General features: G+C 37.6%; 2 protein-coding genes across 2 annotated transcripts; one reads left to right on the top strand and one right to left on the bottom strand.

Annotated features, from left to right (window-relative positions):
- Positions 1-19,963: 19,963 nt before the first annotated feature.
- On the bottom strand, positions 19,964-23,788 carry eve1 (even-skipped-like1). The gene is made up of 3 exons (XM_053515283.1): positions 23,761-23,788; positions 20,953-21,200; positions 19,964-20,777 (listed from the first exon to the last, which is right to left on the bottom strand). The coding sequence occupies exons 1-3, from the start codon at positions 23,786-23,788 to the stop codon at positions 20,295-20,297; spliced, it is 759 nt and encodes a 252-aa protein (XP_053371258.1). The 3' UTR covers positions 19,964-20,294.
- Positions 23,789-28,894: 5,106 nt separating this feature from the next.
- On the top strand, positions 28,895-30,813 carry hoxb13a (homeobox B13a). The gene is made up of 2 exons (XM_053514970.1): positions 28,895-29,586; positions 29,864-30,813. Exons 1-2 carry the CDS (start codon positions 28,920-28,922, stop codon positions 30,109-30,111), a joined length of 915 nt encoding a protein of 304 aa, XP_053370945.1. The 5' UTR covers positions 28,895-28,919; the 3' UTR covers positions 30,112-30,813.
- The last annotated feature ends 41,276 nt before the right edge of the window (positions 30,814-72,089 follow it).

Here is a 72,089-nt window from a genome sequence, read left to right as displayed (position 1 = left end):
GGGCCAGATAAATATCTTGGTAAAAACATTTTTGAGTTACTGGATGTGTGGGGTATCTCATATGTTCAGTTAAGGAGCTTAGAGGCAGGACTTGTTTTCTTAGACCCATTATAAAATTTTTATGTTATTAAATAGTATTAATAATGGTAATTAATTATTAATTATTAATGTAAAATTGTAATGTTTTATGTATAAGTAATTGTATTCAGTGTATTCAGAAAAAAAATTGTGTTGGCAGTCTCACTGCGTGTTCCTTAGTTCCTAGAAAATAAGTTCACACACACAGACATAATTTCTTGCTTTTAAAAGAGAGAGATGAGGTGTAGTCATAGTCAGTTGAAAGTTCAAAAATAATCATTTGACTCTGCTAATGTTTGTGAGAGAATAAGTAGATGCATTAAATAAATAATTTTAAAACTGTGGTAAATCATGTTAGTAAATTACTGTAACTAAGTGTTTGTAGACAGTTAGTTATTGTATCAGTATGTGTTCTCTGAACGACTTCAGCATTCAACAGACTTTCAGCTGCCCGAAGAGTCAGCAGTGAATGGATAAAACAGTACCAGCCCCCATCCAGACACAGTGTCAGTTCTGTGAAGCTTGAGAAGCTGCTGCTTTTTAATAGGCTGGAAAGGACATAAGGATTGTGAGCAGGCATTCCCAGTGTTATTACACTCCTGGGTTACACAGAACCTGGTGGTGAGGCTGGCAGAGATGAATGGCATGGTAGAGCAGCAATTAATAATGTTTTTACAAGAGCAATGGAGGCACACAGAAGCTGTGGACAGATCAGGCATTGTATTGAAATGTGCAGGTGAATTGATTGGGCCATTGGCTTTTCTGTAGAAATCATTCAGATTAATTGAAAGTACCGGGAGGAGAAAGCAGGGAGGAGGGAAATTGGGAGACCCATGATTTATAGGCCCTGCTCCAAGAGGAAGACAAAATGGCGACCTTACAGCTGGAGACATGAAGGGGCGGGTCTCACCCTGAATGTCATTCAACCATACTTATTGCCCCTACAGTTAGTATTGACAGGCAGACAATTTCATGGCCTTAGAACAAAAAAGAGACTCAAGGAATAATAAATCACATAATGATGGTCGTTACAAAAAGAACAACAAAATTCACACAATAAATAATGTGTGTAATAGGATTATAATTATTAATTGTTTAAGCAACATAGTTAACCAAAGTGTGAACCAGAAAATTATACCATGATTGATAATATTGCTTAAAATGTATATGTTGTGAGTATTACATGAGACAAATATAAATGTGGTTAGCAACTTTTTGTCACACAAGCCCAATCTTAAAGAGGGTTGTTAAAAAGAATGCAGGTATTACCAGCTAAATAGTAAAAACTGTTAAGATATAGCAATATATTTTTAACAAATACTACTAATCAATAGAATCCAAAGAACTATAGCCACTACATCTTGATACATATAACAACTATACATCTTAATACATATTAGAACAAATACATATAAACTTCTAATGTACAAATCAGACCATACTTGGGCCATAAGAAGTGTTTCATTCATGGTTGACATGTTCAATTGGTTGTGGCTTGCACTAGTTATATGATTGGAAATTCTATATTCTGTAACTTTTTTTTTTTTTTTTTTAAAGTATGCTTAGGAGTGGTTCAGACAAAAGACAATTATCTGTTTTTCAATTTAACTGTACTTTTATTTTTTTTAACTGTAAAGAAATAAATATTTAATGACTTTTGCAAATCAAGGCCTATAAATGTAAAAAGCATTTCAAAAGTAACCTCATCTAAAGTCAGATAAAATATGTTGAAAACCTTCCAACATATTTTACAGAGCAGTACTTTTAACTGACCTGGAAAAGAAGCTTTATTTTGGGAAAAAAAGGTTATATTGTACTTTACAATACTATACAATAATCTTTCATTATTTTTAATGAAAGGTGATTGTATGGTATTGTAGAGTGTTGTAATTGAGGGTACTTGAGGGTATTGAGGTTACTTTTTAAATACGGCATTTGAGTTTATGTTTTCTCTACCCTGGCATCCATGCAATTGTAAACAGGATATAGACATTTCACAACAGTTAAATAATGAAATCTAGTATACAGACATAACATTGTGTACATTTTTAAGCAATAGACATTGTCACAATGCAGTTTTAAATATAACTCTATATTTCCATAGAGCAAGCAAGGTGTCACCGTGTCAGGGAAAAGCTCAGAGATGACTTCAGAAATAAATATTAATATTATTTAAAATAATTCTTTAAGACTTCTCTATCTCTTAGCACAGATTTTAGCTTATCCTGGGGATCGCAGATGTGCCCATTCTAACTGTAAAAAAACATCTATTTAGCAAGTCTGGTGTTCCTGTCCAGTGATTTGTATCTGATAGTATTAGCTGCATCAGGAAATTTTATAAGGTGATCAGCCATTTACTCTATATTTGGAGGGGCAGCAACTTTACTCCAAACCTCTTTACCTTATCATATAAACCAAGTCCAGCAACCTTCAAATTTAACCTTGTTTCCACTGCCTGTTACCATAGGTAATCTGAGAAATCAGTCCTGTGGACTTACCAGAAAACAGAGAACACTGACTAAAAGATTTTATTCCCTCACCTGTAGTGAGTATCACCATCTTTTCAGGGTGAGGACCCGGCCTTGGAGGCAGTGAATCCTGGTATGTAAAAATTAAATGTAATACGCTTAACAAACATAATTTGCAGTTTAAAACATCTTAATACATATCAACACAAATACATATAAACTACTAATGTACAAATTGTACCATAATTGGGCCATTACAAATTGGGTTTATTCACTGTTAACATGTTCAATAAATTGTGGCTTATAATTGTGAAATGATATATTCTGTATCTTTGCCTTTTTTAAGTATACTTGAGATAGTGGTTTAGAGAAACGTTTTCTGCTGTTTTTGTTTTTCAATTTAAATGTACTATTAATTACTATTAATTTTTAACTGCAAAGAAATAAATAGTTCTTGACCTTTGAAAATCAAGGTTTATGAATGACATTATGTCATCTTTCTATCATTTAGTTAAAGGAATATCTCATGTCTTTCATCGTGTGCAGTATTATGAGTGCTTTGTGTTTTTGTGAGTGGTATTAGTTAAAGATTAACCAGTAATGGCCCCAGACCTTCCATAATTTAGTTGTCTTTCTTAACATAATTTTTGATATCTTAGATAAGATATTGAGTTGGTCCTGTTGATTTTTTTAGAATTATGGTTTAAGAAACACTTGTTATACAGTATATGCCTTATGCTGTTGAATTTTTAGTAAATACCATTTTAATTTCAATTAAAATAAGGATAATTTGTTAACCATTGTTCTTTTTTCCCTGAAGCAGCGCTAAATCCAGCACCTGCACCAACATCATGTTGGTGGTAAATGGTTATCTACATAATTTCTTCAGTCAGAGAGCTGCAGTATGAGGGAGGTCAGGAACAGAGGGTGGTGGGCTCTTAAGCCTGAAGGCAGACATGGGTTATGGGCAGCTGCATGTCTGTAAAGACAGTGGGGAAACAACATGGCAGGCAGCACCATGGCTCTCCGATTACAGTACCTGTCTATAAAAACCACTCTTGCAGCAAGCATCTCTCTTGCTGTTGACCTCCCAGGGTCTCCAGAATTGCGTGAAAGATCTGGGGTCTGCTTCACTTATTTGATGTCTGCACCCAGTTGTCAGCTGGCTTACTTAAAACAGACTGACAGCTGCAGGATTGCAAATAATGATTAGTCCTAAGATGCATCAGCTTGAAGAGGAGCAAAACCTTTTACATCAATCAACTCAGTAAACATATTTTATTGGTGAACATAGCAATGTATTAAGATAAGGCCATGATCAAGAACATTTTACCAAAGTACTATAGCTAAAAAAACAGAGAATTAATCATATACATATTAGACAGTGTTCAATAGATATTTCCAATCAATTGTGCCAGTCTTGTAAGCACTGCAACTCATTACTCTGACTGAATTGTAACTGCCTTTTAAAATTTCAGACATACAGTATGACATTCAGGGGCTGCTGAAGGACTCCGAGGAACTAGAGGTAAAGTTCAGGATCTTATTTAGCTCCAGCAAAGGCTGTTTTATTGCTATTTCTTTACTGCATGGTGTGGTGCACGCCTTTTTTTACTGTGCAGGGAGAAGTTTTAACAGTCAGGGAATAAGTATTAAGCGCCATATGAAAGATGCAGGTCCTCCTGAATGAGCTTCCTCTGATGTTGTTTACAAGAGGCAGGCCTTTTAAAGAGTTTCTTCCCTAACCACAGTAAGTCAGAATGCCCTCTGCTTAATTATTGTCAGGGTGCATGATTTTTACAGCATCCTGATCATACTATAATACACTCAACATATTTTATGTTCACCTGTTTTTGAGTGTGGAATATTCTTGACCCCATAATTTCCGTTTTATAATTCAATCGGTCATTTTAAATTATTTAATTTAGTTCCTCTATGAATGAGTAATTAACCACATCGATACAAAATATATGTATGTATGTAAACAGGAATAAAGAATGCACCTGTGTAACCAATGCTGACTTCTGGGAACTAAGTACTGTCAGTCATCCTTGATCTTCAATAAGAAATTATATTTATATATTCATTCATTAAATTTCTCTCTGCACTTTCCATTATTACATTTTTATATGTATATACAAATATATTTTCCTTTCTGTGTTAGTATAATGTGGACTAGATAGAAAAAGAAATGGTGAGTATTCAATAATTGTGTCACATTCATTCATTCATTCATTCATTCATTCATCCATCTTCTATACCAATAATCCTGTACAGCGTTGTGGGCAGTCTTGAGCCTATACCAGGAGACTTTGGGCACAAGGCAAGGTACACCCTGTACAGGGTGACAATCCATCACAGGCCGTGTGCGCATATGCACTCACACACACACCTACACACACCTACACACCTACACACACACACACCTATACACACACACATATACACACACACACACACACACACACACATACACACACACACACACATATATATATATATATATATATATATATATATATATATATATATATATATATATACACACACACACAGACACACACACACCTATACACACACACATATACACACACACACACACACACACATACACACACACACATATATATACACACACACACACACACACACACACACACACAAACAAACACTGTCTCTGGACTGTGGGAGGAAACCGGAGTATCTGGGGGAAACCCACCAAGCATGGAGGGGAATATGCAAACTCCATGCACACAGACCTGAGGTGGAAATCAAACCCTCGACCTTGGAGGTGCGAAGCCACAGTGGCTACCACTATTCCACCGTTTTGTCATTTGTTGTACATTTAGTTGATTATTTATTTTTGTTTGTTGTTTATTATCTACAAATGTGAATGTACATGATATTTACCATTTTACTGTAATACTACAATACTTATGATAATAATATTTTATACTCAAGGCCTTTTAGGTTGTATACTGTTAAGAAGTTACAAATGTAAGTACAAATCCATGGCGTTTAAGTTTCGATCTGTTTCTACGGACATTTAAAATATACGGCCCCTCTACCCAGGTTTGTGGAAAAATTTATGAAAGCAATGTCAGGGAAAAAAGCTTATAATGTTGGCCAGTAGGTGGCATGAGAGACATGAGCACAGAGCAATGAAATTCTTCTCCTCCAGGTTTCACGAGGTGCACGTTTTAGGCATACACTGGTGGACTTAGTGAATGGTCCTTTGTCTTAAGCTGGCTGAATGTGCGATACATTACTCTATTAATATTAATAATGACACCTATTTTATATCGGGCATCGAATAAATAAATGCACATCAGCTTTCAGTACGGCTCGTGGCTACATTACAACGTTAGTTTCATTATCTTAATAAGGTCAATGAGCATTTTTGTTTAAAAAAATCGTTGGTACTATAGCTTATGAATATATTAATTACATAATCAGATACCCACGGATTTAGTTGTAGGCATTATTAGGCTATAGTAATATTAAATGTGGCTAAAAGAGTCTTTACAACGCTGTACCGATATCATATCAGTTTCACAGAAGGATACAGTTTGACTAGTTACCACATTATTCACACATCATTCAATCACATCAACACATCATTCAATCTTTACTTGATTTTCACAGCTTTAAATACTGAATTTAACAAGCATGTATGTTCTGCATACAGGCGAATGCTTTCATATATTTACACACAGCGAAATTTCAATTCTTTAAAGCTTATTATTTCAGATCATATGGAATTCGACTGTTGGGCCGGTGCCACTCAGGAATGCCGCAAAGAGGTGTGTGTGCGCGCGTGTGTGTGTGTAGGGGGGGGGGGGGGTTGTAAAAGTGGTAAAGATAAAAATGTTTAAAAAATCGACCACAGACCTCACCGCAACAGTAACAAGCTTCCTCGGGGTGAAAATTATATCATTATTGGTCACTGAATTTTTCTCAGTGTTTTCTGTATTTTTTTAGTGGAGGCCAGTATAGTGACAAGTGAATTTATTCCCATTTTTACAACGGTGGTAGGACCTCAAGTTAACATTCACACGTGCATTCACACACTACGGCCAATTTAGCAATGTCAGTTAGCCTAATTTGCATATATATTCGACCTGTGCGAGGAAACTGGAGTACCTGGCGGAAACCCACCAAGCATGGGAAGAACATGCAAACTCCATACACACAGTATTAGAAACGTCTCAAAATTTCCAAATTTCCATGTTCTAAATGTTACATTATAGTGCTCTGTGAAGAATGATGAGGCAGTATTCAATAGAATAACTGTAAACGTTTTGGAAATGTCTAGGCCTATACAGTACCTGACTCTGCATTATCTCCATCCATCAGAAACTGTTGTACTGTCGGTGTATAACAGTTCTTTAAGCTTCAATAAGCTACAAACCGTAGTTATATTTTCTGACTCAGTTGTAAAGCTTTAGGAACTGTGCAGAAGTGGGTTACAGATGGATGGATGGATGGATAGATAGACAGACAGATAGATAGATAGATACTTTATTGATCCAGAAGGAAATTAAATACATAAAATCATACAATAAAATAATGTTTAAAAGTATTTATTTACGTTTTTATTTTCCTGAAGTGTGGATGCATTTTATATGGACCCCAAGAGGGGAATCGAACCTGGACTATGTAGGTGCAAGGCAACAGTGTGCATCTTTTTTTGTTATATTTAAATTTGTTTTTATAAATGTAGTAAAATATTTCAATTTTTTTGTTTTAATTTTAATAAAAATAGTGTACAGCTCATGAAAAAAAATTAATAATAATTTTAAATGCATAAATGTCTAATTTCTGAAAAGCATTTTTATTTATACACTCAGTACTTGATCAGGGCTCCTTTTGCATGAATTACTGCATTAGTGGGGCATGGCAAGGAGGTGATCAGACTGTGGCACTGGTAAGGCATTATTAAAGACTGAGTTGGTTTGCTAACAGCCTTCAGCTCATCTGTTCTTCTTCTCTTCCTCTCAAGCAATACCTTGTAGATTCTGGTTTTCAGGTCAGGCAAGTTGGCTAGTCAATTAAGCCCAGTAATATCATGGTCAGAAGATCGCTAAGTGGTAGATTTGGCACTATATGGGCAGGTGCTAAGTAATGTTGCAAAAAAATTTGCCATCTCCATAAAGTTTGTTAGCAGCTTTTTTCATTTTAGCATAGGAGAAACTCATCTGTTGACATTGTGTTTGGTTCACGAAAGGCTTGATACTATAAATACAACAGTTGTAGCCAATTCCCTGAAGATGTCTGTGCATTCCTTGTAAAGCTCTCCCAAGTTCTTGAATTGGCTTTGCAAGATAATCTTCTAAAGGTGTCCACCAATCCCTGCGGCTCTTGCAACTTTCTACCCCACTTTTTTCTTCCAGTCAACTGTCCATGAATATGCTTTGATACAGCCCTTTTAGCAATGACCTTCTCTGGCATTCTTCCCCATAATGGTGGTTCAGTATTTGAATAATAATTTATTCCCAGTAATCAATATTTTGACAGACTGGACTTCTGAACGGCTATAAGCTGTAATCTTCAAAAATAATTAGTTTCACTCTGTAAATGTAATAAAAAACGTTTCTAACACACATTTACAGAAACTGGAGGATGCAGTAACTCAAATAATCAGTCTTTGCAACCATGGTGAGCAAAAATGCATCTTTGTATGTGGCTGGACCAATTAGGACAAGATCACATAGAGTTTCACTTCACTCAGCCAAGAACAGGACTCAGGATGATATGGCTGAGACAGTTAAATATAAATAACAAATTACATGTTCCACTGTCAACCATGTATGCCTACATCGTTATGGTATCCATAAACAGTCCTTTCCTTTGTCCTTTTTCTTTTTTCCTCATTAGTCTGGTATAATATCTTTGGTTTATATGTCCACTGGCAGTGATCAACCTAGTAAGTTATTATTATTATTATTATTATTATTAGTAGTAGTAGTAGTAGTAATAGCAGCAGTAGTAGTAGCAGCAATAGTCAATCATAATCAAGTTCATGATTTGTAACTGAATAATTAGGAAAGCTTGCTGTAATAGACTACTTTGAAAAATAATAGAATGCTTACTACAATGGGAACTTTCAGTAGTCATTTTATTGTGCAATGGGAAAAAACAAGAAATAGTTAGATAACACAGACAAAAACTATTCCCTGGTCCTGTTTAAAGTTTAAAATGACATAAGTACTGTATTTAGTTCTTCAATACCTCAGCCCAACAATAAAGAACTGGATACATATGTATTTTACTTTAAACAAACTAAAAGCTTATTTGCACTCTTCATTTGCACTTTGCAGCATATCGGCCATCTGCCGTGTGTTATCTGTCCCTTTTTCCAGGACAAATAAAGTAATTTGTCTAAACTCTTTTTGTCTAAGTCTTTTTTATATTAAGTTTATTTTTTTAACACTATTTTGTTTTTTTTACATTAAACTTTTGTACTTTTTGTTTCCAGTTTTGTTTATAAGGGGACTGAGAGTAATGTAATTTCAATTCTCTATATGTATGTACTGTACACATAACAGAATCGACAATAAAGTTGAATTTGACTTGACTTTTTTACTTTGACTGATCACAATAAACAAATAAGTAAGCTAACAGTGGTCAAACTTTTTGACATTAATGATAATTATTGTTTGAACCTAACATTGAATTTCCTAGTTTTCCATAGTAACTATTAATTACAAATATTGAAATCATTAGTATAGTGCTTAATCAGCAAATTAACCTCAAATCCTCGATAACTTGGAGTTCGTTTTGCGCCCAGGGACTACTTTGTGCTTTGGACTTTTATGTTAACATTCAATTCCTGACTTCATCTACCAGCTGGCACTTGACCCCAGCAGCATGATCTCTGTTATAAGTGTAAACTTATCGATTTATTAAAGATGTAATGACTGTCATCTCCATTATACCTTCACCTGACATGCAACTCCATATGAATTTTCATGTGAATTTTCACATTTATTTCATCAGAAGGGCACCAAACAAAAGTTCAAGAATTATCACCCCGCCCAATGCAGATCCACGATTGATCATTGAATATCACTTTCATCCAGTCACCCACAGTTCATGATTGGCCTCTGTATCCTTGTTTTTGTCTGTTGTGTGTTATCCCTGATTTTGTCTATGTGTTAATGATGCTTGAATGATTGATTCTTTTGGCTTTTCTGTATGTAAATCCTATTTCCTTTAAGCAATGTCATACAGTTTACTCACAGATATTGTCTCCAGTTTTTGCCCATTTGTTAATTTGTTTTGTTGTTCATTTTCTGTTTTCAAGGCATATTGCATTAAGTTTTCTATCCTGACACATTGATGTGTTCCAATTTTCCTCTGCTTGATCTGTAATTGCAATGGACAAATTTGCAATGCTTTCTTTTTTATTATTATTATTTTAAGTGTTTTTTTTTAAGCCAGATGGTTGGAATTTTAAATAAAAATAGTTTTGTGTCTATGTTTTTTTTTCTATACAATTGAACAATTGAATGAACATTCCACTCTTGGAAAATGATACCGTTTTAGATACGATTTTAAAAGAGTCAAATTATTGGGCTGCATCAAGAAGAGAAAAGAACTTAATAAAAAATTTTAATTACTGGAACCCTTTAACACATCATCAAATCCTGGAACTATTTGTGGAAAAGTCTTTGTGGAAGAAATGTGGTCAAAAACAAATCATGAATGGAAAACACTTAAACCTTTGGTGAAGTTGCATGGTTAATGATCAACAGCAAAAACCATAGCTATTTTTAATAGTGAAAGTAAGACCATTTCCATATGCACACAATGTGATGAGAACTCACAGGACTGGGACTAAGCAGCGTTGTGGCTATCAGAAAAAAAAAAAAGATAAAAATGGCTTTAATTTGTTAGTAAGAACAAGAGATTAGACTTTGGAGCAGTGGAAAAGGGTCATGTGATCTAATGAGTTTAAATTGACCCTATCTCAGAGTGGTGGTGCATCAGGGTAAGAGGGGAAATGCATGATTATGATGCACTTTTCATGAATAGTGCCCTCAGGAGGCAGTGTTACGATTTGGGGTTGCTACAGTTGGTTAGGGGTAGGCTTAGCAACATAATGTGGCAATAAAATGAATGATGATGAAGTTGTAAATACAAAAGCACAATTTAAAGTGTATTAAGTAAACTTTTATGTGCTAAAGTGGAACAACGTCCTACTTAGAGAGTATAGTGATGTGTGTACTAATGTGACATTAACCTGACACTATCAAAATTATATTATATTTTTAATGTATTATAACACATGTAAGTACATTACAATTTTTTTTTGCTGTGTTACTATACTACTGACCAATTTCAAATACTAAAAAAGCACAATTGTGGTTAATATCAATATACTTTGTTATTACATATAATACACACAATATTCTATACTACCGTATTGCAAATGTGTTACCAGTACTCTAAATGACCTTTTACAAATGCTAAATGTTGGCCCGTAACTGCTCATAACATCCCTTTTACTAAATGTTCGAATTTCATTTATGGCAAATACTGAAGGGCTGGCAAAGTTTAATTAAATTCTGCAAAGCCAGTTTTGAGTGATGTTGTGACATAATTGGCCAGTCAGACAGACAGATGTTTTTGACTGGTTTCTGCTCCTCCAGTGTATAACATGTAAAGTTATCATTGAAAGAGAGAGTTCTGGCCAATTTACAGACAAAACATGTAAAAACATGTACTTACAGCTACATAACCGTTCAAAAGTTTGGGGTCACTTTCTAACTCCATAATCGTTCTTGCCTCTAACGCCTCTAATCTGAGGTGCTGTTAATTGGTCGTTTTTCAGGCTGATAACTCTAAATGAACTTCTCGTCTGAGCCAGAGGTAGGTTTTAGTCTCGCCCTCCTGGGATGGCCTTCATGGGAGCCAGTTTCATTATGGTGCTTGACGGATTTGGCAAATGCACTTGACAATACTGTTCTTGCAAAAGCTATTACAGAAAGGCTGACCTTTGTGTCTTAAAATAACAACTAACTGTTGTTTTTGTTGTTGTTACGTTATTACCTAATTCCATATGTGTTATTTTATAGTTTTGAAATCCTCAGTATTGTTGTAGAATGTAGAAAATAAATCACTAAACAAAAACAAAACAATTTGCAAGTGACCCCAAACTTTTGAACGGTAGTGTAGTTCCTTGTCTTGCATCTGTTGTTATCGCTTTTCAGTTGGTAGTTTGAATTACCACTATTTAGTCTCCTGTTTTTGTTTGTGTTTCTGTCTGGTTTATGATACTGTTTAAGCTTGTTATTAATAAATAACTTTACATCTGCATTTATGGCATGCCTGGAGTCCATCTCATGACAGCAGAAGTGAAGGCAGAGTTTTATTACTGTCCACAAAGCAAACAAATTAGAAGGGTAAAAAACAAGCAAAAAGAGTCGTGACTGAACATGCAAGGGTGTTTATAGTAGCATGTTGTGGGAAATTAAGTAGAATCATCATGCTTTACGTTTTACATAACTTGATGAACAACGGCTTTTGCTTAGCTCTGTGTTTTTTATATTTGATCAAGATCATACTAAAACTGTTCACAGACAGGGAAGTCACAGATAAGTCATGACATTTGTTCTTGATCTGGTTTGGAAAAAAATTATGTCACAGTTATTTTTTTTTGTTTTTTCAACATTTGGTGTTTTTTAAACTCACCAGTGTGTTCTTTTTTAAAGAATGTACCAAATAGTTGATTTTATTTGTTTTGTTTTTGTTGTCTCTCAGATTTATGATTTTTTTGTCTATAGTCTAGCTTCCGTTTTCTCTATTTTTTCTATTTATACAGATTGCTAATATTTCAACTGGTGAGACGGTAAATCCTTGGCATCAGAGGGCACTGCTGAGGTAGGCAGAGATGGGTGCATTGTCTTGCTAAAATCGTCTGCGGCGCGACTCAGATGAAGCTCAGGTGGACAGGACATGGCTCAAAGCAGGGCATATCCTGGGCAGAACAATACAGAAATGAGATGCAATGTCAGAGCATGATATAGAGCAGAGCAATATTTTGGGTCTACATGGCTTAATTCCCAATAGTCCTTTTAAGATATAAGGATATGCACACAGTATAGTTAGGAGAAAAATTGATGTCCTCATATAAGGACAGCAGGGTCTTATGAGTAAATGTGGGAATTACCATATCTGGTCGTTGAGATGAAAAGGCTTATGGATTTTAAAGTTAAATGACAAATTCTACCCAAATTCTCTATTAGGCTAAGAAATATTACCAATTTTTCCACATTTTGAAAAAAATTTATTTATAAAAATTTAAGGTTAATTTATGGTTGATTGGTTCTCAACATTTGTGAATGTTTGGGAAAGGAAAATGATTCTGAGTGTTGTGATAGGTGACATGGCGACTTTAGAAACTGATGGTTAAATTGCTTTTCATTTCAATGCACAGTTTGAAGAATTCATTTTTGTTAGTAAATTTTATCAATTTATGATTAGGTAAAAATTACAACTGGGTTAAAATAAATGAACAGACCTATTTTATGGGTGTTTAAGTCTAATTATATGTTGTAAAAAAAGAGTTGAATTTATTTATTACATTTTGTACTTGTTCAAGTTGAGGGGTAGTGATGTGGGCATGGGTAATTTACCCTAAAATTTTAAATCTGTCCTATAAGCAATTGAGTGAAATGTTACTTTTAATATAATTTAACCTCATAACCCTGGTTATTTTGAGATCCAGGTTTCTGTATAATATTTTAAAATATATATGCAACATAGGTTTTATTTGAATAATAATTATATGTAAATATTCACTCCAATCACAATTTACAAATATCCAACTCAGCTTCACCACATAAGAGAAAACTGCTATGCTTCACCACATAGATGAACTGCTATGATGCTGCCTTTAGTCTAGTAGCCTATGGCAGACCAGAGACGAGGACAGATATGCATACAAAACAGGCTTTAGAATACTGATAGCAAATAGGTATGTGTGTTGTATTTAACAGTGGCATGGTTGATGTTTCAGAAACTACTGATCTCTTTTTGTACATAACTCTGTCTAGTGTTTATATAGACTGGATAAAAAAAATAAACCAAAATATAGTTGCAAGCAATGATGAGCAGGCCGATGCACCTTGTGCCATGGCCTCCTGGGTGCACCATACAACCTGTGTGTTTTATGAGCATGTCAAGACCTCAAAGACCTTGCACACTTTACACAGTATATAAAGCTGATGTCAGCTTGAGCCCTAAATATTTGTTAAGTGTGCGTGCGTGCGTGTGTGTGTGTGTGAGAGAGAGAGAGAGAGAGAGAGAAAGAGAGAGAGAGAGAGACACATGAGTGTTAGTGTATGTGAGAGGTGTGTGTGTGTGTGTGTGTGTGATATGTAAGTGATAGTGTACACATATACACACAAACAATGCAAATGACTTTTTTTATGTACAGTGTGTGTGTGTGTGTGTGTGTGTGTGTGTGTGTGTGATTTAATTAATTTACAAGATGAATTAGGTCATTACTAAAGAGACTGATATTAAATGGATTAAAAAATTGTAATATTACAAACCCGAGTCCAAAAAAGTCGGGACACTGTACAAATTGTGAATAAAAACAGAATGCAATGAAGTGGAAGTTTCAAATTTTAATAATTTATTCAGAATAGAATATAGATAACATATCAAATGTTGAAAGTGAGACATTTTGAAATGTCATGCCAAATTTTGGCTCATTTGGGATTTTATGAGAGCTACACATTCCAAAAAAGTTGGTACAGGTAGCAATAAGAGGCTAGAAAAGTTAAATGTACATATAAGTATCAGCTGGAGGACCAACTAATTAGGTTAACTGGCAACATGATTGGGTATAAAAAGAACCTCTCAGCGTGGCAGTGTCTTTCAGAAGTCAAAATGGGCAATTCCCCCAATGCTGCGGTGAAAAATATTGGGGCAATATCAGCAAGGAGTTTCTCAGAGAAAAATTGCAAAGAGTTTGAAGTTGTCATCATCTACAGTGCATAATATCATCCAAAGATTCAGAGAATCTGGAACAATCTCTGTGTGTAAGGGTCAAGGCCGGAAGACCATACTGGATGCTCATGATCTTCGGCCCCTTAGACGGCACTGCATTACATACAGGAATGCTACTGTAATGGAAATTACAACATGGGCTCAGGAATACTTCCAGAAAACATTGTTGGTGAACACAATCCACCTTGCCATTCGCCGTTGCCGGCTAAAAAGAAGCCATATCTAAACATGATCCAGAATTGCAGGAGTTTTCTTTGGGCCTAGGCTCATTTAAAATGAACTGTGGCAAAGTGGAAAACTGTTATGTGGTCAGTCGAAGCAAAATTCTTTTTGAGAAACTGGGACGCCATGTCATCCGGACTAAAGAGGACAAGGACAACCCAAGTTGTTATCAGCGCTCAGTTCAGAACCCTGCATCTCTGGTATGGGGTTGCATGAGTGCGTGTGGCATGGGGGCTTACACATCTGGAAAGGCATCATCAATGCTAAAAGGTATATCCAAGTTCTAGAACAACATATGCTCCCATCCAGACGTCGTCCCTTTCAGGAAAGACCTTGCATTTTCCAACATGACAATGCCAGACCACATACTGCATCAATTACAACATCATGGCTGCGTAGGAGAAGGATCCAAGTACTGAAATGGCCAACCTGCAGTCTAGATCTTTCACCAATAAAAAACATTTGGCGCATCATAAAGAGGAAGATGCGACAAAGAAGACCTAAGGCGTTAAACAACTAGAAGCCTGTATTAGACATGAACGGAACAACATTCCTATTCCTAAACTTGTAAACTTGTCTCTTCAGTCCCCAGACGTTTGCAGACCGTTATAAAAAGATGAGGGGGTTCCACACAGCGGTAAACATGGCTTTTACCAACTTTTTTGAGATGTGTTGATGCCATTAAATTTAAAAGCAACTTATTTTTCCCTATCTCAGTTTAAACATTTGATATGTCATCCATGTTGTATTCTGAATAAAATTAAATCATTGCATTGTTTTTATTCACAACTTGTACATTCCCAATTTTTTTTTAGTTATTTATTAAATATATTATAATGCCTTATAATACATTATACATTATAATGTAATATTAATATTATTTGCCCATAATATTTATTTGTAAAATTTATGCCAGGCTCATGAACTCCGCGTTTATTCTTCTTTTTCTTTTTTTGTGCTCCAGCAATGACTGATGGCTAATCCTGCTTGTCCACTTCTGACAACATTATGAGCCATTGCTCACTTGTTACTTACATTGTTTACAGTCCCCTTTGAACTAAGCAGTTTCTCTCTCTACAGTTTAGAATACTTAATATCCGTAAATACAATGCAGCCTACTTCTCAGGGAAATACTAGCCGATCTGTCAAATGTATTGTCTTATTAATGACTCTCCATTAGTTAGTTAGTAGAATTAATTAACTCCTCTCTGGCCTCATCCAAATTCTCTTAACAGTAGGGACCATCTACATTCAGATCACGCATTTAAAAAATGTTGTTAACTTGTATGCATGTGCATTAGGCATCAAATGTCTAAAAAATACACCCTGCGAAGGCATTATGCCTGTGCTATCAAGAAAATATTTCAATAAGAGTATGTGGCTAATTTAGGATGTCAACAAATCCATCTCTTAAGTCCCCCAAGGCCAAGGCTGCATTAGTAGCTGTATGTTGTAAATATCACAGTGGTGGTATCTAGACAAACGTGTTTATTTTGTTTATTTCACCTTCTTACTACAGACAGCAATGGTCACAATTTTCACACTGTGCAGAGAAGGCAATCTCTTTTTTTAATGTCAGTTCCGATTTATTATATGTTACAGCAGATGTCACCTGTTAAGTTATTATTTAATTTGGATAGGGGGAATAATATTTGGATCTGTATTTTAAATATTCACATATCAGCTTTATTGGCCAAGTATGTTCAGCATACTAGAAATTCATCTTGAGTGGAGTGTGTTTTGAAAGGTGAATCTCAGTGTGTTATCTCAGTGTGTTTTAAAAGGCTAAGAAAAAAAAAAGAAATTTCTTCAAATATATGTAAATAGTTACAGGACACCGGTAAAAGGCAATCAAAAATATGACCAATGTAAATGTTTCCAATTATCAGATTCTCTTAAGCTCCTAATACAAATTCTCCTATTACAAGAGTTTTTTTTTACTTGAGAGTGAAAAGCAGATATTATACAAATACAAATGACAGCATGCATGTGTAGTAAAAACTGCTTAACTTGAGTACTCAAAAAAGTAATATTTTTCAACAATCGCAGATTTATTTTCGGCGTGCCATGGTGACTCAGGAGTTATCAATATTGTCTTGCACTTTCAGGGCTGGGAAATTGAATTTTCCCTCTATTTTGTGTGCATGGTTTGGGTGGTTTCCGGTGCTTGATGGGTCTAAAGGCATGCCATGTATGGTAGGCTAATTCAACTGCCTTGAATGGTTTAAGTAATCAAAGGAAGAAAAAAACAATTGTAGAAGTAGAAGTATGCGCAAAATGGTCAAGACTTAATAATTTAAGTCAATTACATTTCAAAAGCATGTCAAAACCATATTATTTTTAATGAAATAATAAGGATACCAAAATTTTTAATTCATGCAAATTCAATTTGCTTTTCTTTTAAAAGATTGAAGACACTCATCAAGATTTAAAGACAATCATCAAATGTTGCAAAAAAAAACTGATTAGATTTATGTTATTTTGTTGTTGATAATGCTCTTTGTGAATTACTAGACGTAAAAAAAAATGTTTTCAGAAATAGGCTTCAAACAGTAAGACTTTATAAAATAAACAATGTGTTTTTCTCATTTCTTATTACAGTTAATTCTTACATTTGTCTAGTGACATTTTCTCTGACAATTAAAACAGCTTAAGGAAGAAAATGGCATCATCTTCACTGCAGTCAGGTGTTGTTTACCATAGTCCTAATATGTGAAAAACAAAAAACTGCAAATGCCATTTTTTTCAACTGCATGTTATTGCAGATAAGTCACAGGCAAAAAAGGATTTGTCCAAAAAGAAGGTAAATTGCAGAAAAGACCAAATTTACTCTGTAAACATAAATAAAACCTCAACTCTCTCACAACATCCAGAAAACTAGTCCAGACATGTCCTGAGTGAATTGACCAATAACAATTGAAAAAAGGAATGTATGCGTGTGGCCCTAGGTAAAACTTAATAAGTTCTAAGGCCATTCCCACACATACCAGGATATTTTTTTAACAGAGATTTTTCCTACTTTATTTTTTTAAATAATTCTGTCCACACAACCTTGTTTTAAAAAGATTAAACACAAATATTACAAAAACAAATGTCCTAGTAATTCCTGTCTTATACTGCCTGGGCAGAAACAGCTTTTGGGTTAACAGTGCATACTAGGTGGTATAAATTATGGATGGATGGATAGATGGATAGGTGGATTTATTAACAGGATTGTTGAAATACTCAACTTTTATTGTTGATCTTCTTGCTAGCACTATTTTCTTGAATAGCATTTTAACAAACCTTTCACTTTTAATAAGTAAAAAAATGACTTAAAGCATATAAAGTCATTAACTTAAATCCATTTAAAGTCGATTAGATTTGCAAACAGTAAAAAAAGCTTACTGTGACGCTCATTTAAGGGAATATTTAAACCAATACAATGTACTCAATGAAAGATTTATTTTTGCCTAGTCACAGAAGAAACAGCTTTTGTGGATTTTAAATCACCTGTAACAGGTGCAGCTGAAGTAAGATAAAACACCTAAACCACAGCAGGTGGGCTAATCCATATGGCCTTCTGAGTTAGTAGTTTGATAACTATGCATTACAGGCGTAATCACTTTAAATGTGTCTTGTCTCCAACCTGGAGATTTGCAATTGTTTGTGCTGTTTTGGGTGAATGCAATTCCATATTTGGTTAGTGCAAGCACATTTGAAGTTGATATACAATTTGTTCTAGCACATAGTGCTCATGCCAAATGATTTGGCATATCATTAAATAAAGCATAGAACCTGTCTTTGGGGATTAGTGATTTCAGACTGTCCACCTCCTGTTTTGTCTGGTTGGTTCTTCCATTAAAGCATGTTTCACCATGCTACAGTGGATTGTGTCTAGCATGGGCTATAATGACAGGATTAGTGTGGTGTCGTCTGGTGTGGTATGGTACTGTAATTTTGATAAGTATCTTTTATCAAGCCACAGTCTGTGAGAGGTAACAAAAATACATTAAAATGTAAAAAAAAATTATAGAAATTTATAAAAACAGAAATGGATTTGTAGTTTGTCCTAACAACATTGTCACAAGACTGAGAGACACAACCTGAGATGCCATTCGACCTTTTAGCACATTCACAACTAGGGGAAATGTTGAAGCAGCAATTCAGTTGCTGGAGTGTTTTTGAGATGTGGTAGAAAAACTAAAAATTGCTAAGGAAATTCAGATGTATATGAAAAGAACATACCCCCTCACAGAGAGTAACTTGAGCTTAGGATTGAAGAATGGACAGTGACAATGTTACTGACAATAATATGCCACCTTGCTAGTTTTTTTTTACATTATTAATTTTCTATTAAATTTATATACATTACATACTGTATATAAATAAAACTAAAGAGTCAACAGGAAAAAAGCTATAAACAGAAAAAAAATACATAAATATTTTAATAGTTTTGTTTGCCATAAAGCTTTTGAACAGTGAATATCTGTGTGTGTGTGTGTGTGTGTGTGTGTGTGTGTGTGTGTGTGTGTGTGTGTGTGTGTGAAACAGCATTTTGAGCAGCATAGTTTTAGATAAGTAAATAACAATTCCTTTTGTGGATTAAACATTCTGGCCAATAAATCTTAAGAAATAAAGTATATCATTTGTGCATCATAAGTAAGTCAATATTTTTCAACGTCAAAAGATCCATCTACTGTGCTGTTGCCGTCTTCTTAGCTAGATTCTTGATTCATCTTTCCTTCTGAAAATCTGTCCTATTGTTGGATTTAGTTCTAACCTTAATCCAATACATAAAAAATTTATTTACACATTTGTCACTCTTAAATGATTGAAATCATCAATAAAATTTTTATATTATGTAAAGGTTCCCCGAGTGAATACAAAGTGCAGTTTTTAAATGATTTCATTGATTAAGGGAAAAAAGCTATCCAAACCTGCCTGGCCCTTTGTGAGTAATAACTGATTAATATCTGATTGTGTCACTCTTGGTGGCAACAACTGAAATCAAAGGTTTGTGATAACAATGAGTCTTTCAAATTACTGTGCTAAAATTTTAACCCACACTAAGGTTTGCAGCATGAATGCCCTGTTTAAGGACCTGAGTTGGATTTAAATCTGCACTTATCAGTCCACAATATAATCAAAATAATCAATAATCAAGATATTTTTTGCAAATATGTCACGTGGCTTTGTGTTTTTTTTTGTTCAGTGGCTTTTGCCATGGAACTCTACCATGGATGCAATTTTTGCCAAGTCTCTTTTTTACTGTTCATTCATGAGCACTGACCTTAACTGAGGCAAGTTCTTTTATGAGTTTCTGGATGAGTTGTCATTGTGCTTTCGAAGTAATGTTTGTATTTACTCACGTTATCCTTGTGTAATATTCAAATTTATTTAAAGACATGAATTATTGAACCGTGTCAAAAAGCATGCCCAAAAAAATAGGGAAGAAGCAACTACTTTTTCACACACATAAATATAAGTTATGCATAAGGCTTAATATTAAACAATGCATTGTATTTAGTGAGGCAAATGTATATCTTCTCTGGAATCTAATAGTGCAACTGATGGTTCTGAGCTGCTAGATAGACTCAGCCCAAGGCCAGCTCCACCTCTATCTTTGTGTACCTGGTCTGGTGGAGGCCAATGGAGACAATAGGAACAAGGACAGGTTTTAGGATGTTGCATTGCAGGCAATGAAGGGTAGAGGGCTGGAGAATGAAGCCCACCAATCCTGGTGTAGGGTGAGTGTGGAAGTAGTACAGTGTTCAGTGGTCTTACACAGCCAGCACTGTAGGGATTAGACAGGCTGGAAAGTGTTGGCATACCTGCTACACCCACATGAGAGTACAGCTGAAGGGGAATGTGGGGCAGCAGTGGATATCCCAGCCCTGTAACAGCTTGACTGACCATATAGGCACACAGATTTCGGTCCAGTGGATGAGGCCAGCTCAGACTATGGCGCTGTCGTTTATCCTTCATCCGTCTGTTTTGAAACCAGACCTGCAATTACATGGAGGAAAGCAGAAAATAAGAAATATATAGCGTACAGTACCTAATATATTTTGTATAATGTAAATTAATTCTTAATGTTATTTTTATGTTCGGAACTTGAACCCAACAAATATTCAATATATTCAATAATATTTTCAGTGACTGTATTTACGTTAAGGGATACCTTTATGGTAGTCTCCGGCAGGTTGAGAGCCGCCCCCAGTTCGCACCGTCGGGCCCGTGAGACGTAACTCTCTTTGCAATACTCCTGTTCGAGGCGTGTGAGCTGCTCTCGCGTGAATGCAGTTCGGTGCCGCCGACTCTGGTCTACGACATTTAGTAGGGCCATGCGCGTGCACGATTCCTGCTCCCCAGTGTCACTATCAGCATGAGAAACGGAAGAGACTTGGGGGGACTCTCTGCCCTCTGCCACTGAAAAGTAATAATTATAAAATATATATCCATTCGTCTGGAATATTGGAATTATTATTGTGTAATGTTTAACTATAGGTCAAGAGTTTAAAAGTTATTCAGTAATTGCAAACAAAAATTCTGCTTGGTCTGAAAGATTACCTACTGTTAAAGACAGAAGATGATCTAATCAAAACACTTTTGAAAGCTGCTAAATCGAATTTTAGTGTCCGTACATCATTGATAAGCTATAATTCCATTATAAATGTGTTATACATTAAATTATATGTACAATGACAATTCGAGAATCTAAAACTTTAATGATCAGATTTCGTGAAATCGAAAAATATGTGTAGGACGAACAAAGGTATGTAGGACGTCTTCGGAACCATATAAAATTACGTCCTCATTCAGAACTCATTTTAAGTCAGATGTTAAATTCCTCATATTAAAGTCGTTTTAGGGTGTCTTTACGAAGTAATAAGTGGCAGCTATTATTTTCGTGATAACATCTAAAGGAGTCTTGACTTCTAAAGACTTCGTACAGACGATATGAGAGCTAGTCTGTGTGCCCACTGTGGGTGGTCTACCAATTTGATCATTTTGGTCTGTGCTTTGGTAGCGGGTACCATGCCCAGTCTTAAACTATATTAAAATTATTTACAGGTTTTACAAGGGATGTTAGGCCCAGCAGTGAACACCAACAACGATTGCTGGCAACACTTAAAAATCAGTTTAACTAATGAAGTGCACAATAACTGAAAGAGTTACTTACACATTGTTCCCAGACGATTCCCGCCTGAACTTTGACTTCTGTACAGAACTGCGAGGATGCACTTGTGATATTAATCCAAATTAATTAAAGTTATTTCAATGTTTTTTTTTGTCATTACATTGCTTAAATTAGCAAGTATGACTTGTTGCGCTCCACCTAACGGAAGTTACCCTTGCAGACCCAGCCAAGTTTGTTTTAAAAGGTGGACGATTTAGTTGTTTTGTAGCATTTCTCCACCCCTCCCTTTATCTGTTCTCTCCCTCCGTCTGCCCCGTCTTCCACCCTAATGAGAGACGCGCAGAATCCGCTGCGGCGCCGCTCGGGCGCGCGGACAAGAGGAGGTGTAACATTTTCTTTGGTCTCCGACCTGCCTTTGTACTTTTTGTTATGGGAAATTACATTCGACCTCCCTTTGCTTACTGTCACAGTTGCTTTCCTGGAGAGAGAGGCCAGCCGTTGGTTCCGCAGCTTTTGATGTTTATAATTTTGGAAGTCAGTCAGGAGAATACTAATGTTCTCGTGGGTTTAAATTTTGTGTGTTTTGCATGACGGGGCATCAATGCGTCATGAAACTTTTTGTGCGTGTGTGCAAGATACCTATTAAAAAGTGAACATTTATTTCAACATAAAACATTAATTTAACTTGAACCTCATCTGGATGTGTTTAATTTATGTGTAACAACTTTTGCTTTAGATTGTGCAGAGGTTTTACAGGTTTCAGCAGAATAAAATCTCCGAGGAAATGGATTGTTCCAGGCAGTATGTATATTTCCTCAGATAAAATCTTAGACAGTCATACTGATTAAAAAGAAAAAACGAATGAAAGAAAGACAGTAAGACAGAAAGAAACATGACCAATTAATCACCTAAAAAAATCTGTAATGTTAAATGATTGCACACTTTTGCTTTCTTACTTTATTTAATTATTTCTGACATATTAAGGCGAAATAATGATAATAATAATAATAATAATAATAATAATAATAACAACAACAACAACAACAACAACAACAACAACAATAATAATAATTATTGTTGTTATAATTATTAATTCAACAACAACAACAACAACAATAATAATAATAATAATAATAATAATAATAATAATAACAATAATAATAAAATATATAGGTTTCCTGTCTAATACGAAGCACTGTTTTCAAAAATTTGGATGATAACTTTATTAGGCTAGTGCTTTTTGAAATTGCACTTCCATCGCACTGAATGCTTTCATCTCTTGAGGTTCTTTTAATTATGCAAATTATTTAACCCCGCCCATTTTAAAAGCTCTATAGAATCTAAATGTTTATGAGTTTCCAGTTGCACTGGAAACCTGATCTAAAATAGACCGAGCTTTTTCTTGAAGATGTATGTTTTGTCCAATCTATATTAAGTTCTATTTCTAAATGGTAGGACGTATCTCCATCCTTATCTCCTCAGTTAATTTTGCATTCGACTATGCCATGCATCAACCATGGATCTTGCATATTGCACATATTTAATAATGAGGAGCCATGTGTTTTGTCCTTAAGACACAAGTGTTGTTTCATCCTCCAGTTGATGATATTTTATCAGATGTGTCCAGGTTGATATTGTTCTTTAGAGACATTCTCACACGATTGCTGATAAAATGGTGCTGGCGCTTTAACAATAGGACACGTCTAGTTTCATTTGATCAGCCAAACCGGCTAAGGAAGCGTGGCTTGTTAATGGTGGAAAAACACCCAGAAATTAACAGAGCCAGCAGTGCACACCTATCAACTGTAAAACGTAAAACTGTACTCCTGATCATCGGCTAAGAGTTACCAGCGTCAATGGCGTCAACGCTTTCCATAGGGCTCACAGAACACGTTCTGAGAACTTATGGGTGCGCACAATACAAGCTTAAATAATGAAAATGTAATTTTGTTATCTGCCATGATATTATTTAGAAAAAACAATTGACTGTAGAGTTGCTCTGTAATTGTAATCGCCCTAACAATCAAATATCACACTAAATATTGGTGTAACATTTAATTGAAACCCTTAAAGAAAATATTACAAAAATATTACAGTTAAAATATTGAATATAAATAGCTTATAATGTATCTATTTGTAAATTCCTGTCTACAGTTAATAACAATTTGTATATATTGACCACCCACTGTAAATGTATAATTATAGTTACTTGCAATATGTATACTATGCTTACATAATATCCTGCACATCATGTTCATAATAACAACCTGTTTATACGGCTCATCCACTGCAATCTGTATAATATCCTTCTGTAATGGTTACCCATAGCTTCTCCCTGCACATATCCCTCTTAAGTGTACTTAGAACTTATACCTTTATCCTGCACTTTCTGCTAATTGCACTTCTGGTTAGACCTAAACTGCATTTCGTTGCCTTTACTTGTACATGTGTGATGACAATAAACTTGAATCTAATCTAATCTAATCTAATCTAATCTAATCTAATCTAATCTAATCTAATCTAATGTAAATACAGTCAGTATTGCCAGACCATGGTTTTGTATTTCTATTTACAACCCATTCTTTAATAAGTGCTATTTATTAATGACGTCTTTGATATGTTGTGTATCAAACCGTGCTACGAAAATCATTAGTCCTTAATCAACAATGGATAGAAATCTGTTTTCAAATTTTTAAGTTCTCGTAGTTCTTTTAATTTTCTTCCTGATTGCATGATATATGCTCAGCTGGCACAGTTTTAATTGGTGTGTTCTCATAACCCCCGAAACACCCCTCCGCTCTTATCCTCGCTTTGAGGCGACCCTTTCGAAATGGGCTTGCACAAATCAAAATCAATGTTATTAATCAAGCAACACTTTCTTAATTAGCAAACAGAACATGGCTGTCTAATGAACCAAAATCTTCTTAGTTTTCTTTTTGATAATAAGGCAAGAATATACACTTGTTTAAAATGAGACTCTTTTTTGAGTATAGCATTAATAAGGACATACACTGAAGATGCATCTATAGTTTGTTTCATTAACGCCCGAATAATCTTAGCTTGCTCTTAAAGATTAGAAAAGAACATAGGCCTAAAATATGTTATTAGATTAGTGGTTAGTTTGTTGCACAAATTAAGTTGTATGCATGTAACCTTAAAAGTGCTCATTGGGGTGATGGTTAAAGTAACTCTCGGGCTTTTTTCGTGTGTCGTAATCATATAGAATAAAGTATTCAGTATGGTAACAATGTGAAAACATTGTGGTAAATTTGATTTAAATCCAAGTTTGTCAGTCCTTTTTACCATGTCGTTGCCTTATCATACGAATGCATACACTATGCACTTTTATGATCTTTTAAATTCCTTTCCATAGTAAAATATTTTGGGAATAATAAAGATGCTTGTAATGAATATAATTGTGTAAGTGAACAATATTATAATTGTGTTGTGATGACAACTGTGTCTGCTATAGGACATCAGTAGGTGAAAAATACATTTACATGGCCTGGGTGGTTAAAATTCTTTAAAAAATATGCACGATTATTTACCTGATTTACTGCCACCACTACCATCAGCATCATCACCACCACCATCATCTTTATCATGAACATCATAAATCAATTAAACCAATTATTTTCAGTGACCGCTTTATATTGATCAGGATTGCGCTAAATAGGAACGCATGGATGGAGGGCAGGAATATAGGGCTGGCTACTACTCACACGGGCAACATGCACACACGGCACAGGCACATTTCTTTTTACACGTATGGACAATTTTAATTAGCCAGTACATCTACTGAGAAGTTTTACACAAGGTTTCCGGGAAACTAAATCACTGCTAATACAACATGGATCAGGCAACCAAAGGGCCGAGGTCTTACCCAAGATATGCACTCTATATGTTCCAAGCTACAAAATGTCGCCCAAGAAAACGAAACTTCAGAAAAGCACAATTAAATATTTTTTCCCATAAAGATAACACATTGGTAACACTTCTTTAAAAAGTGATTACTCACTCACTCCTTTTCATGATAAGGCATGATAAACTAGTATTTTATAAGCAGCAGCACTTCCCAGTCCCTTGTTAGATCTGTTGTGTGGATATTTGCAAGTCACCTTGCGAGAGAGAGAGAGTGAGAGAGAGAGAGCATTTTTGCGCCTTGAATCAAATTCGTTAATTTATAAAACTTTTTAAATGTTGATTTTTATTGCAAATAATTTACATGAACTCGTTACATAACTGTATTGTACATTACTACATACCACATTTGTACATTACATTACTAATTGTATTATATATTTTTATATTGTTTTTGTTATTGCTTTAAATACATCCTGATGTAAATTGTAAAAAAAAATGTTTTATATAAGCCAGAAAGCCTGCTATACTTTTTTCTAAGCGCACCCCTTCCTAAAATACTCCACGTAATACTAATGCTTTGGGAAGCGCTAGAAGAAAGTGAAATCGTGGTATGTATGCATTTTAATAAAACAGAAAAATAATTTTACTTCAGAGTTGTGTGCATTTTCATTATTTTAGGCAGTTGTTGTCCTGAATTCATCAATGACATAGCGCCGCGAGGGGATGATGGTGCTTTTTTCCTATACATCCATGCCACCAGGGCGTGGCCACATGATCGGCACTGGATGACCCCTGACCACCATGTAAATATAACTGGTAAAGCCACCCTTTATATATATGTGTGTGTGTGTGTCTCACATAATTCTTTACTTATTTTGCATTATTATTATTATTATTATTATTATTATTATTGTTATTATTATTATTATTATTATTATTATTAATAATAATAATAATAATATTGGTTAATCACAAATTGTTTTTACAAGTTTTCTGTTACGAAAGATTTCGAAAATACTTGTTAATTATACAACAAAGCAATGGCCATCTCTCTAATTAGCGCCTCCAGAGGAAAATATGCATTAACGATATTCCTATGTGTTATAAGCCTTTGCTTTTCCCGAAAACGATGTAAATGCTAATTAATAAGTGGTGGCGATAATATAACCTACTGGATTCCAACCGCCGCTAAACAACAGCGACAACGAAGAAGAAGAATTAATAAGTGGTGCTTATTTTGTTATGCCTGAATCCAGGAGTCTTAAATGATTTCCAGCTTACCGTAGCAATACTTTCGCTAGTCAAATAGGATAACTGACTATCGGTTGGTTCTTAAGTGTGATTTAACACTTGCCCTATTAACTAAACGTAGTATTTAAATAACATTAATATTCATTTACAGTGAATTAGATTTTTAGCAAGTTTCTTGTATACAAAAAAAATCACATATTTATCCCATGGTCCATGAACTGTTTTACAGCAGTGACATGTCATTAATAATCACTGAGGGTTAGGAACGTTTCTGGGAAGCGCAAAACAATTAAATAACTGCCTGAACTGACAATGCAAATGTTTTAAAAAACGTTACATATTACGTTGTGACTATTGCTGCCAAGACCATTAATAACATTTAATATTGAAGGTATGTGTACCTTTGCTGCGTCTGCCAATGAATCTTCACACGCACGATAAATCTAAAGCAGCTCTTCATTTTGGATGGGCAAATGATTTATGATGAACATCATAAATCAATTAATTCAATTATTTTCAGTGACCGCTTTATATTGATCAGGATTGTGCTGCGTAAATTTCCATGGAAAGCTGAAAAATAAAAAACCTTAGCACTACAGTGAGTACATACCTTCAAGCCTTAATTCCCACCCTCTTCGGTATACACACACGCACGAAGGCACGCGCGCATGCACACGTATGCTATATGCCTATATGCAAAGGTTTATTGAAGAGAGAAGCTTAAAGACAGCAAGTATCTAAGCTGTTTGGACAGGCACTGTAAATAACCAAAACTAGGACAGAAAAAGGCTTTATTCATATACGCTTGTTGTAAAGAAATACAGTTGTAGCTACTTAAGGAAACTAAGTAGCACTTTTTAGTGCACAATCTGTGATTGTTTTATACATTGTGATTTTTTTTCATTATCTGTTATCTCAACTCAATAAGATCAATTATTTTGCCTTTAAGTTATTTTGCTGTCGTCAGCTTGTGTTTTTAATGACAAGCGTAAAGCAAAGGCCTTGAACTTGGGAAGTTTGTTTAAGGAGGGATTGCGTCTATCGTTGCCTTCTGAATAAGCCCTTCAGGGAGGGCTAGTCTCGTCGCTTTAAACTTGGCCTTGACCTTGAAGGCCCTGTCTAATCTGTAAAAGTCGAGCGTGTGTGTGTGTGTGTGGGAAGAAGGGAGTAGAGGGACGAAAAAAGGGGGAGGGGGCATGGGAGTCCTACTCGTCTCTTTTAAAATATTCAAAGCGCCAATTATTGCTCATAGAAAATCTGTTGCACAACATGGTTCATCTACAAATACCATACGAACCATTGTACGAGCATATTTTGTTCTATTATTATTAGGAGCATTTATGCTGACAGACAGTTGTGAGGTAAATTGATATAAATGTATAAACTGTTCTCTCAATTCACATTACATTTTAAGCGTTTAATGGGCTTTTAGGAAGTAGATGTTGCAAAACAAATTATTTTTATTATATGACAAGAGCAATATTTACCCATATTTATAACAATGTAAACGAAATTCAAACGATCATGTAGGCGACCTTGTTTCTGAAAATGCTACCATCCATACAAATGTAACAGCACAATATTAAGTCTATACATTTAAATAAAAATAAACAAATATTTCCCTTTATAGATTACTAAATATCCATAATTTCACTTGCAGTGGATGCGAGATATATTGCCCAGTTTGTAAAGACAGTATACACCACAAACGAAATCTGTTTTTTTTTGTCACGGATAGTTGTAAATCACGTGACATGTCTGTCGTCCAATGATTGCGCGCCAATCCTGATTTTACTTCATTGCGTCAATGCAGCTACGGCGATGTAACCGTGTGTCCTGCTCTGGAATAAGGTCTTTGCGCGATAATTCTCCGTCCGAATGGTAAGCGTGCTATGACCACCTCCCTGGTCCTGAATCCTCGTTGGGCGGATACTGTAATGTTTGTGTATGAAAACAGTTTGGATGAGCTAAACAAAAACATGGAAGGTCTGGTTGGTAGCAGCAATTTCGCGGCCAACCAGTGCAGAAATCTGATAGCTCACTCAGCTCTGAGCGGTCACCCTTCCAGCCTTGTGCATGGTTCCAACTATTCCACCGTGGACGTGAGTACCTCGAGTTCAGGAGAAACGAGCAAGCAATGCACTCCGTGCGCAGCGGTAAATCAACCGTCGTCCACGGGGCCTATACCTTATGGCTACTTCGGCAACAGTTATTATCCGTGCAGGATGGGGAGGGGTTCGCTTAAGACTTGCACGCAGCCGAGCGCACTTGGCTACTCTGCAGAGAAATATATGGACACGCCGGTTACATCGGAAGAATACCCCACCAGGGCCAAAGAGTTCGCCTTTTACCACGGTTACCATGGTCCTTATCAGTCAATGGCTAGCTATTTGGATGTGTCCGTTGTACAGACACTAGGGACCAGCGAGCCACGGCACGATAGTCTCCTCCCTATGGACAGTTACCAACCTTGGGCTCTGGCTAATGGATGGGGAAGCCAAATGTACTGTTCCAAAGACCAGAGCCAAACCGGCCATCTGTGGAAATCTGCATTAGCAGGTATGCATAACCCGCCGAGGGCAGCATGAAATATTTTATAATAAAAACTTTTTTTTATTATATAAAAATGTATTGTTGTGAAGTTGTAGTTATTTTTAAATGACAACGGAAGGCCCGGTTTCCCTTTTCAAGCAATATTTCAGTTGCGCAAAACTATATTCCAGGCAGCTTCGAACAATGAATGTGGGAAAAGTTGATTTGAGACTTTGGAGACCGGCCATACAGAAAAAGCCAACTAAAGCCTTTCAATAATAACCCTGTTTGTTATGCGTTCCAGATGTTGTTGCCCACCAACATGACGGAGGCTCTTTTCGCCGAGGTAGAAAGAAAAGGATACCGTATACCAAACTGCAACTAAAGGAACTGGAGAAAGAGTATGCAGCCAACAAATTTATCACAAAAGACAAGAGGAGAAAGATTTCTGCGGTAACCAACTTGTCCGAGAGGCAGATTACAATCTGGTTTCAGAATAGGAGGGTGAAAGAAAAGAAATTTGTTGCCAAAGTTAAGAACAGCGCTGCATAATGGGAATTTGAGCAAAGACATTTTTTTTTTTATCTGTGACTCAGATTAAAGAAAAATTCCTACTGACATTAACTTGGATTTTTTTGTGCTCTCTTGTCTGCGTATTGACATCGCGAACTAATAAAAGTATTAGGATCATTTAGTATAGAAAGTACATAAAAATACTATATTCCTGTAAAACTGCCTGCCAAAATATGCCGCCGTGGGAATTTACATATACAATATAAATGTTAGAATGTTAAGCATGTCGATGTTGTTACTGCAATAGAAAAATAGCTTGTTAAACTATATACCCATCAATATTATTTCTAACACACTTATGGCATATATTAAATGTATAGGTATATATTACAATACGAAAATCACGTTAATCTTTTAAAATAATTTACTGACCTAATTTTCATAATTGATTAATTTGTAAATTGTGCTAGTGGATACGACAGGAGTTGTCCTGTAAATGTCCCATTTACATTCATCTTAATTTCAAACAAATTACAATCTTGCTAGGGTGTCTAAACAGTCCTGTCAAGCTGTCACCCTGCAACAAGTTTATGACCACTTCTGTGTTATCTTTTTATTGTCAGCATTTTTGACAATCCTAGACACGGGACTTTTTGTTCTTTTTGATATACCTTAGCGTAAATATGGTACATCATATTTCCAATTTATGTGGACCAACAATTAAAAATTAAAACTTGTGTGAACGTATCATGCTTTGCAATGCGTAAATAAAAGACGATAAAAACTGATAGTAATCAAGACCTGAGTTTTTCCTTGTTTTGCTGGGGGTGGGGAACGAGTTTTGATGGTGGCAGAAAGGGGAAGGAGAGAGCGACTTGTAGACAGACAATTTAATAAGCTCTTAACCTTGACCTTGGAAATCACGTGTACTTAAGATAAGTGTGTATTTTCATTTCATGAAATAACTAAATCTACCACAAATACAACTCACATAAGCTAGGGTTATGATCGCCCCTTGACCTCAAGGCTGCTTTTGTTAAAATGAGTTATAATTTGTCTTGTCCGTGGATGTTGTCTGAAGCGTTTATAATCACACCAGACGTTTTATTTGTAGATAGTAGCCTACTTGTAGAGAGCTAATGATCTCCAATTCCTGGACTACAAAAAGTAAATGTCTTTCTTCTGTTTACGGAATGCAGGTAATAATGTTCCGTTTCACTTTAATTCACTTTCTTTTTTTTTTTAACCACTGTTCATGTCTGTACTGTTTAACTGGATAACAATGGATCCAATATGGATATCCACTCTATGAATAATCAATAGAGTCATGACCCACCGATTTTGCACACCATTGGCTTAGTGGTACGTTAGTGAGATCTTCACCTTTCGTAATGCAATTTAAACCCATTCCGTGTGCTTTTATTTGCTGTCTTTACTCTGCACAAGTTCTACAGAGAACTTATTACAAATATTTATAGACGGGGGCAAAAAAATATTTGTAAGCGTTTTATTTAACTCTCATTGTCTGCACGGTCTGTCGATAACAGAACAAATCTGTTTAATAACAGAAAACTTTTTTAAACATGTTTTTGTAGCACGTTTCTGTACATTTTACAAATAGTACATTTATAACGATTAATGAATACATTCCGTTACTTACCGTTCCCGCATCAAGAAATAATTGAACGTATACCATGAACAATTCAACAAGTCAATGGTAATTTATGTAATATATATATATATATATATATATATATATATATATATATATATATATATTTGTTATTATTTTTGTTATTATTGACTTAAATAATTTATTATTTCATGTCGCACTTCATTCAGGATCAGTGTATAATTAACGATAAACGTTCGTTAAATATGAAAATATTGCATATTGCATATGTGGTCGTTATATTAATGTGTGACACTAAAATATTCCGCTGTGGCGACCCCTTGCAGCAAGCAGCCCAAAGACCAGCAACAACTAAAATTGACCTACTTCTATCCATGGCCAGAATACAGACTACAGAATGCCATACAAAATACTCAAAACCTTTTGTCTGGGTCTAGTTAACACTCAACTTGACAATAGTTTCTCTGTTGTGTTTACACCTGGATTTACACGTCCTTTATAATATTTAGATATCACAGAATAAGTGGTACTTTGAAGTTATATTTCTACAGACTCTCGATATTTTTAAGGTCGATCAAATAAGTGAATGCATCAACGTCTCTTTTCAGTTGATAATTAACCAAGGGTGAGGTTCCTGATAACCATGAATCTGAGCAAATAACGAAGCGAGCGTTTCCCGAAAGCCTTCGGAATCAGTTATTTAACGAGTAGTCCAAGTCTGGAGCAAGCTGCCTGAGTCATCAGTTAACTTTTAATTTACAATACGCAAGTAAATTTAATAGATGACTAAAAGACTTAAACAGCAAAAAGAGACGCAAATACATGCATTTTTATGCAAAGCGACGTCGTACACTTTACTACAGAAATGACGTTGAATCAAAAGTGCGCTGAAAAATTAAGAATTGAGAAGAATGCAATGCATAATTATCAAAAAATACTCAACAACAAATCAACAAAAATATAATCATAAAAAATAAAAGCGTGAAAAAGAATATGAGGTTTGTCAGCGAAAAGAATGTTATTTATAGTACACATAAAATATTAATTTTCTCATTAAAACGTGTCATACACACTTACACATCTAACTGTGCGCACGGTTTTGTATAGAAATTGGCGGCCTCTGTCTTTTTAAGGGAAAGAACTGCAAAACACTTTCGAATAAAAACAAACGACTCGGCTCAGGTTATTCATGAAGTTAAAGGTGTGTTAATTAGGAGGTGTTGGTTAGTAGCAATTATATAGCCTACCAAATTTCTATGAATGTTAAAATACGATTAAAATAATTAAATATCTCAAGAAGGCTTAAAAACTCGTTGCAACAATTCATGTTCGAATCAGCATACCGACCCTATATTTTATATTAAATTTGGTAATTAATTGTATCTATGTCCCTAAGTTGTGAGTAAACACCTAGGCCGTGACTGAAAGGAGCGTTTCAACGGTAACGATATATACGTTTACTTTTTCAAACTAATCGTCCGCCTTGGAAGTGATCTCGTCGATGTCCCTCTAGCGAACTTTTGTTGAACATTTGGAATTCCAACTTCTAGAATTAACAGACTTTGCTTTAGCTGGCTATACTTAAATTCACTCTATAGAAACATATTGCGGAATCAAGGCTTATTGTTTTAGGGTAATGTAAAACATTTACTATAAAAGTTACAGCGATTTATTGGAAGCAGAGTGGTCAGTGGATTATTTTATGTTTGCGATAAATGTTTGCAAACTGTATCATGTATAAGGTAAAGTACTATATATATCTTAGTGTGATTAAAAACAATATAGTACACGTGGTTATTTGGCTGGATACAACTAAACAAAGCTCAACAAGCAACTCAAAAACGTAACAGTTACAGCTTGGCGGTTGTGAAATTTATCACACAAGTTTCTGATTTGCAGCTAAAAAACAGGGGCGTACTGGGACCAAAAAGTGGCCCTGGACAGCTCCACCTTTTCTTCTTCCAACTTTTCATTCATGGAAATTATTATTAATTTGCTCAGAGAAATTCGCTGCATCGAGAAAGTATCCATATCTCTCCCTCTGTAAATCAAAAGGGACGGGGTCGAGGGGCGTGTTACAGAACACGGATGGAATAGACCAAACTAATATTAATATTGAGGAAGGGCAATACATTCGCATGCGTGGTAACATAAACACACGCTCTTTGTCGGAGACGCCGTGCGATTAACGCACTCATCCATATGCGTAGAAAAAAGATGCAATATTATAATTTCCGTCAGTTAAAAAAAAATATGCGTACTGACTGGGCCGGCCCACTATGGCCAGCGGCCCACCGGAAAAACTCCCGGTGCTCCAGATGGCCAGTCCGCCACGGGGTTAAAACCTAAAATAATAAGCCACCGCAACTACTTTAGCTACATTGTGCACTGATTTAACCACCTCGTCCGACTCATACTAAAAGATGAAATTCGGTGCATTTAAAAAATGTGTCTGTTTGTTGGTTGGTTGGTTATTTGTTTTATCAGTGCATCCTTTGTATTCGAACGCATGCAAATACCTAACCAAATCGGCGATTGGGATGTGTTAAGCTTCTGTTTGCGCATCAGTACTGGTTCTAAAACAATGCATCTTAGACAATATTTAGAGTAAGCAATGCAATGAAAAGTTTAAGATAATTGCGTACTGGTATTCTTTATTTGCAAGGTCAAAATAACTGAAATCACATTTATGGTCACCTAGCCCTATTTTTTCAATCTGGAACACCCGTATATTTAATCACAGTAGAAACAACATGAATGCAGCTTACTGTAAAAAAAAAAAAAAAAAGAGTGCCAGATACCAGGGATTCGGTCACTTACACTTTAGATCTTTTTATTTGTTGGCACTGCTGATCAGCAGCGTTGAGCACAACATTGTCAAGTTCATGTCTAACACCATCCCCTCCCCCATGTAACGCATCAGTTTTACCCTAAACCCCCCCACGTATTACCCTTTGCTTTTGCCTCGTCTGCCTGTCCGACTGCCGACTGGCTTTTGTTACGGACATTGCAGTTGAACTTGAGACATCTTGTAAACTATAAGTAGTCTAGCCCCTGTCTGGACAGAAGTGGCCAGCGTGATCAAGCAACGTAGGAAGAGAAAAAAATGTTTTACGTGGAAGGCCCCCAACGACGCGTATAGAGAAAAATCTCTCCATAGCCAGAGCTGACCATAACGACACAAGAATGTGGTTCTTTGGCAGTTGTGAACCTGGGAAACGGCAGATTTTTGTAGCATTACTTAAAATGCAATTATGAGGTTTTGAGATTTAGTTAAAATATTATATACGTCCATTATCACAGTTTGCAGTTTATTTTTTTTTATTTATCGTAAAACAAGTTTGAAGTGGTTTTGAAATAGAACAAAACTTGTGCAATAAAAGACTACATAAACCTGTTTATATTGTAACCTTAGTTCCTACAAACAATATATTTTGGATTATTTTAAGTTAAATGCCTTGATTTGTTATTTATTACAGGTATTGCATATCATGGTATTTATTTATTTATTTATTTATTTATTTATTTATGTGTTTTAATTTAGAAATTAATATTATTTAATTATTATTTACAGTGCATTATTATTATTTTGTCTATATCTCTGCATGTGTAATATTTAAATTATTGGTTATGTTACTTATGTTAAGAGGAACTAACAAGTTACAACACATAAATAAATAAATACCATGATATGCAATACCTGTAATAAATAACAAATCAATGCAGTAAACTTAAAATAATCCAAAATATATTGTTTGTAGGAACTAAGGTTACAATATGTTAGCTTAACAAAATAAGTTATTTAGCTTAATATATTTAGCAAATTGCATGTATGCCCAATTTATCACTTGTACAAATCCGTTGAGACACGCTGATGACGTAATCTTTAATGCTTCAATTCAGGACTTATTCAATTTTGTTTCCTTTGCGCTGATGTCAGTGGGGAGCCATTTAAAAGCACACTGTTTATATTACGCATCAATACGGCGGTGTGTGCATTCAGTCAATTATTCTTAAAAGCATTTAAAATATATAGTCCTAGAATCGACTTAACCTATTGATTAAATCAAACGGCCGCTTGCCACGAACGTAGAACGTTTTTCTAAATGTCTAACATCACCCTCACTACTCCTATTTCTACCCTTGCTCCTACTCCTATACTCGTAGGCACTACTACTACTACCACTACTACTACTACTAGTGTTCATACAATGGTCAGTGCATTGTATATCTAATTTAAACTACAACGACAACTCATGCAATTCACGAAGTCCTGGTAGCTGTAATATGACAAATATTAAACAAGAGTTCTTGAAGTAGAATAACTTGTGGACTAGACCACCCGCAAGTAAATGCTTCATGCGATTCAACTAAATATCATATCATTTTAGGGAATTGCAATACAGTAAAACAGAAATAGTAAAAATCCCGTGTAAAATTTTACTGGGCGTTACAAATGGTTTGACCATATAAAATTGACTTGTTGTTGTTAAAATAAATTTGACTAATGCTGACTTTCTCATTATTTCTCGTAAAGTAAGTAAACTTAGTAGTGGTAATGACTGTAAAACGGTGTTGTAACGTCGTTATAATCTTATTGAAACATACTTTACGTATTATTTTACACACACACACACACACACACACACACACACACACACACACACACACACACACACACACACACACAAAAGTGGCCCTGGACTTGTGAAAGGTGACCCACAGCAGCCCATATCATAATACATTAGCTCATTAATGTAGAGATAAATTTTTAACACCAGTTACAAGTAAAATATAACACAATACAGAAATCAATGCGTTTTAAACATATTATTTGAAGTATCACTGAACATATATTGGGTCATATTAGTAAAACAAAGAAACAAAGGAAAGAACATCAAGACAAAAAATCTATAAAGACAATATTTTAAAAAGAATGGCAATAAAACTGGTAAGAAGAGGTAAAAAGAGGTAAGCTTAAACTAAAATCATAGCAGCAAGGTTGAGAAACGTTATTTTGAATTAATATTGACTACCATAATATTTACTAGCATGAAGTATTGCTGCTACTGATTTTATTCCACCTTACCTGTTTAGTTTGATTGCCATCCTTTTCACTTGGCTCTGGTAGACCAGGGGATAGGTGCTGGTCATCATCAGCAGGCACTGGTTCATCATCACTGATCCTGCTGCACTTGCAGCTTACACTGATGAGTGATATGTCTTACACTGCATCATGATGATACCTCCTGTGAAATGTTCATGATATCTCACAAACAAAAAGGCCAATCTGTCTTTTCCTTATAAAGTGTTTAGGTGAAATTCCACCCATATAAGTGTGACAAATATGCAAAGAAACTTCATGGCACTGCACATGTGGTTAGATTGTTCCACTGGGATAAAACTGTGCCAGGTGGAGTTATAGCACTTTTAAAATCATAATAACTTTACACTGATCTGAATAACTTTGAATGATGAACTTATTGTTAATTCCTTTTTTTTTTTTTTTTTTACAAATATGACCCAATATATGTTCAGTAATACTTTTTTATTTACGTTTTTGTTTGTGTTATTTTTTTATACTAGTATGTGGTTTTAAAAATGAATGTCCACTTTAATGAGCCAATGTATTATGATGTGGGATGTGGTGGGCTGCTGGATCCAGCCTCGCTGTCCCTGACCGTAATGTTAGAGCCGTCAGAGCCTGCAGAACTGTAATTGTCCTTCACACCAAAGGCAGAATCTGTTCATTTGAAGCATTTTACAGCATTTACCTCTAAAGCTTTTTCTTATTTTCGTGCAACCTTCAGCTCCACCTTTCTTCTTCCTCTTTTTCATTCATTAAAATTATTAGTACAACCTTTCGGGTGGATCTCGCACTTAAATCCAACTAAAAACTACTGAAAAGAAAACAAAACTCAGGCTCTATATCCCAGCTTACATCTCGCATTCGCGTTCACACACAGTGGACCTCATTACCCACAATGCATCTCCCGCACTGCACTACACTCCTGTAAACAGCTGTCGTAAATCGACCTCTCTCTCCCGCAACAACACGCTCTTTGACGGCGGTGCCCGTGCGATCGACGCACTCATTCATATGATTAGGAAATAGATGCAATATTAGAGTTTCCGTCATTTTTTATATATTTGCGTACTGACTGGGCCGGCCCACATTGGCCAGCGACCCACCGGGAACACTCCAGGTACTCCAGATGGCCAGTCCGCCACTGCTTTAAGAACATCTGCATAGACTGAAATATGCATCGCAAATGCTTTGCAGCAGCTGTACGGTATTGTGTACTGCGAGACTGTTACCGCCTCCAGATGTGACCCATTGGCAGTAAACCTTTTGTGCTCAAAACTTCTTTCTTCACTTATGTCTTTATTGAAAATGTACAGTTTACAGTATCGACAACATCAATGCGCACTTAAGGTTAGGAATGACGTCATTTGACACAAACCATTGTGACTAACATTTAGCCGTCATCCGTTATTAGGTGAAGTCGGAAAATATATGGACATTTATTTTCGTGACTGTTCAAAAATATTTAATGCTCATCTTAATATACATGAAATTGGTTTGTGAAAACCTAAATATACTGTGATTACTTTTACCAGATTACAGCAAATGTCTCGGGGTCCTGTGGGCCCACTGAGCCAGTTTGTAAATTATGTCCTTTAATGCAAACTTATACAGGTCAGTGATATTTCATTATTTTATGTCAAGGAAATAGGCAACAAGAAAAAATAATATACTTGAATTGCCCTAATGAATTGGACAAAGCATGCATGCGACCTCTTCCATACTACTCGGCTTCTCATTACAACTACTTCAGTTTGTTGCACAGAATTGCAATGAACATACATTTAAACATATTGCACTACTGTAACATTTCTCCACTTCATTCAGGATACAGTTTATACTTTTTTTTACCATATCATATTTAGTTTTGTTCTATATCTATGAAAGTAAATTCTGTTTTTATGTAAATTCTGTTTTATGACAGTCACAATGTACTATATAAGCAACCTGTGTCCAATAAAATTGAATTTGAATGGTCTGAAAATGTTTCATATGCTAGTGGGAAAAAGACATTCAATGTTACACTATGAATAACTTCTGGAAAATGTAAATAAATTTTAACAGGACCAAAATATTCCTGGGACACAACTGGCTTTTAACAGTTCACCATCATGCAACCTATGGGTAAAAGAATGGTATTAGCAATAACTATAAACCTCTTACATAGCATCAGACTGATAATAACAATTTAGAACACAACAAAAAAATAAAGTTATGAAGGTAATATAAGATATTATTATTAGAGGTTGATAGTTGTAGTTTATTGTTTTTATTATGTTATTTTTTAGGACAAGGGTTTGTGACCATCATACTCATATGTGACTCCCCTAAGTGCTAACTGCTGGAAATACCTGTTCCGTCATGACAATGCCCCTGCACAAAGAATTTTTATTGCCAAGGTTGAAGTGTAAGAACTCAAGTGGTCTGAACTCATTCCCACTAAACACCTGTGGGATGAACTAGAATGGTGTCTATGCTTCAAGGCCTCCTAGTCTGACATTCTAAGCTCACTGATGTTCTTATTGCTTGAAAAACCTATGGAAAGCCTTTACTGAAGAGTAGAGATTATACCAGCAAAGGGGGAACTAAATCGAAAATGTGATGCTTAAAAACACAAACATGTGAAACATAATAAAATTAAACACTTAATTATTAAGCCAGAATAAAATAGTCTAAATAAATTGATTAAAATATTTTTTACGCTACTCTAAATACAATCTGAACCATAACAGTTTCAACCTAAAGGAACTATTTAAACATATAGATCATTATTATTTTTTATTTTATTTTATTGCAGATGTACTACAACTGTAAATTTGTAGCTTTTTTCTTTTTTTTTTTAAACGGGAACTACAAACAAAACTTTTACATGGTTTTTCTATCTTGGTGTTCTACCTGTGTTGGGCACATTGCAGATCGACAGTGTTATTTTTTTTTTCACCAAACTGTTCACTTCGTTGTGAAGATGACTGACGAACTGAATGGAGGAACACACATCTCTAGCACACATCTCTAGCACACCAATGAGTAACGTGCATAAATAATATTGCGTTAAGAATCAAACTGGTTATCTAACTGGTCTATACAAAGTAGATTTGTAAAACAGTATTTGGTTAAGGTCTAACATCTGTCCATATGATAGGCCTACCTATATAGGGTATTAAAGTAAGGTTTTAAAAAAATAATGCTACTGTCATGCCATTTTGTTTGAGCAGAACTCTTTCTTCTGCCACCTTTAGGTAATACTGTACACATCCACATTTTCTACATAATCATTTTTTTTTTGGTACAAGAATAATTTTCTCCAGACAGATTCTCGGGTTTCCACCATAGATAGGCTAAACAAGGTCAAATTTTAGAGAGGTCTTCTGATTTGAACACGATTAGAGTTTCAGTGACGACACTGGCTGGAGGTTTTACAGGAAGTCACTTTATTGAATTGTTTTCGCGCTGATAGTCACCCAGGACATTGCGCGGTTGCTATTTGACGTAATTGTCTGTTGGCAGCTGTAAAGTGTCAGTGAAATATATAACAATAAAATAATTCACCCATGTCCCGTAATAAAGGCTGGCTGTGCATAAAACATTTAAGATATAAAACTATTTTTGAAATTCCGTTTACTGTTTATTTTATTGTAGTTTTATTAATGTACTTCTCAGTGTCGGTGCATTGCAACGCTCGAAGTTACATACATATCATATGTAAGTTACATACATATCCTACAATAAGGGACAGTAAGACACAACGAACACTTATATAAATTATAAGAAAAAATATTCGGATATCAGGCAAAAAACCCCCAGAACAAATAAAATCAGCACAACAGATTGTTTACCAATGCAGCTTGATGTTGATGATGGCGACTATACTACTACTACTACTACTACTACTAACAACAACAACAACAACAACAACAAAAACAACAACAACAACAATAATAATAATAACAACAATAATAACAACAACAACAACAACAATAATAATAATAATAATAATTATTATTATTAATAATAATAATAATAATAATAGAATAGGGATGATAATTATAATAATAATAATAATTATTGTACCTTTCTGTCTGGTTTACTTTCTTGCCTTAATTCTTCTTTCCTGTTCTTGTTGGCTTTCCTTAAACAACATCGCCATCTTCTGACCAAATACCAAATAAAACAGCTCACAGATCTTAATGGCTTATCCCTCCAGAAACTCAATATTATCCATACGAACAGAACCCATTACCACTATGTAAGCCCGGTTTCCCGAAAGCTTCTTATCGCCAAGTAGTTCTTAAGTTGTCCCTTAACCTCTCTCTTAACGTTATGGCGCGATTCCCGAAACGTTCGTACTCTTAAGTATATCTTAGGTAAGTCACACGTTCGTAAGGTTGGTCTGGACCAACCTGGGCCCGGTTTCCCGATAACGATTGATCTTAGCGCTTAAGAGCGTTTTCTACGAGTCATTTTGCGAACGTTCGTTATTGTTTAAATTATTTATGCTGTTTTAGCAATCCATCTAGGTTTTTATTTCCGTTTCTTCTACTTGTGTGAATGTATATTCAACTTGAATAACATAAAAATTCCTGTAATTTCTTCTTGAGCAAGTTTAAAAACATAAATTAACTTGAAATGTCGGTCTGTAAAAACACTGTCTTGCTCCAATCTCGCATAAAACAAATTTTAACAGTTCTAACAGCACCATTTTCGATATTTATATGAAACCCTAATTATTTAAGTAGAATTATAATTTTCTTTATCAACAATTGCTTATCTCACATCAAAATAAATAAATAAGCACATTAATAAAAAAAATCTCTTACATTTATTTTTGAAAAGTTTAGCCTTGAAGATAATTATCTTCACCTGAATTGCATTTGCTAATAGGAGAAAGTTTTAAATAAGCACATACCTAGGGGTGGAGAAATTAGTAAAATGGCTTAAATAAAAAACTCAGAAAAGACATTTTTCAAAAAGAATAAATTAATATAATTTTAGAGGAAGTGGAGCTCTCTTTGTGCCACAAAAGTGCTGTGCTGTAATAACAGTAACAGCTATGTTGCACAACATTGCAGTGAGGGCAAGAATGCCCTTGAACATCAGGGAGGAAGATAAAGAGGTGGAGGAAGAAAATGTAGTCGAGATGAGACTTCATGATACTCAACCAAGACATGTTCAATACATGGCTGGGTTTCATGCACGCCAGCAAGTCATTGTTTATTTGCGTCATCTTTAAAGCACATTAAATATTTTCTATTAAGTACATTTGTACTATATACACTCGAAATGTCCATATACCGCAGTGTACCTTTTTTCATTCTAACATTTATGTCATTTTTATTTTATTTCTTTATTTCTTTTTATTTATATATTGAATTGTGTAATGAGTAGAAAATAGAAATGAATAAAAAATATAAGTACAAATAAAATAAAAAATGACTTTGAAGAGAAGTAAATTTTAGGTGCAATTTGCCGGTTGTCCAGCAGGTGCCCTCATAATTCTGTCTCCTTACGATGCACTTAAGGCTTTACGATTACTCCAGAGCACTCGTAGATCTACAAAGATTTTCAAATGCTACTTAAATTACGATGGTTTTGTGAAACAGACCGTTATATTAAGATCATTCGTACGATATTTTTACGAACTACTTAGGCTTACGATGCTTTTGGGAAACGCAGTCCTGAACTCACTCTTAGCGTTGTTTCAGCTCAAGACGCTAGTCGCCGCCACTGAGCATCAGTCTTTATAAATCAGCGGTGTATGCAAGCACATTATGGCATGTTATCAAAAACGTATTAATGACGGACTATACTGTAGGCCTGTTTAAAAAATATTTTATTTGATAGCAGAACTAATTGAGTGACTTTTAATTAGCCTATTTTATAATAAGACTATTGCATTAGAATTGGCAATCACTTTTAATATTAAACAAGTGGCAAACAGGGGTGAGTTTCCCAAAAGCATCGCCAGCCAACTATGGTCGCAAGTTCCGTCGTTACCAACATAGTTTAACAATTCGGTGTTTCTCGAAACCATAGTTCAAACGAACATTCGCAAACAGCGTCGCAAACTTACGTGGTTGGAACTACAGCCTTCGACCTGTGGTTAGAAGCATAGTTCCTTGCCGCGGCTGGGTGTGTTCTATTCACAGTTAACGACCCTACGCCCTATTAGTTCCTAAAAATTTCCCCAATCACTTTGAGCGATTTGGAAAACTTAATGTTTTGGTGCTCAGATATTAGCTTATTAATTTTTCGGTTATTTTGATTACAAATTCACTTTGAAGCGATATAACAGAGATACCATCGCAATTATTCTTCCTTCGAAGTGCCCTACGAAGCCATTATTTATGCCGGTTGGAACACAGCCTGGGTTTCGATTGTGCGAAAAAAAAGGTGAGTTTTCAAGTGAGTATCTTTGTTAAAACATACCCAAAGAGAAATTTCTTATAATATTTGTAGTGTTAGAGGTTTTCACTTATAATGAATGTTATCCGTACTGTTCACGTTTTCAACATCTACAGTGCACAAAGTGTTAAGCACTAAGAAAATAAACAAAATATATACACTACCATAGTGTAAGCCTATTTAAAATATTACTCAATATATATTCAATGAATGTACCCTAATAAATCAACAACAATGGTATAAATAAGCATGTGATTTTGTGTTGTGCTCTCAGAAGAAGAAGTAGAATATGGACTATTTATAGGTTTAAAAAAAAGTCCCTTTTAAAGTCCCTCCACTTGTTTCTGACTCCCTCTGGGCTTCTCTCATACCCATTTCCAGAAGCATTAATTTTTTGTGCGATTTCATTCCATGTTTTTTTGTCAAAATTTGTAAATGTGTTTTTTAATTAGGAGAAAAGCAAGATTTGATTGTTTCCCACCTCCTCCAAAAGAACTGCAAGCTCTTTTGTAGTAAATTGTGGTTTTCGTGTCATTTTTTCACAACACGGCTGTATGTAAAGAGCCTTATATAGAAAATAATCTTGAGCAAAATAGGTAACAGGTGTTCACAACACAATCCCAGCATTTTCAAAACCCATATTTCTTTTTATTTTAATTGTACTTATGTATCAATACCAAATTAAAAAATGGGTTCAAATGAAATATAACTAACAATTACAGACTTTGTTATCTGAAAAGAGCACATTTAAACTGTGTATGCCTATATATGTTTTATTGTACAAATAATGAATGTTGCGTTCGTCACATTATTACACCACTTCTACGTAACGTCACTGCGAAAACGCATTGAATGCGAGCCGAAGAGATTAAAAAAAAAAACACTTTACAGTAGGGGGCGATATGTGCCTATGGCACTACTCCGCCATTGTATCGAAGAAGAAGAAGAACGACAGATTAAACCAACATGGTTTTAACGATGGAAGTGCGACACAGGTACTATGGTGTTGGGAAACAGTCGTGACTAGTTAGTTATTTTCTTCAACGTTGCATCGTACAACGGTGGTTAATTAAAGAGCTACATCGTTGTACGGGAAACGCACCCTTGCTAACAAAGTCTATAACTTTTAGTTATATTTCATTTAAACTCATTTTTATTTGGTATTGATACATAAGTACAATTAAAATAAAAAGAAATTATGGGTTTTAAAAATGCTGGGATTGTGTTGTGAACACTTGTTACCTATTTTGCTCAAGATCATTTCCTATATAAGTCCCTTTACATGAAGCCATGTTTTAATGAGAGTTGATGTGAAAAAATAACACGGAAACCAAAATTTACTACAAAAGAGCTTGCAGTTCTTTTGGAGGAGGTGGGAAACAATCAAATCTTGCTTTTCTTCAAATTAAAAAACACAGTTACAAATTCTGAAAAAAAACAAAAAAACATGGAATGAAATTGCACAAAAAAATTAATGCTTCTGGAAATGGGTATGAGAGAAGCCCAGAGGAAGTCAGAAACAAGTGGAGGGACTTTGCAAGTGTGACCAAAAAAACAAGTCCAGTGGTGGCCTGAAACTGAACCCCTCCAAAAGCTGCTATGTAATTGTAGTTACTGCAATTCTCCACAACATTGCAGTCAAGGAAAATGTCCCGCTTTTTGATGAGGAAGAGGGGGTCTTTCTGGTGCTGCTGTGAATGAGGAAGATGACACTTCTGATGAGGATATATATAATTTTAATTTTTTTTTAACCCATGAATACTCCATATTCTACTTCTACTTCTGAGAGCACAAAACTCACTTAAAAACTCACCTTTTCTTCGCACAAACGAAACCAAGGCTGTGTTCCAACCGGAACATAAATAATGCTTTCGTAGGGCACTTCGAAGGGAGAATAATTGGGAGTATCGCTGTTATATCGTTTCAAAGTGAATTTGTAATTAAAATAACCGACAAATGAATAGCCTAATATCTAAGCACCAAAACATTAAGTTTTCCAAATCGCTCAAAGTGGTTGGGAAAATATTTAGAAACTTATAGTGCGTAGGGTCATGAACTGTGAATAGAACACACCCAGCCGCGGCAGGGAACTATGCTTCTAACCACAGGTCGAAGGCTGTAGTTCCAACCACGTACGTTTGCGACGCTGTTTGCGAATGTTCGTTTGAACTAGGGTTTCGAGAAACACCGAATTGTTGAACTATGTTGGTAACGACGGAACTTGCGACCATAGTTGGCTAACGATGCTTTTGGGAAACGCACCCCAGACCTGCGTGTCGTACTTAAGCTCTACGTCCCGCGATGTCCAGCTGCTTGCTCCCTTTTGTTTAAAATATGTTTCAATCAACTATTATTGTATACCCGGTTCGTTTCACCGCCACTACAGGTTACATGAAAATATTTGCATTATGGCATGCTATAAGTTAAACCATGTCGAAATAAACGTCATAGGAAATATTTTGTGCAATGTTTAAATTGCATAGAAAGTGCTGTCTTTTTTAGCGCTGTCATGCAAAATGAGTCAAAAATCGATTCCTGAGCAGTCGATGTCAGCTAATTCAGTACCTTCACTGTAGATAGCGTCTACAATCTATAGACTCAAGAATCAAATGAGTCACACATTTTACTTCTGAAAGATTGCACTTCTTCACACTTTACAGTTTCCTATAAACTGCGGGATCTATACAAATGCGTATGTAGACCTCCCGAGGTCTTAGTTACTCTTGGTCTAGTTCAGTTTATGCATGGGGAAGACTGTTGCCTTAACTGTTGTCCAGAACATGATTGTCAGCACCCTCCACAAGGGTAAAGCCACAGAAGGTGTGTATGGAAGTATATTCTCCTATAGTTTAAGTTGACTGGAAGGAAAAAGTGTAGTAGGAAAAGGTTCATAAGCAAGAGGAATGACCATAGCGTGGCAATGGTTTGCTTCTTACCTGGAAGATAGGTTGTATGAGGTGAGATGAAGGGGATCCACACACTTTTCATACCATTCCTATGCAAATGACACACAACTTATTCTCTCCTTTCTTCCCTTAGACACTCAGGTTTTCACCTAGATCTTAGCATGGAGGAAAAGTGGAGAGGCACAAAATCAAATTAGCTTGAAGTCCATTGTGAAGTTTCCACATTCTGTGATGTTTTAAGGTGCCATAACATCTGCTGTATGTTTTATTAAATTCAAAGTGAATGCAGGCGTCTACCAGGAGAGCACTTCATGATTTTGTCTGCTGGCAAACTTTAGGGAGATTTCCCTTTAAAGCAGGATTGAGAATCTGCCAAACTACTACTGAAGGGTTAGCTGACCATAATGTTACTGTACTTACCAGTGTTTGGTGTAACACGTTACAAAGTAACTTGAGTACTTAGATTACTTTTTTGATGTAACGAGTAATCTAACACGTTAGGTCTGCTATTTAAGTACTGTTATTTAGTTATTTTTAAAAAAATTTAATCCATTATTTAGACAATTTATGAAATCTGTGAGCCAGGCGGCAGGCATTCCCAATCCATTAATGGGTGTGTGAAAGTTGCTCGACAAGCTCCGCCATCGATAACCTGCTCCCCTCTGTTATTCCTGCTGTGCGGTTTGACTATGGGAGGACCGACGCACGGAATCACAGCGCCAAAACTCGCAGTGAATCATGATGAACCATACTTACGGCCATCGCATGAAACCGCAGAGGTGAGATAGGGTTATTAGTATTGTAGTTAACAGATTATGGGCCACACTTTGCTGAGTAATTATGGTAGAATAATTACAAAGGTCTTGACTAAAACAACATGCATGAGGAATCACAAAGGAGTTTTCATTTTCTGCTATGGGAAAGTACTCTACCTAGTTACTTTTATCAGAAAGTAACACTGTAACGTAACTGATTACTTTTTAAGACAGTAATTTTGCAATGTAATTAGTTACTGTAAAAAGTAACGTCCCCCAACACTGGTACTTAACTGGCCAGCCATCTCACCTTACCCCTTTTGAGAATCTATAAGATATTGTCAAGAGAAAGGTAAGAAAGACCCAACCCATCAATGCAGACAAGCTGAAGGCAGCCACAAAAGCATCTGGTCTTCAATAACTCCTTAGCAGTGCTACAGACTGCAATCGCCTCCATGCCATGCCACCCTGATGCAGTAATCTGTGCTAAAGGAGTCCCTAACAAGTACTAAGAGCATAAAAAACTTCAAGCATATTCTAATCAATAAAACGTATATATATATATATATATATATATATATATATATATATATATATATATATATATAAGATTCATTCCATGTAAAGTGGCATTTAAAAATACACTCAACAAAAATATAAACGGAACACCTTTGTTTCTGCTCTGATTTTTCATGAGATGGACTTAAAGATCTAAAATTCATTCCAGATACACAATATTACCATTTCTCTCAAACATTGTTCACAAATCAGTCTAAATGTGTGATAGTGAGCACTTCTGCTTTGCTGAGATAATCCATCCCACCTCACAGGTGTGCCACATCAAGATGCTGATCTGACATCATGAGTAGTGCACAGGTGTACCTTATACTGCCCACAATAAAAGGCCACCCTGGAATGTGCAGTTTTTTGCTTTATTGGGGGTCTGGGGACCCAGAACTGGTCAGTATCTGGTGTGACCACCATTTGCCTAATGCAGTGCAACACATCTTCTTCGCATAGAGTTTATCAGATTGTCAATTGTGGCCTGTGGAATGTCGGTCCACTTCTCTTCAATGGTTGTGCGAAGTTGTTGGATATTAGTGGGAACTGGTACACGCTGTCGTATACGCCGGTCAAGCACATTCCAAACATGCTCAACGGGTGACATGTCCGGTGAGTATGCTGGCCATGCAGGAACTGGGACATTTTCAGCTTCCAAGAACTGTGTACAGATCCTTGCAACATGGGGCCGTGCATTATCTTGCTGAAACATGAGGTGATGTTCATGGATGTATGGCACAACAATGGGCCTCAGGATCTCATCACGGTATCTCTGTGCATTCAAAATGCCATCAATAAAATGTACCTGTGTTCTTCGTCCATAACAGATGCCTGCCCATACCATAAACCCACCACCACCATGGGCCACTCGATCCACAACATTGACATCAGCAAAGCGCTCACCCACACGCTGTCTGTCATCTGCCCTGAACAATGTAAACCGAGATTCATCCGTGAAGAGAACACCTCTCCAACGTGCCAGGCGCCATCGAATGTGAGCATTTGCCCACTCAAGTCTGTTACGGCGACAAGCTGGAGTCAGGTCAAGACCCCGATGAGGACGACAAGCATGCAGTTGAGCTTCCCTGAGACGGTTTCTGACAGTTTGTGCAGAAATTGTTTGGTTATGCAAACCAATTGTTTTAGCAGCTGTCTTAGTGGCTGGTCTCAGACGATCTTGGAGGTGAACCTGCTGGATGTGGAGGTCCTGGGCTGGTGTGGTTACACATGGTCTGCGGTTGTGAGGCCGGTTGGATGTACTGCCATATTCTCTGAAACGCCTTTGAAGACGGCTTATGGTGGAGAAATGAACATCCAATGCACGAGCAACAGATCTGGTTGACATTCCTGCTGTCAGCATGCCAATTGCACGCTCCCTCAATGCTTGTGGCATCTGTGGCATTTATGCTGTGAAACAAAACTGCACATTCCAGGGTGGCCTTTTATTGTGGGCAGTATAAGGTACACCTGTGCACTACTCTTGATGTCAGATCAGCATCTTGATGTGGCACACCTGTAAGGTGGGATGGATTATCTCAGCAAAGCAGAAGTGCTCACTATCACACATTTAGACTGATTTGTGAACAATGTTTGAGAGAAATGGTAATATTGTGTATCTGGAATGAATTTTAGATCTTTAAGTCTATCTCATGAAAAATCGGAGCAGAAACAAAGGTGTTGCGTTTATATTTTTGTTAAGTGTATATGAGAGCTTTACAAATTCACCATTTAGCCAGATGACTGTTACCTAGATGTTTCTGATTAGTCACTGTTTCTGTTTCCCAATAAATGCTCCCTGTCCAACGAACTCAAACAGTTAAAATCAAGTTGCAATTCATTTAGCTTATTCATTGCTATTCTGAACTTGGTAACCAAACTAATAAGTTAGGATCTTCTATTCAGTGGTTACACATTGAATACTCCTGTAACATTTACCCCTTCTGTTTTGTTATCTCTGTTTAACTTATCTTTCTTAGTGGTGTTGGTGCTGTGAAAGAGATATCGAAAATATATACCTGTTTCACAAAAATACAAACAATTAAAAAAAATGTTTTACTTGCTTTTACTTACAAATCACAACATGCATAACATACTCCACTTCAATATTTCCGTTCTATTTTACTTTCTCCTAACTAGAATTCTGAGAGAAATGTACATTCACTAAATTTATTTCACAGCCTGATGCAAAATTTTATAAAATAATCTAATGTATTCTGGATGAAACAGATATCAGGACACAAAGTGGTTAAAATTAGCTCACCTTTACTAGCTTCTGTTTTTGCCCCACACCAAGTCTTTATACTGTAGTAACACTGATCCATATTATTATTTTGAAATTAATTACTAGACGTTTGTGCCATATTTTTTACCTTTGAAAGCTTGTCAAAGATGGCAAACATGGACTTGCACATTTTGTCATCAACGTCAAATTCAATAATGTTTGAGTACAGTGAATTAAAAAGTATGTTTGTACTTTAATTAAATTTTAGAGCATCGCATTCTCAGGATTTTAACTTGTGTAAAAAGTGTGAAGCAGTATTAGGGTAGTCCTATTTTTTGAACAAGTGCAACATTATGCTGTTAATTGAACTCTAGTTCTCCACTGTCTTCTGCCTACATCTTATGCTGTAAGACATGACTATAGCTGTTCTGGACTCAGAGCTGCGTTCTCTGCAGTGTTACTGCTGCTGGACGCATAGCTGATGCATTTACTCTTTAACCCTCATGTTGGCTTACATTCATAATATTCCCAGTCACTTTTGACCAGGATCAATTTGGTCCATTATAAAGCCACAATAATCCATATATTATAACCTTTTGTATTAGATCTTTTTATTAACTTGAGGTCTTGTAAACCTTACAAGTATTGAACTTGTTTTTGCTGTGTATGCCCTGCAGGCCTTATTTATGTGCTGGACCCCGGCTCGTGGGTCAGGGCTCGCTTAAGCCTGGTGTTGATGTTGAGCTCTGCATCAGCAAGCAAGGAGAGAGGAGGCAGAGAGGAGACAGGACACCCCCTCCCCCTGCTGGAGGCATCGACCTCCACAACGAACTGGTGTGACGGGACCAGAATTATGGTTAGGATGGGGGCAGACGTGAATCGAATCTTGAGTTCAGTAAAAGCCCTCTCGGGCTCCAGTAAATGTGGTTCTGGGGAGAGATGAGAGTTGTTAAGGGGGCAGCTATAGAGCTGTAACCCCAGATAAAGCAGCGTTAAAATTTAGCAAAGCCAGGAACCTATGGAGTTCCTGCCGTGAGGTGGGAGTGTGCCAGCTTAAGATGGCTTGGAGCTTGGTGTGTTCCATCTTAATGCCTTTGGGGTCAATAATGAACTCAAGTTACGTGGTATGGAACTCGCATTTCTTGGGTTTAATGAACAGATTGTTCTCCATCAGTCTTTGCAGTACCTGCCGAAGAGAAGATCAATATATTATCAAGGTAAACGAACACTTAGGAGTTGAGAAAGTCCCTGAGAACATCGTTAATAAGGGCCTGAAAGGGGGCATTAGTCAGGACAAAGGGAACCACCATAATGTCCACTCATAATGTCCTGTTGGGGTGTTGAAGGCCATCTTCCATTCATCTCCCTCCCAAATCTGGATGAGAAAATCTTGCCTCCCTGAAGTAGTTCAAAGGCAGTAGCCATTAATGGAAGATGGTATCGATTCTTAACGTTATGTCATTCAGGCTGCTGTAATTTATACAAGGATGAAGGGAACGACAGGTGGCAAGAAAAAACTCCCTGAGATGGTAGTAGGAAGAAACCTTGAGAGAAACCAGAATCAACAGGAAACCCATCCTCATTTGGGTAAAACAGAAAGCAGGAATTAATATGCATTCATACTGTGTGTTAGTTGGCAGGCAGTTCAGCATAACAGTTGATGTTAATTGATGTTAATATGGAGTACAGTTAGTTATTGAAAACTCAGGTAGACTTGTATAAAATTTCAGTCCTGAACTATTGAACAGTCAAGTCCCCAGAGAAACAGCTGCCAACACTAGTCGAGGCCAGAACCGTCTTCTAGGTAGAGAGAACCATCCCCAGACACGAGACGCATCCCAAAGAGACACATGGGGCATCCATGTGACGAGATCTCCAACCAGAAGCGGGGCACCAGGATGGGTCAGACAGGTCCGGAGGGCAGAGGGAGTCTGGATCACTGGCAGCTCAGAAACAACATGTGTAGCTCGACAGAGAGAGAGGGAAGGAGAGAAAGGGGTAAAGAGGTAAGAGAAAGAGCAGAAGTTAGAGCAGAAGAGAAGAGATAACAGTTAGGTCTGGTCACAGTCATATATGTATAATGTAAATGTATATTTACTGTGGAGTGCAAGCAGAGACTCCGGCAGGACTAACTATGACAGCATAACTAAAAGGGAGAGCCAGAAGGAAACACAGACATGAGGGCCCCCTGAGATGTAAAGCAACCAATCACCTCACCGTCAACAAACCTAAGTGATTAATGAGAGTAGGGAGGACAGCATCTAAACATACTAGTACCATAATACTCTACGTCCATGAGTCCCCCCTATCTGCTCCTTTACCTAAGGCAGTGGTTCTCAAACTGTGGGGCGCGCCCCACTAGTGGGGAATACAGACATGACAGGTGGGGCGCGATGAACAGGAGGGAATTAGTGGAAAATAATAGGAAAGTACCTATTCTAATTCATGCTTTTCTTTATTGATTTATTTAATCTTTATTTTCTATATCGGACACTCGGAACTAAATAATGACACACAAAGAAATGGATCATTAATACCAGTGAATTAAAATAACATCAGAGAAAAAGTGGAACCACAGTGCAACAATAACGGTTTAACGTCGGCATGTTAATTGCAGAGGAACAATATATAAGGAAACATTCGGTATTATATATGTCATTTCATTTATTTCAATGTGTCTGTTGATGTTTCTGTATTTTTGTTATAAATTAATATTTTATCAGGCAGTACTAGTCTGGCATTTCTAGTTTCCAGTGTGGTAACAAAGTTGCTTTTTGATCCTTCAGTCGCTGAACAGAAGGGAAGATCAATGTCGTTCTACGCTTTTTGTTGCTGTGCGGCATTTTGCGATGATCCCTAAATCATTTGTTGCGCTGTAGAGAATAATAGTGTTTATGCTTTTAAACATGTATAATTTAAGGCGGATGTAGCTTAAAGACAATGTAGAGAGGAAATATATATATGTGGGTATCTTATTTGCGGGTTTATTTACGCAGCTATTGAATTCGGAGATGCGAATATCAAACTAACTTTACCGCGGACACAAACACGTGTTATGCGCTAAAATGCCCCCCTGCCACGGATTGCCCCCCTACATAATCTCTATCAAATATTATATTAGGACATACATTCAAAGGTTTATTATTATCAAATATATTATTACTATTATAATTAACCCTAGGCACGTGAGGGCCGTCGAGACGATTAATACAAATCCCCAAAAATGATTATTTTATGGCACATTTATTTTGCAGGGGTTTGTCAATGTACAAATAACAAATTATTTATCACAAACTACACTAAATAAATATTGTTTGTGGTGAAAAATTACAGGAAGCGATTTTTATTATAAAATAAGCAATATAAAAATATACATGTTGTATATGAAAAAATATATAATTTATATATTTTTTCTCCTATACAATTTTTTTTTATATTGCTTACTTTATAATTAAATTCATTTGTTATAATTTGTCATTTGTAAACCATAAACCTATGAATTTATGTTCTACAGTAATATATTATTTGAAAGAGATTATGTGTGTGGGGGGGCAATCCGTGGCAGGGGGGCATTTTAGACCATAACACAGTAGCGAACTGTATGTAGTGAGCATAATAACATCAATGGATACATTTGTTACATGGACCACAAAAAAAGCAGGTGATTCAGCACTATCAGCCTAATCAACCAAAAATCCAGCCGAAAGGAAAACATGATGAAGCCTTTATGTTGCGTTTGGATTCATGGTCGGGATGGTGAGGCCAGAGGAGAGACCCATGTGTGTTTTGTGTCTTAAACCGCTGGCAGCAGACAGCATGAGACAAAGTAGGAAGACACTTAGAGACAACACACCCCAGTCATGTTAATAAGCCACTCAACTTCTTTGAAAGAAAGCTCTAGATAAGTAACAAAGTAAGCCTGTTATAACAATTGCACATGTATTTTATCTGTTTTGAACTTGGTGTTATTTGATCTTACTGGTTTAGAAATTGATTTTTCAATAAATAGTACACTTGGCCGTTTTGGTTATCATTTTGTTGACAAGTGGGGCTTGGAAATTCGCCCACCCCTTTAAGTGGGGAATGACAGAAAATGTTTGAGAACCACTGACCTAAGGCAAATCTATTTATAAAAATGCTTGATTAAATAAACAGGTTTTTAGCCTGGACTTAAACACTGAGACTGTGTCTGAGTCCAGAACACTAATTGAAAGACTATTCCATAATTTTGGGGCTTTGTAAAAAAAAGCTCTGCCCCCAGCTGTAGTTTTCATAATACGCGGTACTGATAAGCAGCCTGCATCCTTTGATCGAAGTAGGCGTGGCGGATTGTCAGACACTAGAGGTTCACTCAGATACTGCGGTGCGAGACCATTTAATGCTTTATATGTCAAAAGTAGTATTTTAAAATCAATGCGAAATTTCACAAAAGCCAATGAAGTGAAGATAAGATACAGGTAGGTGTGTAGGTGTGATGTGCTCGTATCTTCTGGTTCTAGTGAGGACTCTCGCTGCTGCATTCTGGACTAGCTGAAGCTTGTTTATGCACCTAGTCGAACAACCAGACAGTAAGGCATTACAATAGTCCAACCTAGAGGTGATAAAAGCATGAACTAGTTTTACTGCATCGTTTATCTTGGCAATATTTCTGAGGTGAAAGAATGCTATCCTGGTAATATTATCTTCATGAGCTTCAAATGAAAGGCTGGAATCTATAATCACACCAAGGTCTTTTACTGTTGCACTTGATGGAACAGAAAGGCCATCTAAAGTTACAGAGTGATCTAGAATCTTACTTCTAGCTGTATGCGGTCCTATGACTAGAACTACTGTCTTATCTGGATTAAGCAGAAGGAAGTTAATTAGCATCCAATTTCTTATGTCCTGCACACATTGCTCAGCTTTAGTAAGCTGGTTGCTGAGATATATAACTGTGTGTCGTCAGCATAACAGTGAAAACTAATACCATGCTTACGGATTATGTTGCCCAGAGGAAGCATGTAAAGGAAAAAAAGCAGTGGGCCTAAAACAGAACCCTGTGGAACACCAAACTCCACTAGAGAACATTCAGAATAATCACCATTTAAGTTTACATACTGATACCGATCAGTCAAATAGGATCTGAGCCAGGAGAGGGCTGTACCCTTAATTCCTACTACATTTTCTGATCTGTCGAGTAATACAAGCATGGTTACACAACCTTGATCAGAGGCCAATAGAGGTAATTTACTACTTTAACGAGTGCTGTCTCTGTGCTGTGATGAGGCCTAAATCCTGACTGATACAGTTCATGTATGCCATTTCTATGTAGATATGAACATAGCTGCTCCACTACTATCTTTTCCAGAATCTTAGAGATAAAGGGGAGGTTTGATATTGGCCTGTAATTGGACAGCTGAGAGGGGTCAAGGTCAGGTTTCTTTATAATCGGTTTAATAACTGTTAATTTAAAAGATTTTGGAACATACCCAATGCTGAGTGAAGAATTTATTATTCTCAACAGGGGTTCTGTTATTGCTGGTACTATCTGTTTAAGAAAATGTGTCGGTACAGGATCTAATGTACAGGTTAATGAATTTGCAGAAGAGATGAGTGAAATTAGTTCATTCTCTTCAAGGGGAGTATAGTATTCTAAGTTCAGATCTGACATGGCTAGTTTAACATCTGCATAACTTAAATTGTTTGGTTTCAAAGCCTCAATTTTATGCCTAATATTTAAAATTTTATTATTAAAAAAGTTCTAGATTCAATAAAAAAGTTATTCCAGATGCTTCTTGCCCTTTCTCACCGCAATGTGTTCTCTCTTCTTGTCTCTGATGTTCAATCAGATTTCCCATGAGCTGAGCAATTTACCAAATTTTTCAAGTTATTGTTGTTAAACATGAATATTATATTATTTGGAATGAATGATGATTTGGTTCTTGAAACTAATCAGTATCCATTCTAAACAAATCAGTCTTCTTCTTCTTCTTCTTTGTCTTTCGGCTGTTCCCTTTCAGGGGTCGCCACAGCAAATCATTTGCCTCCATCTAACCCTATCCTCTGCATCCTCTTCTCTCACACCAACTAACTTCATGTCCTCTCTCACTGCATCCATAAATCTCCTCTTTGGTCTTCCTCTAGACCTCCTGCCTGGCAGTTCCAACCTCAGCATCCTTCTACCAATATATTCACAATCTCTCCTCTGAACATGTCCAAACCACCTCAGTCTGGCCTCTTTGACTTTATCTCCAAAACATCTAACGTGGGTTGTCCCTCTGATAAACTCATTCTTAATCCTATCCATCCTTGTCACTCCCAAGGAGAACCTCAACATCTTCAGCTCTGCTACCTCCAACTCTGCCTCCTGTCTATTCTTCAGTGCCACTGTCTCTAAGCCGTAGAGCATTGCTGGTCTCACCACTGTCCTGTTCACCTTTCCTTTCATTCTCGCTGATACTCTTTTATCGCACAACACACCTGACACTTTTCTCCACCCATTCCAACCTGCCTGTACCCGCCTCTTCACCTCCTTTGAACACTCTCCGTTGCTCTGGACCGTTGACCCTGAGTACTTAAAATCCTGCACCTTCTTTACCTCTGCTCCCTGTAGCCTCACCGATCCTCCTGGGTCCCTCTCATTTACACACATGTATTCTGTCTTGCTGCGACTAACCTTCATTCCTCTGCTTTCCAGAGCATACCTCCACCTCTCCAAATTTTTCTCCACCTGTTCCCTGCTCTCGCGACAGAGCACAATGTCATCTGCAAACATCATAGTCCATGGGGACTCCTGTCTTACCTCATCTGTCATCTTGTCCATAACCAGAGCAAACAAAAAGGGGCTTAGAGCCGATCCTTGATGCAGACCCACCTCCACCTTGAACTCTTCTGTCACACCTACACCACATCTTACCACTGTCCTACAGCTCTCATACATGTCCTGCACTACTCTAACATACTTCTCTGTCACTCCAGACCTTCTCATACAATACCACAGCTCCTCTCTTGGCACCCTGTCATATGCTTTCTCTAAATCTAAAAATACACAATGCAACTCCCTGTTACCTTCTCTGTACTTCTCCGCCAGCATCCTCAAAGCAAATACTGCATCTGATGTACTCTTTCTAGGCATAAAACCATATTGCTGCTCACAAATGCTCACCTCTGCCCTTAACCTAGCTTCCACTACTCTTTCCCACAGATTCATTGTCTGGCTCATTAGCTTTATACCTCTATAATTGCCACAGCTTTGCACATCTCCCTTGTTCTTAAAAATTGGCACCAATACACTTCTCCTCCATTCCTCTGGAATCCTCTCACTCTCCAAGATCTTGTTAAACAAACTTGTTAGAAACTCTACTGCCACCTCTCCTAAGCACTTCCATACCTCTACAGGTATGTCATCAGGACCAACAGCCTTTCCACTCTTCATCCTCTTCAACGCCCTTCTCACCTCACTTCTACTAATATTTGCTACTTCCTGTTCCACAACAGTCTAATCTAGTCTGATTCTAAACAAATCAGTATCCATTTTTAAATATTTTGATATAAAAAAATATTTATAAAAATATTAAGTGTATTTTAAGAATATGATCTTCTGGTCAAATAATAATTTTTGTTTGTGAAATAAATTTACGACAAAATTAATAGTTGTTTCTTTTTCAAATCAACATCCTTTACAGTCTTACAGCTGAGGCCAAAAATATAGTTACATCTAGTTTAAAGTTGTCTAACTCCACACATTTCATGTTACTTCTGATTTTCTAGTCCTTCATTTTCATGAAAGCAAATTGTATGAAAAAATATCATAACTTCAAAGAAAATTCATACTTAACTGACACTATAAGTAACACTTAAGCACCTAATAATTTCTGCAGTTATCTAATCAGCCAGGGATTTGGCAGCTGAGCAAGGCATGAAAGTATGCAGATACCGGCCAGTTGCCATTTTTATTTTAGTGGTTTTCACCGTAGCATGATTACTGGTGAAAAACAGGCTGAATAGGATATTTCTGTAACTGCTAATCTTCTGGAATTTTCAGGCACAACAGTTTCTAGAATTGATTTAAATTGCTACAATAAATATTTTTTTTGGCTGTTTTGCAAACAGAAATACAGTATCTTGCTGTTGACAGAGGAAACCTACAGTAACTCAGAAAACCACTCTGCTCAAAAGCCAATGAGATAAGGAAAAAGTGTAATGTTTTCTGCAATTATTCATGACAGAATTGAATGAAACCTGAGAATATTGAAAGAGAACTCTAAATATATTCAATGACACTTTAGAATATTGAATAAAAGTCTGAATATATTAAGTGCAACCTGAAATTATTAAATGAATATCAGAATATATTGAATTAAAATTGAGAATATTAAATGAAAGTCTGTATATGTTAAACGGAACCTTAGGATATTAAATAATTGTAGAAAACAGGAGATTATTGAATGAAAATCTGAATATATCTAATAAAACTTGAAACTACTGAATGAATGTTGAACTAATTTTATATATTAATTTTATATAATTTTTTACATTAATTAAATAATAAATGCAACATGATATCTTCATGGCTGGGGGTAGCCAGCATCTAGTAGTTTTGATGTGTATTGTTTACCATAAGCATCATGCAAGCAATTATTCCAGAATAATTGTGTCAACAAGGAATTTAGATTCTGACTAATGGAAAATGTGTGTACATGGCCCAAAGTAGTACTGCTGTTCAAGCATTTGCACTTCCCGAAACTATGATTAATCCTATTATTATACTTAGCGTTAATACATAAAAAATAGAAAACATGCATCTGCAAGCTCCTACACACCCAAAGCAACTTCTAGGGCTTTTAGAACATCTGTTGCCGATGGAATTGGCAGTTCCTTTACTATGAGCCGATGCACAAAGCTCTGACTTCCTTGTCTGTCTAGGTGAGGATTTGATGAGCCTATGATACTCCATCCTAGTTTTGATCTCTGCAAACGGTTGATTTTTGTCTCCAATGATAACCTCAAGAGGAGCTAGTGCTGCTGGACAGTCATATCCAATCAAGAGCCCCACATCACAGTCTTGAAGGGGTGGTAGCTTATCTGCCAAATGTCTGAGATGAGGCCAGAGTAAAGCGGTTTCCTTCGTTGGGACGTAAGACTTGTCTGGGATAAAGTCACGGCTGTAGGCTTGCTGTAATTGGATGTGGTTCTTAGAGTGCAGTCCTCGTACTTGTAGACCATGGATGTTCTTGCTAGATATGATTGTATCAATAACCGTCATAGTACTCAATTTAATTTTACTGGTTGGGCATCAACATTCAGTTTGTCAATTACATCTTCTAAGACAAATGTTGAGTCACTCTGTGTGTCCAATATTGCGTACGTAAGTACTTCTCTGTGTGGCTCTTGTATTGAAGACACAAGGACTGGGACGATACTTGAGCACATTGTACGTGAAGCACGTTGTGTTGATGCATGGGATACGACCTTGTGCATTTCCAAGCTTGCATGGTTTTCTGTGAAAGTGGAGCTATTTGTTGTTGCTTCCACAGGTCTTTGTTTCCTGTCATCGTGCAAGCAGGTTGGGTGACGACGGCTGCATATGTTGCATGTGTGTTGTCTCTTACAATCTTTGGTCATGTGACCCTTCCTCAAGCATCCAAAGCAGAGCCGATTTTCACAGATGAATGCCTTTTCATCTTCACCACTCTTTGCTGCGAAGGTGGGACACTTGATGATGTTATAAGCTTCACTTTTACAGACAGAGCAAGGTGGTTTTGGTTTACTGCTGTTTGTTTCTTGTTTCTCCTGAGTGAAACTCTTAGTTTGTGTATTTGTGTTAAGAGCTTTGGCTCTCCTTGGTGATCTTTCATCTGTGGCCTTGAAGTTCATCAACAATGGAGAAGCAATAGGGTTACAGGCTATCCGTGCTTCTTTGCTCAGGAACTTTGTGAAGCATGCAAGATCTGGATAGCTTCCGGATGAGTCAAGTTCCTCTACAACAATTCGACTCCACTTGCGCACGACCCATTCCGGTAGTTTTTTGAGCAACTTGTGGTTTTCCTCACAATCGTTAAGGATAGCTAGTCCTTTGACGTGAGAAATCGCCTCAGTGCAGCCTTGGAGGAAGTCAGCAAACTCTTGTAGTGCAAGTGGATCGTTTGTGGTGATCTTTGGCCATCTCATGAGCTTATCTCGGAAAGCCTTTTGTATGATGAACAGGTTCCCATATCTGTCTTGTAAGACTTTCCATGCTCCATTGTATGCGCTTTCCGAATCTCGATAAAAGAAACTTTCTACAGCTTTGCGCAACTCTCCAGCAAGATAATTTTTTAAATAAAACATCTTCTCACTTGGTGGGAGGGGCTTTGTGTCAATAAGAGCTATGTGAATGATGAATGACATCTTTCAATCTGTAAACTGTAAAGGGTCACCACGGAACATGGTTGGTTCAGGGACAGGCAAGCAGTTCATGCTTAATGAGCTGGCGATTGCTTGTGCTAGACTGACAGACTCCTGGGACATTGTCACCTCCAAAGCAGTTTGGTGAGGTTGGAATGGTGCAGCATCAGGATTTAATCGAGGTTCAGGTCCTTTCTGTAGTAAGCAGAGTTAGTTGCGTCATTAATCACCTCATCATGGATCTCAAACCCTTCAAAATCATCATATGCTCTCACACGAGCTGCTGCTGTGGCAACATCTTTTGCCGCTTGTAACTGCTGCAATTTTTTCGCCTCTTTAAGTTTCCATTCACCTTCTAACTTCTGAAGATGTGCTTGCTGTGCTTGGATTTCTTTTAATGGCTTTTGACTGTTCCAGCTTAGCCGCAAGCTCGGCTTGTGCATCTACTCTACTGCTGTGGGTACTGGCTGAGCTGGAGTGGTTGCTCAATCTCTCCGGTGACTCCACTGAGCTCACCGTTTCAGTTTGAGTGTAGCCAAAGACAGACCCATATTCATCTTTGTTTAATGTTTCTCTTAACCTTTCCTTCTCAAGTTGATCATTATAATCTTGGTTAATGGTCTCTAGACGGATACTTATGAGGTCACAAATGTCTTTTGTTAGCGTAACACAGGCATCCATTTTCTTTACAATCTCTGGTGTGGTGTTACTGTTACGAAGTATAGGTTCATACTGCTTGCTTACGTCATCATGCTTGCTTGAACGTCTTGCTGTAATTCAATAAGGCCTTCTGATGAACAGAGGGTTTTTAATTTTGTCCTAGTCACCCTTGCTACCAGCTTTCAAGTGTCATAGGACTTGTTAAATGCTTTCTCACGTTTTCTGGTGTCTTGGTCATGCATCTCTTGGCCTTTCTCTGTTAGCTTTCTTTCACGTGAGCCTGCATGGGGTGTCTTTAAGTGACATCTTGTTTGTTTGTGCTGCTGCTCTAAGTTGAGTGTTGCCTTTGATTGTCCAATGCCTGAATTTTAACTTAAGTAAGCTGTAGTTATCTTTTACCACAGAGTAATGTTAATGCTGAGTATTAACAGATTATGGACATCTAAAGGATTTTTAGCTTAAAACTGTAACAACAACAACAACAAAAAACTCCCTTTCTACCTTTTCATAAATAGACATTACCCAAGCGCATGAGCTAGTTTCTTGAAATAGTCACCAGTTTTAGAAGCGTTAGGACCTGAGAATTAGTTTGCAAGATATTTTGACCTTATAATACAATTTTATTATTTAAGTCACTTCAGTTATGCTGCAAGGATGTGTGTAGAAATTGTCCCTTTTTTAGCTTTTTGCTCCTAGGCACCCAGTGTCGTTTTTTGCAGCTTTAGCTGTACCTTAAGCATGCTGTCCATTTTAAGTCTTGCCCGGGTGCATGAGCTGGATGCAAGCAAAGTAAACTGGCTGGTATTAGGCTGGTGGATGGACCTCAAATGTGATGGCATCAGCTTCTCACCAGGGATGACAGGGCTGGTGCAGCGATGAGTTTTCACTGTAGCGGCTCCTCGGATATCAAGACGCAGAGAGTTTCAAATGGGTGTCATTTTATTTCTTCTTCTCAACAAGCATCATGCAACATGAACACCGTGAAAACTACAGCAGAAATACAAATACTTTTATGTAGCTTCACAAATAAATTGCACATACATTATGTTCACATATGAATCATGTTTCCAAACAATACAAATAATTTCAACAGATGACCAATATGAAATATTAAATATGTTTTTAAGCCTTTATGACAAATAAAATATCAAATGCTTCTTTTAGTTGAAATACAATATATTATAAATGTTCACAGAAAGAATATGCTTTTATATTGATAAAATGTGCAATAAACCCATAAACAAATTAAGTATTGACATTCTCTCAAAATCTCTTTTTGATAATACAAACTCCACACATTTTCCTTCATACCTCATTCCGCTTCTCCAAGAGCGTTAATTCAAAGAGTTTACACCATCAGTTTACCATGCTTTCTAGCTCGACACACCAACACAGTTTAGAGTTCGTTCTTCCGACAAAGCGCGAGCACATTGTGCAGAGAGTATAACAGGAAGTTTTAGCGTCATAAAAAACATCTGAACTTTCCGAAGAAGAAGAACAGCGCTTTTTCAAAATAAAAGCCTGAACAGATAAGGTGACACTGTCGAACTATAATGTGTGTATATATATATATATATATATATATATATATATATATATATATATAAACTGTGTAGGAAAATATTATTGCGCTTTAGGCTATAAGACATTTACAATATAACCTCATTTGATTAGGTGCACCTGGAGGTTATAAATAGGCATGAACCGGCAACATTCCCAGATCTTTTTTCTTTTTGTGCAAGCAGATTTCTCAGGGAAGTAGTAATTTATTTACTCACCATGGCTGAATCTAGCAGGAAATGCGTCTATCCGTGTGAGAGGAGTCTCGCGGATGGCGATTTCCACATTTATTGTGTCGAGTGTTTGGGGGAAAGGCTCACTGTCCTCGGGCTTGAGGGAGGATGTAAGCAGTGCGATCTCCTCCCTATTATAGTCCTTCGCGCTCGGCTTGCTTCTTTAAAACTGAACTACGAGCCGCAGCGCACTCAGTCCCGACCAGCTCTGACCTCCCCTAGGCGTGAGGTTCAGAGGGAGAGTGTGGCGAGCCGAGCACCCCCTCGTAGTGACCAGGGTGGAGCTCGCCGCGCTTTATCATCCGTCGCGAGGAGAACGGGCCTCAGGACTGTGAGGGGTTTCTCTCCTTGTCGGCACCCTCAGGAGACAATTCCCTTGGTGTTCAATTCCCGCCGCCACTGGTGTTCCGGGAGACAGCGGTCTCAGGTGAAACTTTAGGTCTTTGCTTCCTTCCTCCCATGTTCAGGATGCTGAACACCTAACACACCCGTCTAGCCGAAGTGTCAAAGTTCGTGCACCTTTTAGAGAGGCTGGCAGCGGGGAACCTACTGCCAGCTATGTCTCTTTAAGCACGAAGCACTGTGGAAGACTAGCCCCCTCAGGAGACCGGTGTTCAATTCCTGCCACCACTGGTGTTTCGGGAGAACAGCGGTTTCCGACAAAGTGTTAGGTGCTCAGTTCCCTCCTGTCGTGTTTCAGGACTCCGAACACCTAATAGCCATCACCATCACTCCTCTGCCTAGCTAAGCGACAGCGCTACCGCCCCTTCAGAGAAGCTGGCAGCATGTAAGCTACTGCCAAGCATGTCTCCTTGGCTACAGGATTCAGTCATTGTGTTTTAATGGCGTGGGTTTCCACTTCCATGAAACCACAGTAACGCAGACGTTTTCCCTCACGGGCCGGAGCGCGGCCTTAGATGGCCATCCAGCCCGAGGGTTCTGGAGAGGTCATTCAATTCAATTAAATTCAATTTTATTTATATAGCGCTTTTAACAATGGTCATTGTCTCAAAGCAGCTTTTTTCTAGAAAAGAAAAGAAAATCTTCTCACGTGACACATCAATTGACCCGAAATGATGACTCTATTTCTGGCCCTGAAATACTTCCTCCAGCAGTCTAGAGGTTAACATGTCCTAGCGCGGATGGACAACACTACGGCAGTCTTGTTAATATCGCCTGGGCAGACTAAGCTCACGCCGCTAAGAAGACTAGCGCACTAGGTTCTGCTTTGAGGACCGGACAAATTCTGTCCCTCAGGATCATTTACATTCCAGGACATGGTGAAACATGCAGACCCAGTCCACTGCCAAACTGTTTCAGTGCTGGAGTTTCTGCAAGAAAGTTGACCTCGGGCTTATGCCCTAGTACACTTAGAATGTACGTAGCCGCTTCCGGCCTACGTCCTGACAGATGGGGCTTGTGGAAAGCACCCCTTAGTTGCCGGCTTATTCGCGGGCCTCATTAGCCTTTCTATGGTCCTTAGGCTTTGCCAATTGGCTAGCTAGAGCTATTCTGCATCCTCAACCAACTATTTTCTGCAGTTGTTCTCGAAGCCTCTGTCCTCCACCATTACAGATCTGGAGCAGTAAGACTTCATTCACTGTGTCTCGTTAATGCTTTTCAAAATTTACAGCACACCACTGCACTAGTCAGTGGCGTAAATCAGAGCAGCCGAAGGGCAGCCGCCACTGGACGAGTTGGGTGGTGCCCTAGCCTATGAGGCGCGTGGCACACTTTGCCTCTAGTGTCTAGGGCCCATTCTACCAGGAAGCTTCCCTCATTAATTTCTCTGGCAAGAGGGGTTTCCAAGTATGTCATGCGGCAGGCTGCCTTTTCTGCAAGACATCTGTCAGGCTTCATAGTTGAAGGCCAGACTTGCGGGTTCTTGAGTCATCATCCCAGAATTATGTCTAAGACTCCTTGGGGGACTGTGCGTACACTACAAAACCCTAGGGGTCCAGACACTTGCAGTGCGGCGGAGTGGGTATTCTCGTTCCCATAGCGCTTTCGCACAGCATCGAGTGTAGCTTTTGAAAGGAAACGTCTCGGGTTACTTTGCTGTAACTCTGTTCCCTGTAAAAGCGGGAACGAGATGCTGCGCTCCAATGCCGCACTGCATGCGTGACTGGACATCCTTCAGACAAAATTGACCTGGGGATGTTACCGTTTCATGCCTATTCATAACCTCCAGGTGCACCTAATCGAAAGACGTGACCTTTGACACACAGGTGCTTAACAACCGGTCACGAGGAATGTTTCCCGAGACGTTTCTTCAGTGAAATTTTACTACGGTAAAAGTAAAGTTACCATTATAAAAATCTACTTAAGTAAAAGTAAAAAGTAGCTCATTAAAAATTTACTCAGAGTAAAAGTTACTGAGTTACTTTTTTCAACAGCGGGGATGGGATGGTGGATTCTAGTGTGGTTCAAAAAAGACAAGCGGATATAAATCTCAAACTAATTGTTTTTAATTGAAGGAAAACATTTGCATAATAAAGCTGTTGCCTTTCTTGTGCTTGAACGCAAAGTGGTCGTTTAATATGGTGTGACAATTTGCAGAGGGAAAAAAGAGCTCAGAGCCAAGAATAACGTTCAGCACAAAACTGCCTCTTATAGCGTCACAAAATTATAATACAAAACATAAACTAAAGTTAAAAAAAGGGTAAAAGAGGACCAGAGCAACTTACATTTATTATTTCATTACACATCTGAGCAGTTGAGGGCCTTGCTCAAGGGCCCAACAGTGGCAACCTGGTGGTTGTGGGGTTTGAACCTGGGATCTTCTGAACCGTAGTCCAATGCCTAAACTTGCTGCTTGCTGTAGATCGAGTGCAGTTCAGGGAGCTCGGTGCGGATTGTGTGCTCAGCCGAACCCTCTGTAGAGCTCGTCTGTCCTGCATGGTGCTGTTCCCAAGCCAGGTTAAGATTCCTGTCAGGATGCTCTCTATGGTGCAGGAGTAAAAGTTCCTGAGCACCTTGGAGGTCAGTCTAAAGTCTCTCAAGTGCCTGAGGTGGTAGAGACAATGCCGGGCCTTTTGCACCACAGTGTTGATGTGACAGGACCATGACAGGTCCTGTGTGATGTGAACACCAAGGTATCAGAAGCTGTCTACTCTCTCCACTGGGCTCCTGTTGATGATGGGGGTCTGGTAGTTCCTCTCCTGCTTTGTGCTAAAGTCCACTATCAACTCCTTTGTCTTGCTGACGTTCAGGAGGAGATTGTTGTTCCAACCTCCTCCAGGTAGGCTGTCTCGTCATTGTCAGAGATCAGGCCCACCACGACTGTGTCGTCAGCAAACTTAATAATGGTGGTGGAGTTCGTAGTGGCTATGCAGTCATAAGTGTACAATGAGTACAGCAGGAGGCTCAGAACACAAACCTGGGTGGCCTGGGTGCTGAGAGTGAGAGAGGCTGAGACATGTCCGCCCATCCTTACTGCCTGTGGTCTTCCAATTAGGAAGTTGGAGATCCACTGACACAGAGATGAGCTGAGTCCCAGGTGCTCCAACTTGGTGGTGAGTGTGGAGGGAATTATGGTATTAAATGCTGAGCTGTAGTTAATAAAGAGCATTTTAACATAATTCCCTTTCCGAGTGTCCAGGTGAATAAGTTATGTGTGGAGGAGATGAGAGATGGCATTGTCTGCGGAGCGGTTTGGGCAGTATGCAAACTGTAGTGGGTCCAGTGTGTCCGGTAGTTAAGAGATGATGAAGTCTCTGACCAGCCGCTTAAAGCACTTTACCACTACTGAGGTGAGGGCTACAGGGCGATAGTCATTAAGAGAAGCAGGATGGGGTTTCTTTGGGACAGGAACAATGATGGACTCTTTGAAGCATGTGGGGATTACTGACTGAGATAAAAAGAGGTTGAATATCTCAGTAAACACAGGTGCTAGTGGTCTGTGCAGGCTCTGAGGACTCGACCTGAGATGCTGTCTGGTCTTGCTGCTTTCCTGGTGTTCACTCTCTTGAAGGCTCTTCTCAGGTCATGCTCAGAGATGATGAACATGTTTCCAGTGCTGACAGTGTCTTCCTGTCTGCAACCTTTAGTTTTTTACGCATTTCTCAGTCTGCGTCATCGAGTGCATCCTGTAACGCGGCCACCGATTGGTCCGTCCAGCGCGCGACCTCCCTCTGAAGTGGAACTTTGTTTGAGCCTTTGTTTGTATTTTGGCATGAGGAAGATGGCGGCATAGTCAGATTTCCCAAACGGAGGGCGAGATTGTGCCTTGTAGCCGTCTTTGATTGTCGTGTAACAGTGGTCCATTGTCCTTTTGCCCCTTGTAGGGCAGGTGATGTGTTGATGAATGTTTGGCGTCCCGGTGTTGTGTCTGGTGCTATTGTGAGTGCCATGACAGGTCCTACGTAATGTAAACACAGAGGTATCAGAAGCTGTTCACTCTCTAGTGGACAGCTAGTAATTATTATGGTAGTCAATATTAATTAAAAATAATGTTTCTCAACCTTATTTCTTATTAATATTGACTGCCATAATAATTTAAATAAGTAACTAGTTTACTAGCGTGAGCTAATGCTACTACTGAATTTATTTTAGCTTACCTCTTCAGTTTTATTGCCATTCTTTTTAATGGCTCCACTGGGCTCCTATTGATGATGTAGGTCTGGTAGTTTCACTCCTGCTTTGTACTTAAGTCCACTATCAACTCCTTCGTCTTGCTAATGTTTAGAAGGAGATTGTTCCTCTGACACCAGTTCTCCGGATTTTCAATCCCCTCCAGGCAAGCCGTCTTTATGTTGTCAGTGATTAGGGCCATCACGGCGGTCTCGTCAGCAAACTTGATAATGAGTACAACTCCCATCCTTACTGTGTGTCGTCTGTGTCTGTGGTCCTGTTAGGAAATTGGAGATCCACTGGCACAAATATGGGCTGAGTCCCGGGTGCTCCAGCTTGGTGGTAAGTGTGGAGGGAATCATGTTATCAAATGCTGAACTGTAGTCGACAAAAAGCATTTTAACATAACTCCCCTTCCTAGTGTCTAGGTGAGTGAGAGATGTGTGAAGGAAGTGAGAGATAATTGTGGGATAAGGAGAGGTTCAATATCTCTAGGTGCTAGCTGGTCTGCACAGGCTCTGAGGACTCGACCTGATATGCCATCCGGTCCTGCTGCTTTCCTGGTGTTCACTCCTTACGTCATGCTCGGAGATGATAAACACGTTTCTGGTGCTGGTAGTGTCTTTCTGTCTGCAGGCAATGGCGCCGCTAGCACTAGCATAGTCTTTAGCTGCAGCCTCAAAGCGAGCATAAAAGGTGTTCAGCTCGTCTGCCAGAGACACGTCCGTGTTCATTATACCGGATGTTAGTGCTTTATAGTTTTTTATTGTTCTTAATCACTGCCACAGGCTAGAGTCTCTCTGTTAAAGCTATGACTTTAGTTTCCTCCCGTAGTGCTGCTTCGCCTCCATGTTATGCTCCATGTCACCCGACGCAAGTCCTACATTATAGGCAGTGGTGCGAGATCTCATAGCATCACGGATGGTTTTATTCACCCACGGCTTTTAATTAAGAAACTTTCTGATGGCCGTTTTTTGTACAGTATCATCCGCTAGTTTTCCGATGACATGTAAATGTCATCAGAGCTCCGTTGGGACATGTCCCAGTCTGCATCATCGAGTGTGTCCTGCAGAGCGGCCACCATTTGGTCCGTCCGGCACACGACCTCACTCGGAACCAGAGCTTCCTGTTTAAGCCTTTGTTTGTATTTTTGCATTAAGAAGATGGTGGCATGGTCAGATTTCTGAAATGGGGGGCGAGATTGTTCCCTGTAGCCGTCCTTAATTGTTGTATAACAATGATCCAGTGTCTTTTCACCCCTGGTGGGGCAGATGTCATGCTGATAAAAGTTGAGAATGTGAGTGCCTTATGCAGCTCGCATAAGGCAGTGACCGTGTCCGCTGGTGGTGAAATATAAACGGTGCTGATTATGATGGATGTAAACTCCAGAGAAAGGTAAACAGGGGGAAATTTGATGGTCAATAGTTCCAGGTTGGGTGTGCAGGTGTGTGTGAGAGGAATAACGCTTGGGCTGTTGCACCAGCTGTTGTTTACCATTAAACACATGCCGTCTCCCCTTGACTTCCCAGATTTCAATGTTTTGTCCATGTGGTGAACCAAGAAGAACTCAGCCGGCTGGATGGTGTAGTCCGGCACCGCTGGATTTAGCCATGGCTCGATCAAGTAGAGGAAATTGCAGTCCCGAATGTCTCTCTGTAACCAGTGGCAGACTGGCCATCTGGAGAACCTGGAGTGTTCCCGGTGGGCCGCTGGCCAGTGTCAGTCAGTACGCAAATATATAAAAAATGACAGAAACTCTAATATTGCATCTATTTCCTAATCATATGGATGAGTGCGTCGATCGCACGGGTGCCGCCGACAAAGAGCGTGTTGTTGCGGGAGAGAGAGGTTGATTTATGACAGCTGTTTACAGGAGTGTAGTGCAGTGCGGGAGATGCATTGTGGGTAATGAGGTCTGCTGTGTGTGAACGTGAATGCAAGATGTAAGCTGGGATATAAAGCCTGAGTTTTGTTTTCTTTTCAGTAGTTTTTAGTTGGATTTAAGTGCGGGATCCACCCGAAAGGTTGTACTATAACCTGACAATGCAGCAAATAAAAAAACGGGCATTCATCGACCAGTTTGTCCTTCTCATCCTTACACGAGCATGAATTAATGGGCTGTTACGCTGCTGCGAGCAAATTAATAATAATTTTAATGAATCCCACATCATAATACATTTGCTCAAATGTGTTTAAAACCACATACTGGTATAAAAAAATAACACAAACAAAAACTTAAATAAAAAAGTATTACTAAACATATATTGGGTCATATTCGTAAAACAAAGAAACAAAGGAAAGAACAATAAGTTCATTGTTCAAAGTTATTCAGATCAGTGTAAAGTTATTATAATTTTATAATTAAAACTCCACCTGGCACAGTTTCATCCCAGTGGAACAATCTAACCACATGTGCAGTGCCATGAAAAAGTATTTTTTCTTTTCATATTTGTCACACCTGTATGGGTGGAATTTCACCTAAACACTTTATGAGGATAGACAAATTGGCCTTTTTGTTTGTGAGATATCATGAACATTTCACAGGAGGTATCATTGTGATGCAGTGTAAGATATATCACTCATCAATGTGCAGCAGGGTCAGTGATGATGAACCAGTGCCTGCTGATGATGACCAATACCTCTCCCCTGATCTACCAGAGCCAAGTAAAAAGGATGGCAATCAAACTGAACAGGTAAGGTGGAATAAAATCAGTTGCAGCATTAACTCGTGCTAGTAATTATTATGGTAGTCAATAATAATTTAAAATAACGTTTCTCAACCTTATTTCTTATTAATATTGACTACCATAATATTTTAAATAAGTAACTAGTTTACTAGCGTGAGCTAATACTGCTACTGATTTTATTTTAGCTTACCTCTTCAGTTTTATGAGGCCATTCTTTTTAAAATATTGTCTTTATAGATTTATATGTTGTTTGTCTTGATCTTTCCTTTGTTTTTTTGTTTTACTAATATGACCCAATATATGTTCAGTGATACCTCAAATAATATGTTTAAAAAGCATTGATTTCTGTATTGTGTTATATTTTTATACTTGTGTTAAAACTGGTGTTAAAAAATTATCTTTACATCAATGAGCTAATGTGTTATGATGTGGGCTGCTGTGGGCCAGAAAGTCCAGGGCCACTTTTTGGTCCCAGTCCGCCCCTGTCTGTAACTTTACCCTGGCCCTGAGGTCATCAAGTGTGTTTTCCAGTGACTGGAAGTTGGCGAGCAGGATGCTAGGCAGAGATGTGCCTATCCCCTTGTCTCATCTCAGTTTTTCATCATTTGAACTTTATGCAGTTAAGGTAACCTCTCCAATTAACCTCTACATCCTTGTTATCTACTGTCCTCCTGGCCTTATGGTCCATGAATATGCACCACATCCTTGTTATCTACTGTCCTCCTGGCCTCATGGCCTCAATACTCCTCTCACTGTTCTAGGAGATTTAAACCTCCCCTCTGACAAACTACAATTCTCTTTCCTTCTCCCTCTCCTTCTCTTTAACTCTAAAGAGTTTGTGTTCACGATGGTGCCGTGGATGGCTGCCTCAGTGTGAAGCTCTCTATTTGTCTTACTGTTTTTGTTAGTTTGTCCTGTTTTTTATTTTCTCACTTTTGTAAGATACTGTATCTGTAACCCTGTTCCTCGAAAAAAAAAACCGAGATGCTGCGTGAAAACGCTACAGGAACATCTCTTTGTTCTACCGGTTGTGAAGCATCTGTGTATCAAACACGCCAAATTTTGGCTTATATAACCTTGGTCAGGTGACATCATCTGACGAGGTGCACCTGCAGGTTATAAATAGGAGTGAACCAGAAGCATTCTCAGGGCGTTTGTCTAGTGACGGCATATAAAAAGCTGCTCTGACTTACGCCACTGTCTAGTGCGGTGGATGTAAATATGAAGAGCATGTACTGAACACAGTAAGTGAAGTCTTTCCTGCTCCGGGGCTGTAAAAGGCAGAGGACAAAAGGCTTCGAGAACAACTGAGTACTAGGGCATAAGCCAGAGGACAACTTTTCTTGTAGAAACTTCAGCAAATACACTCCATTTGAGGGCATAAGTTCTTTTAGTGGAGGGAGCCTACACTTAGTATAGTTTCAATTACGCTGGCTGGAAAACCAGCATCTCTTAGTTGGTCCCCCTCAGGGCTCAGACTTGAAGGTTCCAGAGCTCGGGCTGGGGATGAAATATTGTCCCCTGCACCTGAGACAGAAGATCCCTCCTCTCTGGAATCACTTGTGGTGAGTTGTTGAGGAGAGATATTAGATCCGAGAACCACACTCTGGTCGGCCAACGGGGTGATATAAATAAGAGGTGCAAACCCTGTTGACAGGCCTTAGCCTGGACTTACGGGACATTGTGCTGTTTTGTGCGAGGTACAGAGGTCCACCTCTGCTACATAAAATCTCTCCCAGATTTGACTGACTACTTTGGGGTGGAATTTCCATTCCCCATGTGTCACAGTTTGTCTGGACAGCAAGTCTGTTCCCACATTTATATGCCCCAGAATGTAAATCACCCTAAGGGACAGGAACTTGTCCTGTGCCCAAGCAGAACCTGGTGCGCTAGCTTGTTCAAGCGGCGCGAGCGCAGTCCGACCTGGCGAATAATGTATGAGACTACCGTAGTGTTATCCCCCCGCACTAGGACATGGGAGCCTCTCAACTGCTGAAGGAAGTATTTCAGGGCCAGAAATAGAGCCATCATTTCAGGGCAATTGATGTGCCACACAAGAAGATGACCTCTCCAGATCCCTCGGGCTAGACGGCCATCCAAGACCGCATCCCAGCCCGTAAGAGTTTTTTTTTTGTCAAGACATTACTGGTCTTTCCAAACAACGGCTAGATGTTAAAGTATGTCACCCATCCCCCAGCAAGGTAATGAATCAAGTCGACAATTTATTAGAATTGCATCTTATTATTAGAGCAACAATTAGAGATTTAACATTTGGGACCGCATTATTCAAAAGATTTTAACATCATTCTGCCAGGAAAAGACTAAAACTCCAACTTTTCTTCTCAAACAGTGAACATCACAAGTAAGTGTATTTTT

Source organism: Clarias gariepinus, chromosome 16 (genome assembly GCF_024256425.1).
Source record: "Clarias gariepinus isolate MV-2021 ecotype Netherlands chromosome 16, CGAR_prim_01v2, whole genome shotgun sequence".
Classification (NCBI taxonomy): Eukaryota; Metazoa; Chordata; class Actinopteri; order Siluriformes; family Clariidae; genus Clarias; species Clarias gariepinus.
This window is presented reverse-complemented; position numbering and strand designations above follow the sequence as displayed.

Bases quoted from the DNA above. Each gene is read 5' to 3' on its own strand.
- eve1 (XM_053515283.1), bottom strand. From the start codon at position 23,788: ATGGAAAGCGTTGACGCCATTGACGCTG. The intron at 21,201-23,760 runs GTAACTCTTAGC...ATTACTTTTCAG, and splicing joins CGTTGACGCCATTGACGCTG to TGGCAGAGGGCAGAGAGTCC. The intron at 20,778-20,952 runs GTATCCCTTAAC...ATGTAATTGCAG, and splicing joins TGCCGGAGACTACCATAAAG to GTCTGGTTTCAAAACAGACG.
- hoxb13a (XM_053514970.1), top strand. From the start codon at position 28,920: ATGACCACCTCCCTGGTCCTGAATCCTCGTTGGGCGGATACTGTAATG. The intron at 29,587-29,863 runs GTATGCATAACC...TATGCGTTCCAG, and splicing joins GTGGAAATCTGCATTAGCAG to ATGTTGTTGCCCACCAACAT.